At 39.1% G+C, this 72089-nt stretch overlaps 1 non-coding gene across 1 annotated transcript; it reads right to left on the bottom strand.

Moving 5' to 3' along the window:
• Positions 1–53462: 53462 nt before the first annotated feature.
• On the bottom strand, positions 53463–53569 carry LOC131238293 (small nucleolar RNA R71). Its single transcript, XR_009167697.1, has one exon. It is a non-coding gene; the product is annotated as a small nucleolar RNA R71 (small nucleolar RNA).
• Positions 53570–72089: the final 18520 nt, after the last annotated feature.

Here is a 72089-nt window from a genome sequence, read left to right as displayed (position 1 = left end):
TTAGGGGATATACTTTGCTTGAAATGATGAAATTGTTGAGTGTCAAATATTTTATATTTCCCCCTATTTATATCTTGGTTTTATGAACATGATAATGCTTAATAGGTATATTTTATACATGTTTGTCTTGCGAGATAAATCTGAGGGCTTGAAATGAAAAGAGTGTTAAAAGCATGGAATTGACGCTTGAAGATCAACAAAGTAAAGGATGGATCTTAGGAGACCACATTGAAGATCTCAAGTCCCTAAGATTCAAGGACACCAAGTGAAGAATGAAGAAAGTTGATAGATCAAATTGTAGAAATCCAGAAATCAGAAGCTTCACTATTGATAACATTGAACACTCTTCGATGGCATCGACACTTGATGAATTGCATCAGAACTCACATAAAAATCAAGTTTGGTTGCTGGACTAATTGGGTGCATTTCTCTATGGCATCGACCACATGTTTGATTCATTGAAACTCAGTTTGATGGCATTGATGACTATCCAATGGGATTGAGATTTTCAAAGAATATTAGAGTAACTCACTGGAACATTTTGGATACTTTTTCGATGGCTCAAAGATATGTTCGATGGCATCGACAACTTACACAATGCAAAAGGGCGGGACTTTCAAATCCAATTCAAACTGGGATTCTTCCTTCGGTGGCATTGAAGTTTGTTTGATGGCATCGAATGCATTATAGAGAGTGTGTAAATTTGAGGCGTTTTTCAAAGTCTACTGAACAAAGCCTATATATTTGGGTTCTCCAAGGATTTTTAGACATGAATTAAGGTCACATGAGCAGAGCAAAAGGGTGGAGTAGCCTCCCAAGATTTTTTCTTCTTCCTTAATTTATTTTTAATGTTTTGTTTAAGAGATTTGTCTTTAATGATGTCAATGGTTAACTAAACCTCGTAGCTAGGGCTAAGTGGTGAAGCTTGTAGTTTGTTGGGATGTTTATCTTACTTTGATTCATGTTTATGTTGAACTTCATTGATTTCTAGTTTGAATGAAGATATATTTTCAATTTTCTATGATTTATCATGACTCAAAATATAATAGATGCTAAGATTGCTTTGAATATCTTCTTATCTATTTTGATATTATTAAGATTGGTAAAATTCGTGATTCACCATCGTCTCCTGGGCATGGTGGATGGTTGAATTCCCTTCCAATCATCTCAATAATGGTTCTTCATATGTGAACTATTTCAATAAGAAGTTCATATTGTACTTCAACTATTTCACCGAGTTATTACTACATCGCGACCCTGCACTTGGGGTTATGAACAAGTTTTTGGCGCCATTGCTGGGGACTTCGGCTATGTTTGTCTGAGATTAATTAGTATTGGAATTCGTTCAGGATTAACGTTAAGTTTGTGTTCCTAGGTTAGGATTTTCTGAATTTACTTTTAGAACTAACTTCGTTTTCTGTTTTGTAGAATCTTAACATAGCAACTTCGATCCAGTAACTTCTCTCCAACTCTTTCTTACTTTTAGATTTCTTACTTGTTGTAGTTTTTAGTTTTCTTTTTATTAAGTTTTAGAATTTGAGGGTTATGAGTGTTTCATGCCCAAGTGGGTTCGTGATAACACTCTCTGTCTCTTGAGTGAAGGAGGATTAGTTGAAGGGTTGCCTATCCATCACTAGATTCGACACCACTTAAGATCTTCTAAATTAATTGAAGTTATAACTGCACATCAACCTCAATACCCAATTGAGGAAGTCCATGATGAGAATGAGGTGCACCATGCACCCCCGCCTCATACTCCACGAGATTATTTACAACTGGCAGGGGTGAGTACACCTTCCTGCATGATATTCCCATTGAATGCAGGAAATGTGGATGTTAAACTAGGAGTGATACAACTCGTTCCTAAGTTTCATGGGCTAGAATCTGAAAGTTCATACTTGCACATCAAAGAGTTTGATGAGATAGTTGACACATTACACTTTCCAAACATGTTCGAAGACACAATGTGACTCAAATTGTTTTCCTTCTCACTAAAGAAGAAGGCTAAGACGCGGATGCACTCCTTAAAGCCAAGATCCATCGATACATGGGCCGAGATGACCTAAAAATTTCTCAAAAAGTTTTTCCTCTTTCATAAAACTAACACTTTAAAGAAGGCAATCATAAACTTCACCCAGAAAGAGGAAGAGACATTCTTCCAATGTTGGGAAAGGTTCAAGGATCTCACGAATTCCTGTCCACATCATGGCTATGAAATATGGTGAACAATAAGCTTTTTCTATAACGGATTAACTTCACTAATGCACCAGTTCGTAGAGATAATGTGTAACGGTGAATTCATGAATAAGGAGGCCGATGATGCGTGGGACTACCTTGAACAATTGACAAAAAATGCGCAATCATGGGATACCTCCCCAAGACAAGCCACTTCTAAGCCTACTCAATTAAAGGAAATGAGAGAAATTTATGTTTTAAAAGAAGAAGACGATATGAGTGCAAGGCTGGCCAATCTCACAAGGAAAGTTAAGGCCATGAAACTTAAGAAGGCAGAACCTATTAAACCCGATAAGACTGCGGAAGTTGTTTGTGATATTTGTGCTTGCAATATACATACAACTAAAAATTGTCCTACTATTCCTTCTTTTCAAGGGATATTGAACAAGCAATCAAATGCCGTGAAGATTTACCAAAGTCCTTTTAGAGGACCCACCTCGAATGCATACAACTCCAGATGGAGGAACCACCCAAATTTCAGTTGGAGGAATGGATAAATGGCTAACCCTTATGCAATTCTCAAATCAAAAAAGACCTCAAGAGGATAAAGTTCAAAAATTTATGCAAAACCAAGATCTATTCAACTAGAATACGGTGCAAGCATTCCAGAATCTCAAAACAAAAATGAGAATGTTTGCATCATCAATTTAATGGATTGAGTCACACTTAGTGATTGGGGAGAAAGGGACATTTCTAGCCCAACCCCTCCCCAATTCAAAACTGCAATGTGAAATTAGTGACCCAAGCTCTTCAAATTAAATGAAGCAGGAAAAGTCTATCACTACTCTTAGGAGTGGAAAGACAATTGACAAATCTATTCCAGTGAGGACTGAAAAGCCTAAGGATCTGAAAGAATATGCAAATGATAGACCTAGCATTTCTCCACAAGAGGAAGAACCGAAAAAGTGTGTAAGCCGGTTGATTGCACCAAAACCCCTATTTAATTCTTAGGATATTCTAGAGGTGCTTAAGTAGGTGAAAGTCATTATCTCTTTATTGGATGTCGTTAAACAAATCCCTTCATATGCCAAATTTCTGAAAGATTTATGTACTACTAAAAGGTGGTAAAATATTCAAAAGAAAATCTTTTTAGCAGAAAAAGTGAGTGCCACCCTTAAGAAAGATGTGCCACAAAAATATAAAGATCCCGGTAGCCCAACCATCACTTGTGTAATCGAGAACCACCAAATTGAGCACATACTTCTTGATTGTGGGTAAGTGTCAATTTGATTCCTTTCTCATTTTACGAACAATTGTGTTTAGGTTAATTAAAACCTACTCGGACCACATTACAACTTGTCGATCGATCGGTCCGTGTACCGAGAGGGATGATTGAGGATGTGTTGGTTCATGTTGATAGGTTCTATTATCCAATAGATTTTATTGTCCTGGATACTTAACCCATCATGGATGTGAGGACTTAAATTCCCGTCATTTTTGGTCGCCCATTCCTTGCTACATCAAATGCCATCATTAATTGTAGGAATGAAATTATGAATTTATCTTTCAAAAATATGACATTGGAGCTCAACATCTTTTCAATATGAACAAACAATCAGAGGATATTGACGATACCCACGACATTAACATGCATGATCAATTCTTTTGTGGAAGATAGAGCACTTTTGATTCTATACTATAACCCTCTAGAGACATGCTTGGCCCACTTCCCTTATTTAGATGATAGCATGATTAGGGAGATGGATACCTTGATGTTGTGCTGGTACTTGAAGTTAACTGGTGGACGCCACAATTTGAAATTTTTACCCAAATTAATGTAGTGCATCTACCGTCTAGTCTCAAGGCACCAAAACTTTACATAAAACCTTTGCACATTGATCTTAGTTATGTATACTTAGGTCAAGATGAGACATACCCGGTGGTGATTTCTTCCTACATTGAGAAAGAACAAGAGAGTGGGCTTATCTATACTCTCATTGAGTATAAAAGATCCCTTGGATGGTCGATTGCAGACCTCAAGGGAATTGACCCTTTGATTTATACACACCTCATTCATCTTGAGGATAATACGAAGACCTCTCGACAACCACAACATTGGCTAAATCCAAATATGATGGAAGTAGTTAAAGGAGATGTCCTTCAATTGTTGGATGTGGGTATCATTTACCCTATATTCGACAGTCAATGGGTGAGTCCAATCAGGTGGTTCCTAAGAAGTCTGGAAGCATCATTGTAGCCAATGTCGATAATGAACTCGTGCCAACTAAAGTCACTACTGGTTGGAGAATGTGCATTGACTACAGAAAGTTGAATATCGTCACAAGGAAGGACTACTTTCCTTTACCCTTCATTGATTAAATTTTGAAAAGGCTAGCTAGTCACTCTTATTACTCTTTCCTTGACAGATATTTGGGCTACAATAAAATAAAGATAGCCCTTGGAGATTAAGAGAAAACTATGTTCATATGTCCCTTTGGCACTTTTGCTTACCGAATGATGCCATTCGGACTATGTAATTCCCCCGCCACCTTTCAGTGATGCATGTTAAGTATATTTTCTAACATGGTGGGGTAATATTTAGAGGTCTTCATGGTCAACTTTTGTATTTTTGGTCCATCCTTCAGCAAATGCCTTGAAAATCTTAAATGTGTGCTGAACCGATGTGAGTAAAAGAATTTAGTTTTGAATTGGGAGAAGTGTCAATTCATGGTTTCCAAGGGAATAGTGCTTGGACATATAATTTTCACCAAAGGAATTGAGGTGGACAAAGCTAAAATTGACCTTATCTCTAACCTACCTCCACCCCAAGAGCGTATGTGACATGCAATCCTTCTTAGGATACTTTAAATTCTATAGACGACTCACAAAAGACTTTAGTCATCTCTCCCATCCTTTATATAATCTACTTCAAAAGGATGCACCATACGAGTGGACTGAGCAATGCCATGAAGCTTTCTCTATGCTCAAGGCTAACTTAACTACCGCACCTATCATACAATCACCCGATTGGAGCATCCCTTTTGAGATTATGTGTCATCTAACTATACTATTAGGGTAGTGTTAGGCTAGAGAAAAGAGAAGAAGACCAATGTGATTCACAATGTTATTAAAACTCTTAATTCTACTCAAGTAAACTACTCTACTACGGAGAAGGAATTCTTAGCCGTAGTGTTCGATTTGGACAAATTTAGGTCCTACTTGATCGAATCCAAGATCATTATCTACACAGACCATGCGACGCTGAAGTACCTTCTTTCTAAGAAGGATGCTAAGCCCCACCTGATAAGATGGATTAGTCAACTCCAAGAGTTCGTCATAGAAATACGAGACAAATAGGGCGTAGAGAATGTAGTAGCTGACCATCTATCTACACTTGATTTACCAGATTCCCTTGAGCCGACACTGATAAATGATATGTTCTCTAACGAACAACTGTTTAAACTCTCCTAATTACCTTGGTTTGCTAACATTGTAAATTATCTGGCCACGGGTTTCACACTGACATATTGGACTACACAAGATAAGATTTGTTTTTACCAAGGTATGCAAGTTTTTCTGAGATGATCCTTATCTGTTTAAATACTGCCCAGACCAAATTCTAAGGAGATGTGTGCCAGACAGTGAACATTAGAGTGTTATCTCCTTTTGTCACTCTCAGGCCTGTGGTGGTCACTTTCTGCTAAAAAGATTATGTTAAAATTCTACAATGTAGATTTTACTAGCCCTCTATGTTCAGATATACTCATGAGTTTTGCAAAGCTTGTGAGCATTATCAAAAATTGGGAGGATTGTCATGTCGAAATATGATGCCACCAAACCTAATTCTTGTCATTAAAGCATTTGATTGTTGGCATTAATTTCATGTGACCATTCCCATAATCCTTTGCAAATATTTACATTTTGTTAGCAGTAGATTATGTCACTAAATGGGTCGAAGTGATCCCATGCCCGAACAATGATCATCAAATGGTCATCATATTTTTAAAAGAGAATATCCTTTCCCAGTTCAGAACACCTCGGGCCATCATTAGTGGCAGGTTACACTTTTGTAATAGGCCATTCGAGAACTTAATGAACCACCCGCAGACAAGCGGGCAATTCGAGTTTTTCAATATGGAAATTATACAAATTCTGAAAAAATTGGTTAACCTTGACCGTAAGGATTGGTCAATCTACTTGACTGATGCTTTATGGGCTTACCGTATAGCTTTTAAGACCCCCATTGGAATGTCTTTCTTTAGACTCGTCTATAGGAAAGCTTGCCACTTGCCTATGTAGTTGGAACATAAAGCCTACTAGGCTATCAAAAATCTAAACTTTAACTTGGACAACGGTGGCTTACTGCACAAGCTTCAATTGAATGAACTCGAGGAAATCTGGAATGATGCATATGAGAACTTGAGAATTTACTAGGACAGGATGAGGTGTTTCATGATCGGAATATCCTCCAGAAATCTTTCATAACTGCTCCAAAAGTCCTTCTGTACAATTCTCAATTACATCTTTTTTCGAGTAAACTTCGATCTCGTTGGACCCGCCCATTCACTATTACGAATGTCTATCCTCATGGGGATGTCGAGATAAAGAATCTGACAAATGAAAATGTTTTCAAAGTAAATGGACATCGTCTCAAGCTATTCGTCGAGAAGTTTAATTCAGAGGATATGTCCATGCCTCTGATTGATCCTGTGTATCAGGGTTGACATCTTAGTCTGATGGAGGTGTAATTAGGTTTATTGGTTTCAAAGGATTTAAAATAAGGGTAGTTTGACTTCCATTTGTTTAGTCTTTATGCTAACCCATTTATATGTTGAGAACTTTGGAAAAGCTTCAATCCTCTTTCTTCAGGTACTACCTTCCCATCACTTCTCATTTCTTTTCATTGTCTCATGGGCATTGCATGCTTATATCTTTTACATTGAGGACAATGTAGATTTTTTGGTTGGGGGTATGGATTAGGTAAACTAATCAATATTTATATTTTTTAGTCCTTGTGCAAAAATTTTAAAAAATTTTAATTTTTAAAATTAAAAACCTATTTGGAAAGTGATAATTTGTGTATTTAAGAATGCCTTAAGTATGATGATAAGATAGAGATTGAATTTTGAATTATTGGAGTTTGATTAACTAAGTAGACTATCACTTAAGTTCTTTCATTTAATTGATTAAGTGGAAGTTTAAATTTCATGTTGATCTAAATCACAAGACACATTCAATTTGCTTTCTATGAATAATGTTAGAATTTTTTATTGTTAGCATATGTATCATTGATAGATATTGAGAATTAAGTCTTGAAAATTTTATCTGCCTTAAAAAGATGAAAAAAACCAGTTAAAAAATATAAAGATCTACAAAAAGGTCATGCATGATGAAAAGATTGAAAAAAATGAAAAGTTTGAAAATAATAATGAATGAAAAGTCTGAAAAAAATGGACCATCGATATAAAATTAAAAATTGAAAAAAGAAGCAAAATGAGATAAGTTTGGAATCAGTAGTTGATTATTTAATTAATCTTAAGGTGATGAGCATGGCTAAGAATACGAAATGATAATATTTTTCTTATGGAAAGTAAGTTGGAATTCACTATGCACATTAAGAAGCTTAATATATGAACTTATGCTCCTATGTGATTGATAAACAACCTATTTAAATGACTACTTATGTGACTCGGCTCTAGGTTTTCAAATTTCCCCTTTCTCGTCTTGATTCTTCTCATTCATAATTGATTGCACAAAACATTTTTTTTCTAGAAGAGGTTTGAACATTGAGAATTGAGAATATCTTCACGCATGGTTTGCTCAGGACTAGCAAAATGCTATTACAATTGAAATAGGAAACAACTTACGCAGTTACACAATTTTATGCACATCTTGCTCTGGTGGTAGACTCTCAGGAGTTTCAACTCCCGGTCAAGGGTTCGAGTACCCATAGGTGGTGAAACTCCACTAGCGTGAGTGTGTGGGGGTGTGTGTGTGTGTAACAAAAAATAAATAAATAAAGGTATATTTTATGCATGTTTGTCTTGCAAGATAAATCTGAGAGCTTGAAATGAAAAAAGTGTTAAAAGCATGGAATTGACGCTTGAAGATCAACAAAGCAAAGGATGGATCTCAAGAGACCACATTGAAGATCTCAAGTCCCCAAGATTCAAGGAAACCAAGTGAAGAAGAAAGAAAGTCAACAGATCAAAGTGTAGAAATCCAGAAATCTGAAGCTTCATTGTTGATAACATCGAACACCGTTCGATGACATCGAAGTAAGTATTCAATGGCATCGAGACCTGATCGATTGCATTGGAACTTACATAAAAAATCAAGTTTGGTTACTGGACTAATTGGGTGCATTTCTCGATGGCATCAACCACATGTTCGATTCATCAAAACTTAGTTAGATGTCATTGAAGATTGTCCGTTGGGATTGATATTTTTAAAGAATATTAGAGAAACTCGCTGGAAAATTCCAGACACTTACATTCTGGACACTTTTCTGATGGCTTATGGACATGTTCGATGGAATCGAAGATCTGTTTTGATGGCATCAAAGGGACGCTTGATGGCAGCGACAACTTACACAATGTGAAAGGGTGCAACTTTCAAATCCGATTCAAATTGGGATTCTTCCTTGGATGGCATTGAAATTTATTCGATGACATCGAAAGCATTACGCAAAGTGCGCAAATTTGAGGCAGTTTTCAAAGTTGGCCGAACAAAGCTTATATATTTGGGTTCTCCAAGGAGTTTTAGACACAAATTAGGGTTACATGAGTAGAGAAAAAGGGTGGAGCAACTTCCCAATATTTTTTCTTCTTTCTTAATTTATTTTTAATGTTTTGTTTAAGAGATTTGGTTTTAATCATGTCAATGGTTAACTAAACCTCATAGTTAGGGCTAAGAGGTGAAGCTTGTAGTTTGTTGGGATGTTTATCTTACTTTGATTCATGTTTTTGTTAAAATTTATGGATTTTTAGTTTTAATTAAGATATATTTTTAGTTTTCTATGATTTATAGTGACTCAAATTATAATAGATGCTGAGATAGCAAATCCACACCCCTAACCTAAAACCTACAATGTCCTCAATGTAAAACATATAAGTATGCTATGTACATGAGACAGCAAAAAGAAATGGGAAGTGATGGGAGGATAATACCTGAATAAGAAGAATTGAAGCTTTTCCAAAGTTCTCAATGTGAAGATGGGTTAACATAAAGACTAAACAAAATGAAATCAAAGTATCATAATCCTAAATCCTATGAAAGCAATAAACCTAACTACACCACCATCAGATCAGGAGGTCAATCCCAATACACAGGATCAACAAATGGCTTTGGACAATGTCCATTCACTTTGAAAATATTGTCATTTATCATATTCTTTATCTTGATGGCCCCATGAGGATAGACCTTAGTAACAGTGAAAGGGTCGGTCCAACGAGAGCAAAGTTTACTGGAAAAAATATGTAATCGAGAATTGTACAGAAGGACTTTTTGATCAGTTATGAATGATTTTCAAAGGATGTTCCTATCATGGAATAGCTTCATCCTGTCCTTGTAAATTCTCGAGTTCTCATAAGCATCATTTTAGAATTCCTCAAGTTCATTTAGTTGAAGCTTGCACAGCGACCCAATGTTGTCCAAGTTAAAATTTAGATTTTTGATAGTTGAATATGCTCTACGTTCCAACTTACAGGCAAGTGGCAAGCTTTCACATAGACGAGTCTTGTAACGCCCTGAAATTCGGGGGTCGAGCATAACTCAGCTCCCGAGTCCCAAAACATCACTTATGCAACATATTTAATGATGAATGTATGTTGACTGTATTAGTGCATAAGACATGGAATAGATTAAGCCAAAACACAAATATGATTCAGGGATAAGTGAATAAAGCAAGCGGAAGACTTATAGCAAAATATGTGTACAAGTGTAAATCCCTGAATTACATATACAAGCCAGATCGTATGAAAGTGTTATTTAACAAAATTATAAGTATCAATTACATCATTTCAGTTCCCAAAATAATCCCAGAGATCCCGCGCATCAGACCGAGGCTCGCTAGAACCCGTCTGAAAACTGCATATAGGAGAAGGCAGCCTCGTCGTCATCCAGCTCCCTCGCCTCGACGTCGCATCCACATCTGCAACATCAGGGCCTAAGACAGAGTCTGGTGGGTGTTTAACACCACCCCAAAAACGTGGGAGTGAGTGATCAACTCAGTGGAACAATAAGGCACTGGTTAACATGTTATCAGTTCAATCAAACAGTAATGATAAAGCAGAACAAGTAAATAAATCCTAAGTACTCTTATTAATGCAAGGATGTATGCAATATGATGCGTGCCCTCACGCGTACACCCTCAGCGTCTTCATCTTACATTACGCATGACATCGCCTCAAAGTGCGCCACATCTACAAAGCACATGCAAATGCGGTGCATGGATATGATTACCAAGTTGTTATTAGTCCATTTCACACAGCCGGATTGGGAAGCTAAGATACCTTCCTCATGTCACCATCCAAACGGTAATCCATACTAGGGTCGTCAATCCTAGACATCTCATACGATCATATGTTTGAGGTCATAGCAAAGGGCTCGTCACCAATCAATGCACGCTTTTCATGCCCTTCCTACCACAGTTCGGCTCATCACCTCATTGCGGTATCCAGGTATGCTCGAGATCACTACAAAGGGCTCGTCACCAATCAATGTAGGCCGACAGTACGAATATAGTGTCCCATACCACCATAATCAGCTCACGAGTTTAATTGGTCATTGGTCACTACGGGGAGGCTCGTCACCCCAGCGTAGGCCGACAGCTCGACCACGGTGTCCCATACCACCATGTCCGGCTCATGAGTCTTAGCGGATCAAGTACCATAGTTAATAGGATGTCACTGGTAAGTTCGGTACCCTATATTCAAGCAATAGCGTCCATACATGGTAAACATACATCGGACAATTGGGTTACTTGACGAACTCGACTAACATGAGCGCACGTTGAATTGAACGACACAGAGTGCGCAAACACTCCGCGTGGCCAAACCACTGCCGCCAACTCTAATACGGCTCGGGCTCGTCTAACATGTCCTACGTGGCGAAAGCAATCTCAACCACGAATATAGAGTCGATTACTGATTTCCTAGACTAATGCATAGTCCCACACACCTTACACTACAACAGATATTCATATGGAATGTAAAACAGTAATGGAACAACAGCTTAAATCATGGTACATAAGCACTTGAGGAATATCAACTTAACATCAATGTAAGCACAAGTAGTGCTTGAATTTAAATAACTTGGAATGTAACTTGCATAAGGGAAATCATGCACATCAATAGGAGTATTGAGAATCACTTCTCAACGCCCACAATTCGTGTAATCAGTTACACTTAGGTCATTCATGCATTTCTACAAACACTTAGCATACATGGAACAACATACATGACGTATGTTGGAATACATGCACTTAGACAATTCCTGTTACCAAGGAGTTGTCATACATGCATCTAGCATACATACATGACAAATAATCATGTCAAACACAAGTAAGTATTTTATACGTATACGGTACTTTATAAATACACATAGAATACACAAATCTCAATATAGCACATGCATATCAGGAAAGCAATGTAAACTCAACATTTGGCATGTGAAATCTCATCCATAACAAGAATAAATCACTAACTGGGATTGAAAGCCTTGAAAACCATAACCTATACACTTAAAGTCCGCACCTTAAGCGAAGAAAGAACCACCGAACTGCTTGGCGTTAGAATACCCTAGAACAAATATGGAAATGAGATACAACAACACCAAGTCTAATCTAAGCTCTAACACAGGTTAGGGTTAGGTTAACTTACCCCAAAAGAACTCAGAACCGTCAGAAGAACGATTCAAAGTGAAGGTTCAAAGATAAAGAAGAACAAGGAAGAATTCAAGATGATTCACCAACTTATCTCTCTCACTTTCTCTCTCTTTTCCACTCTCTTTCCAAGCTAGGGTTAGAGAAAATCGTATGGAAAAGAGGACTAGGGTTTAAGGACTATAAATAGGCCTTTACTTGATGAAAATAACCCTAGGGACAAGGTATACTTAGGTTATAACCAAAGTAAGCCTTTCTCGATCCAATGAAGCACTTCTGGTGGGCCTATAACCATGAAAGGTCGGACTTAAGCTCCTTGACCATGGATCTAGGTTAAGCAGAGTTTTCATACCGACCGGCTCTTCAGATTAGCCGTGGCGGACCACACTCAATTCAATGGTCACGGAAACTCGATCAGGTCCACAAGCACTAGGATATGCCTGGGCCAACTATCCTAATCAGAGGGTGAAATTGGGTCAGAATCCAACGGTCAGATAGCTTAAAATCGTCGCGCAAGCGACACGACTCAGATTTCAATAAAAGCTTAATAAATTCCACCCGTTCTCACACTCTTCACTCTGAGCTCAAGCAAATCGACCCAGAACATCAGATGGACTTGATTTTTGAGGAGATGACCAAGCCCAACTCGGTGACCGCAACAGCCTAAGATCATCGCCATCGGACTTTCGACGCGCGGTCCAGGTCCGATCCAGATCTTTCAAAAATTCCCCAGAACAACTGGATTTAGCGATGGATCCCAGGTTTCAGAGTAACGTAGCGCTCACTAATCTACACGTTTAGAGCCATGCAGATACAATTTAAAGTGATTGATGCGGATTTCACAAGCAATCGAGTAAAGCGCTAATTACCCCAAAACAACTACTTAAGGAAAGATTAGCACAAAAATTCCAAGGTCGTTACAAGTCTAAAGGGAGACATTCCAATGGGGGTCTTAAAAGTTGTACGGTAAGCCCATAAAGCATTGGTCAAGCTGATTGACCAATCCGTATGGTATGGGTTAACCATTTTTTCCAAATTTTGTTTAGTTTTCCTGATGGAAATCCTAGCTTGTTCGCTTGCCTACTGGTGGTATAGAGTGTTAACTTTATGAGAGATACCATATTTTTTCATTAAGTTCTCAAATGGCCTATTACAAAAGTGCAACTCTCCATCACTAATGATGGCATGAGGCGTTACAAACTGGGAAAGGATGTTTTCTTTTCAGAATCTAATGATTGTTTTATTATCATTCTTTCGGCACAGAATCGCTTCAACCCATTTAGTCATATAGTCCACTGCCAATAGGATGTAAATATTTCTAAAGGAATGGGGGAATGGCCCCATGAAATCAATGCCCAGTAATCAAATGCTTCAATGATAAGAATTGGGTTTAGTGGCATCATATTTTAATAGGACAATCCTCCCAATTTCTGACAATGCTCATAAGCTTTGCAAAACTCATGAGTATCTTTGAATATAGTGGGCCAGTAAAAGACACATTGCAAAATTTTGGTTGTGGTCTTTTTTTACAAAAAAGTGACCACCACGGGCCTAAGAGTGATAATAGGAGATGACACTTTGATGTTCATTGTTTGGCACACATCTCTTTAGAATTTGGTCTAGAAAATATTTAAATAGATAAGGATCATCCTAGAAAAACTTATATACCTCGGCAAAGAATTTCTTCCTATCTTGCGTAGTCCAATATGTTGGTGTAAAACCTGTGGCAAGATAATTTGTAATGTCAGCAAACCAAGGTAATTGCAAGAGTTTGAACAATTATTCATCGGGGAACATGTCATTTATAGGTGTCGTCTCAAGGGAATCGGGGAGATCAAGTCTTGAAAGATGGTCAGCCACTATGTTCTCTACTCCCTTTTTATCTCTTATTTCTAAATCATATTCCTGGAGTAGAAGGATCCATCTTATTAGGCGAGGCTTGGCATCTGTCTGAGAAAGAAGATACTTTAGTGTTGCATGGTCTGTATAGATGATGATCTTGGATCCGATCAGTTAGGACCTAAAATTGTCCAAAGTGAACACTACGACTAAGAGTTCATTCTCCATGGTAGAGTAGTTCACTTGGGCAGAATTTAGAGTTCTACTTGCATAGTAAATAACGCAAGGCTTCTTTTCTTTTCTCTAGCCTAACACAGCCCCAATAGCAAAGTCAGATGCATCACATATAATCTCAAAAAGGATGCTCCAATCGGGTGGCTACATGATAGTGCGGTAGTCAACATACTCTTGAGCTTAGTGAAATATTCTTGGCCTTACTCATTCCACTTGTATGGTGCATACTTTTGAAGTAGATTGCTTAAATGATGAGATAGATGACTAAAGTCCTTTATGAATCGTCTGTAAAATCCGGCGCATCCTAAGAAGGATTGCACGTCGCATATGCTTTTGGGAGGTAGTAGGTTAGAGATAAGATCAATTTTAGCCTTGTCTACCTCAATTCCCTTAGACAAAATTATATGTCCAAGAATAATTCCCTTGAGAACCATGAAATAATACTTCTCCCAATTTATGACCAAATTCTTTCCCTCACATTGTTTCAGCACATGCTTTTGATTTTTCAAATACTCACTAAAAGATGGACTAAAAATAGAGAAGTCGTTCATTAAGACCTCTAAATATTGCCCCACCATGTCAGAAAATATACTCATCATGCATTATTGAAAGGTGACGAGGGCATTACACAATCCGAATGGCATCCTTCGATAAGTAAAAGTTCTATAGGGATATGTGAATGTTGTCTTCTCTTGATCTTCAAGGGCTATCTTTATTTGATTGTATCCCGAATACCCATCAAGGAAGCAATAGTAAGAGTGACCAGCTAGCCTTTTCCAAAATTTGATCATTGAAGGGCAAAGGAAAGTGGTCCTTCCTCGTAAAGGTATTCAATTTTTTGTATTCAATGCACATTCTCCAACCAGTAGTGACTCTAGTTGGCATGAGTTCATTGTCAGCATTGGCTACGATGGTTATTCCAGACTTTTTAGGAACCACCTGAGTTGAACTCAGCCATTGACTATCAGATATAGGATAAATGATACCCACATCTAATAACTTGAGCACTTCTCCCTTAACCACCTCTTTCATATTTGGATTTAATCGACAATGTGGTTGTCAGGAGGTTTTTGCATTATCTTTAAGATGAATGCAGTGAGTACAAATCAAAGGATCAATTCCCTTGAGATCTGCAATCAGCCATACAAGTGCTCCTTTATGTTTAATGAAAGTAGAAATAAGCATACTCTCTTGTTCTTGCTTAAGGTGAGAAGAAATCACTACCAGGTATGTCTCATCTTGACCTAAGTAGACATATTTAAGATCATCAGGCAGCGGTTTTAAGTCAAGCTTTGGTGCCTTGAGGTTAGACGGTAGAAGCACTACATCAGTTTAGGGCAATTTCTTAAACTGTGACCTCCACCAGTTAACTTTATGTACCGGTGCAGCATCAAGCATGGTATCCATCTCCATAATCGTGTCATCATCCAAATCAGGGGAGAGGGCTAAGCACGTGTCTAGAGTGTCAGAGTATATAGTCAGGAGTGCTCTATCTTACACAAAAGAATATATCAAGTTACTGTCAAGGATACATCAACATCCTCTGACCGTTTGCTCATGTTGAAATAGATATTGATCTCCAATGTCATATTTTTGAAAGATAAATTTCTAATTTCATTCCTACAATTAATGATTGCATTTGATGTAGCAAGGAATGGGTGACCAAGAATGACGAGAATTTGAGTGCTCATATCTACGATGAGTTGAGTATCCAAGACAATAAAGTTTACTAAATAACAGAATTTATCAACCTTGACCAACACATCCTCAATCATCCCTCTTGGTACATGAACTGAGCGATCGACATGTTGTAATGTGGTTCGGATGAGTTTTAATTCACCTAGACCTAATTGTTCATAAACCGAGTAAGGGATCAGGTTTACACTCGCCTTCAAGTCAAGAAGGGTATGCTCAATTTGGTGATTCCCAATTATACAAGTGATAGTTGGGCTACCAAGATGTAACACCTTGTACTTTCCAACACTTGAGTGTTACCATGAATTCTAAGTTAGTATGAATATAAGCCTAGCTTAAGTGAACATTCACATTCATTCTAGCCTAAATCCAATCATTGAAAACATCCCTCACATTCGCCATAGATTTGGAAATCTGAATCGCGAGATCCACCGTTCATCAAATCCATAACATTTTGTTAATCGCTCTAACACTCGAATTCCCTAATCCAACCACCAGGTTGTAAATTGAACTTTTAGGTTTCAATTGGACAATCCTAGAAACTATAAAATTCGATTTATACCATACCTACTTAGAATTCACATCAGGACAACTGTTTGGCTTTAGATCAAGTAAATCAATCCCATTTGGACACCTCTAAGGGAATCCTAGACCATAAATTAGTCTCTTTGAAGCTATTTAGCCGTAGGTTACGTGAACTGACTGTCGATCTGAGGATCTAACCATGCATTCACATCGTAGGATTCTAAGGAACCCAAGTGATCAATTGTTTCGGTTTAATCAAATCATCCGACTATTGATACTTGGGGAGAAGCCCCGTGGACACTCCAACTCCAACTCAAGTCTAATTTGATCATTGAGTTAGGAGTCTAACTATACACCCACACCATTAATGGGCCTACAACACTCAAGTTCATAGCTCACTAATCGATCGCCCTTATCCCAACTTCTAATAAAAGAATGTGCAGTTGAAACCCACTTAAATGAGCCCTAAGACCCTTTTAACCACCAATGCTCAAAGAGGGAACAATCTGACTATCAGATCAAGGAAATCCCATAAGTGAAGGCTCAAAACATAGGGAATGGCCCACCTAGGACTTGGATCTACCTCATACTTTGGGCTGGTCCTTAATGTTGGCTAATAAAGCCAATGAACGGAGTGGATTTTTCCAAGACATCTCTATGGGCCCCATCACAGATGCGTGTGCACGAATTGTGCATGCACCAACCGTACACCAGACTGGAGGAGCCAGTCAATCGGGTTTAACCCGACATCTCCTAAAAAGGGAGATTTCTCTCCAGCGTCCTGTCCGGACGATTTCAAAAAGGGGGCTGCTGGCTGTGATGGATCATGGCCCACCATCAGGGTCCTACGGATGATCCAAACCATCCATCTTGTAGAGGGCATGAAGGGGACCATCCCTGCCAAATTTCAACCATTGATGTGCACACACGTGCACACAATATCAGTTGTAGATCAACCTAAAAATACACACCTACCTCTGAAAATGGAAAGAAATCCATTTTCTTGCTTTTCCAGCTGGATGGATCCGTGTGAAGGACTCTCCCTTCATCTTAGTCGTTCACCACCATGCGATCCTAGCCCTTCAAGATAAGTTTTTAGAAAAGGAAAAGGATGAAAGGAGAGAATGACCGTAACTCCCAAGCTTAAACCCACCAGGACAACTCCCCTTAAAGCTCCAAAACCTTTGTTTTACAAGCTCCATTATGTCTCTAGAGACCGTCCCACATGGTCGGATCGGAGCTAGAAGCAGTGGGAAGGGATGTGCCATGATCGTCATCCTCCCTGCTCTGCATCACACCAACTAAACTCGGAACCATTTCAGCTCAATCTCGGGATCTGTTTTCCGGCTTTATTGTTGACCTGAGAAAGAAGAAGGGAGAAAAGAGAGGAAGACAGGAAGAAAGAAAAACAACAGAGAAGAAGGAGAGGGACAGTTGCTTTCCCAACTTGACTCAGCCGAGTTAAGCACGGCCAGGCACTACTAGCCCAGCTTTTCTACTGGAGTTGCAGCAGGAAAAAATAGATAAGAAACTAGAGAAGGGAGAAAAAGAGAAACAGGGGAAGAAAGGACAGAGAGGGAGAGCGTTATCGCTGCCTTTACTGCTGCCATTGCTGCACCCGCCATTGTCACACCACCTGGTCAGGGCTGGAGTCATGTTGGAGCTCCAGCAGGAAAGGAAGAAAGAGAAAAGAGGGGAAGAAAAGAGAGAGAAAGAAAGGAAGAAGAAGAAGGGAAGAAAAGAGGAAAAGGAGGATGTTACCCGGTCAAAACCGAGTCGACTCGGCTGAAATCGAGCCTGACTGGGCCAAGAAGGGTCTAGACCTGTTTTGGGTTGGATTTTGCTGAAGTCCCAACTGGGAGTGAAAGAAGGAAGAAAAGAAAGAAAGAAGAGAGAGAGAGAGAGAGAGAGAGAGAGAGAGAGAGAGTGTGTTAGGAAGAAGAAAAGAAAAGAAAGAAATGAAGGGAGAAGGAGAGTGAAAGAGGGTAGAGAAAAGATAGTGAGGGAGTGTGTCGACTCGGGCGAGTTGACGGGCTGAGTTCGGGTTACGTCGAATAGGCCGCACATCATGGTAAGATAAAACCTTATATTAGCCTCTAGAAGGATTTCAATTATTAAATTCTCATTTTATGATAATTGTATATTTACATCCTTATCATTGTCCAGTTCTCCATCATGTTGGATCCATACCGATGAAGGCGATCCCAGTTGAACCTATTTCAATCATAATTTGATGTGAGAACTCACCCTTTGAGCTTCCCACTTAAATTCACCAACCTGCGCATGAATGATGCTTTAAATCCATGTAGTTAGTGACTTTAAATTATTTAGTTTACTTATTTCATTGCATGAATATGCTAATATGGTGCATGATTGGCTCATGTAATGTATGAATGTTGTGTCTCTTTAATGCTAGTAACATTAATGATTCAGTTACCACATGTTGTAGAGTTGCTAATTAACCAAATGTTGTTGTTCGTGATTATCTTACGGATTAAATATAACATGTTAAGGGCTTATCATCTTGCGGGCCCTATTTGACTTATATGGGCTTGATCACACACTTGCCTTTTATAGCTTAGACCTCACTTTGCCTTACATGGATTAGAGCGTATAATTACTCCATGTGGCTTGGACTGTTAATTTGTCCTTGGTGGCCTTGATGGAACATTGGTGCCTTTTGTGGCTAGTTGATTCTATCTTCAATTTGCGGCGTTCAATCGTATGGTGATTTCCAGGTGGAGCAAGTGTTCGCGTAGCGATTTCCTAGCCATCTTGCGGTGTTCACATACGATATGATTTTCGGGTGAAGTAGAGTTTCACATGTTGGGTTGCTAGCCATCTTGCGGTGTTCGATCGTACTATGATTTCTAGGTGGAGCGGGTGTTTGCTTAGCGATTTCCTAGCCATCTTGCGATGATCACATACGATAGGATTTTCGGGTGGTCTAGATTTTGTATGTTGCTTGTCTCTTCATCTTACGGTGTTCAATCGTACTATGATTTTCGGGTGGAGTGGGTGTTCACTTAGTGATTTCCTAGCTATCTTATGGTATTCATGTATGATATGATTTTCGGGTGAAACAAACATTTGAAAACTTAGTTTCTAGTCACTGTATGGAGGTCGTAAGATTGACTGTTTGACTATCGAGACTCGTCCCTTTGCATTGCGGTTTTCATTACATTTCATTAATGTTAAAATTGTGTTAACTAGCTTAATTCTGAATGCATGATCATGATTCTTGAATTACGTTGTTTAAAATGCCCCTTCTAATGTATTGCGATTTATGTTGGATTCTGAATGAGAAGTGCATAATCTTAGAGGGTGCTACTCACTACGATAGCCATTGACGCTATCAAACCGTAATAATTAATATAGGTATGGAGTAAGCCGATGCTATTTACTAGGTTGCTAGAGCAGATCGGGTAGCTAGGAAGCTAAGTGGGTCCTTGCATCCCATATCAAGCTCCACCACTAGTTAATAGATTCCTGTTTTTGTTTTATGAACTTTGTTGTTTGGGATGTATAAGTCCTATATGGGCACTACATTTGAAAATTTGGTGATGATCAGAATGTTTTTATTTAATGCATGGTTTATTCTAACTCTAATTAATGATAAGCGGTTCAAATTTACACTAAATTTTTGAGGTTAACACTCAGGTTTTTGGAAAACGGATCATATACTCGGGTCTTGAAAACACGGGGCGTTACACAAGATCTTTATATTTTTGTGGCACATCTTGCTTAATGATAGCACTCACTTTTTCTTTCAGAAAAATTTTCTTTTGTAAATTTTGTCGTATTTTGGGAGTGCATAGATCTTTTAAAATTTTGGCATATGAAGGGATTTGTCTAATGACATCTAGTAGAGGAATATTGACCTTCACTTGCTTAAACACCTCTAAAATATCTTGAGAATTGATAGAGGTTTTGGTGCAATCTACCGCTGAGGGAATGGCGCAATTGGCTTACTCACTCTTTCCGATTCTTCCTCATGTGGGGCATTGCTAGGTCTATCATTCTTAGTTTCTTCCGGGTCTTTAGGATTTTCAGCCCTCGCCAGAATAGTTTTGTTAATTTTTCTACTCTTAAGAGTGGTGATAGACTTAGCCTACTCCATCTGATTTGAAGAGCTTGGGTAACTTGTTTCATATTGCGATTTTGGCTTGGGGAAAGGTTGGGTCGGAAGGATCATTTTCTCTCCAATTGTATTTTTTATCTCAAGCCCTTGTATGGCCTTTGTAAGGTCTTGAGAGGCTTATAACATACCTTGGTTAAAAAGCTCTTGATTTTGAATATGTTTTAAGACTGGATCCTCTTGAGGTTTCCTTTGATTCAGAAATTGGTTAAAGATCCCTTGAGGAGTAGCAGTTTGTCCATTCCTCCAATTAAATTTGGATGGTTCCTCCAACTTAAGTTATATGTGTTTGAGGTGGGTCCACTGAAAGGTCTTTAGTAGTTATTTACGGCATTCGATTTCTCATTCAATATTTCTTGAAAAGCAGGAATTGTTGGACAATTTTTAGTTGTATGTATGTTACAAGCACAAATACCATAAACAACTTCCTTAGCCTTTTCAAGTTCTACTTTCTTAAGTTCCATGGCCTCAACTTTTTTTTTTAAAGTTTGATCAATCTTGCATTTACGTCATCTTCCTCTTTTAAGACATAAATTCCTCCCCTTTCCTTTAATTGAGTGGGCTTAGAAGTAGTGATTCTTGAAGAGATAACACATGATCGTGCGTTCTTAGCAAGTTTATCAAAATAATCCCACACATCATCGGCTTCCTTGTTCAAGAATTCACCATTACACATCATCTCCACAAATTGGTACATAGATGAGGTCAATCCTTTATAGAAAAGCTCATTATCCTACATGTTTCGTAGCCATGTTGTGGACATGAATTTATGAGATCCTTAAATCTCTCCTAACATTGGAAGAAGGTCTTTTCTTCTTTTTTGTGTAAAATTTATGATTGTTTTCCTTATGGTATTTGTTTTATGATATGGGAAGAACTTTTTAAGGAATTCCCTTATCATCTCAGCCCATGTGCCAATGGACCGTGGTCTTAAGAAATGTCACCACGTTTAATGCCCCGAAAATCGGCACCCAAGTACATATACTTTGATCCCGAGTTCTCAGGTATTAACCAAATGAAAACGCACGTGTGTCCTTATTTAGATTCAAATTCATTTCACACACAGATAATCAAAGTAGTGCAATTTGAATTAGCGAATCCAAAACGAGGTAAAGACGACAATAGATTCAAAAATATGGGTTTAAGAGTTAAATATACAATTTCAATTGTGATGATCACCCAAAATGAGATCATACAAGCCACAATATACATACCTAAGATTATTAAAGTGTAAAGCTTTCAGTTTACTCTCAATTCTCCAAAATGTGACGACATTGGCACAACCCGATATAAGCCTACCTATTTGAGGATTCACTAGTATATGCATCAATGATATGCCTAGTTGGTGTTTTAAAACACCGTCCCACGTGGGAGTGAGTAACTTACTCAGTGGATCCATTAGTTCTAAGTTACACATGCTATCGACACAATCAGCATAGGCAATGATAAAATAAGAAATCAAACATTTTCTAGATACTCTTGTTAAATGTGCGTATGAAGATATAACATGATGCACGCCCTTTCCAAACAATACTCTCTCACACGCAACTTCGACCGCCTGTTTCGCAAATGACAACACTTCCTCATCACGTGACAACCATGCCTGTTCGCCATATTCTAAGCTAATGCAATGTGGTGAATGATCATGTTAGCCACGTAATTATTAAGTTCAATTCATCCAACATATACGCGAAGCTAGGATACCGACGTTATATCACGAGTCCTTATCTAGATCACGTGACTCGTTGCCGCACGTAATGACTCCTTACCAGTGTCCCTTGACCGAAATTTAGGTACCACTCATTTATATCACAAATCAATAGTTTCAAAGATACGATATGGTACCTAAACGTATGAGGATCAACCCGGTATGAGTTGTCACCCAAACCGAGTATGATCACTCAATTTTGAGTTACGGGCTTGTCACATAAAACTAAATTACCATTAGGAAAGGGCTCGTCACCCAATTCTATTCACACCCGCGTCGTTCGAATGGTACTCGAGCATGCAACCATCGGTCGGATAATTTGACGGGGGCCGTTTGAATAATGGTCTATCACCTCCATCAATGCTCATTGGTCACTATGGGGAGGCTCGTCACCCGACAACTCGGACACAGTTCCCCATACCACCATGCTCGGCTTATGAGTCTTAGTTACTCACTGGTCATTATGGGGAGGCTCGTTGCCCCAGCATAGGCTGACAGCTCGGATACGGTGTCCCATACCACCATGCCTGGCTTATGAGTCTTAGAAGGATCGATCGCACTAACGGTTATGAATGGACACATCCATTGGGAATGGGGTATCCTAGATTCCATTTAGTTGTGTCAAACATATGAACATACATGATCTGTCGGCTAGTGGACTAATTTGATAGACCTGGGAGAAGCATGATACAATTGGAATTGGGTGCAAGCAGCCCGTGTAGTCCAACTACTGTCGGTCGTCCGTGTTCAACCCAGGTCGATCGAACAAGCCTAGGGTGGCCGCCCTAATAAGGGCCACCCATTGATTTGGGCAATTTACCGACTGAAGCAATGTTGTAAGCAACCTAAGCATCACTACAAACTTAGCAATTTGTCATGCCGTCAACATAGATTTAACCACACAACAACATAGGCATTTCATCAAACATTTAAGCATACATAGGATACTACGCCCACTAAGGCATTCAATCAAACATGTGAGCAAGCATAAATTAATACAATCACTTAAGTATTAAATCAAGCACATGAGCATCGAACAAGTAATACATTCCACCATTCAAGCATTTCATCGAACATGCGAGCATCAATGGAACAACACATCTACTTAGGCATTATATCAAACACGTAAACATCCATATGCAACCAATAACATATATTATAGAAAAATCAAAATGTCAACATATTAGCATGTACAAATTCATTTATAAGCATTTAATCATTAACTAAGACCTCAAGGGTCGATAAATGGAAACCTAGAAATAATGGTCAGCATCGTAAGAAGAAATCTCCAATTTTGAGCTCCCAGTGTTGGGAATTTGGGAAAAACGCTCCAAACCTAAATTAAAGCATAAGAATATCATTAATGACACATACTTAGTCCTAATTAAATATTAAACAATGAATTATGGCTTAATTAAATCAATTTGGTTGATCCATCAATTCATTTCAACAAATCGGGACTCGTAATCAGCGTACAATCGAAACTGTAATGGAATAGGGCCCGATTACGACTCCCTCAAGAGTATGAACCGCTTTAATTGATAATTATGACTTAAAGACCTAACATACTCAATCCTAATATTAGGGTTTGTGATAATCGACGAAAATAAAATGGAGTTTCTAACACTAATGGCTCAAAATGAAAGAAATGAAAGAAAGAGATAGAAAGACATGTAAGGAAATCTCTTACCTAGCAAGTGAGTGGAGAATCCAACCCAAAATCTTCGGATTTCATCCGCGGAAGATATAAGATCAAGGATAGAGATGAGGTCTTGCACGAATCCAGCGAGCACAGGGATTGGTTGGTGTGATCTGGCACTGGGCCCCACCATCTCTCTCATTCATCTCTTCTTCTCCTCCTCCTCTCCTTGGCCTTGTAAATTTATATGAGAGTAAATGAGGCCCCCAAATGACCTATTTATAGCACCAGATTTGGTGCAAATGGCCTCAAGGGCTATGTTTCTATTATACTAGCCCTGTGGAGGGTCTTTCTAACTTCTAGGCCTCACTATGGGGTGTAAATGTTGATATATACCGTAGGATAGTTGTCCCTAATGATGATCTACGTATGAATATGATTGGCCCACCATTTGGGTGCGCTAATTAACGGATATGATTAGAAGTCTGTTTAATGATCACCGATGGTCGATTGGGGCCGTGGCTATACAGATATAGTAGAGAAATATCATTAACTCATGCCTCGGGTTTGGTTGTGATCAAACAGTCAAAAAGCCACAACTTCACGAAAGAGCGAAAGGTCTAATTCACTTAAGTTTCAGATTTCAACTTAGGTAATTCGCGTGTTGCAAGCACTTAGCTTCCGGCCCAAGTCGAGTCATTCTAGACACTGCCCAGGTCAAACTCTCATGATGGACGTCGAGCCTAGTAAGACAAACATTATTTTATACTTTTGAAACTAGTGGCCCACTAATGAGCGGTCTAGAGCTTGTTCAGAAAATCAGGGCATTTCTGGAATGAATTAGATATTGAGATTTCTCGTGGGCAATGATTAGAGTTCAGATTAACTATGTTTATAGTGTGGCCTACTTATAATTAGTGAAAGTGGAGATTTGGTCATGATTACTCTAAACTTTTGATTTTAGGCTAAAAGAGTAATGGGGTTGATTTAGTCAATTAGTCAAGATTCGGGCCTTATCTGACTCAGCTTCGTGTAGATCTGAGAGTGAAGGAGGGTTTATGAGGGTTTTGGGGAAGTGAAAATGAGTTGGAAAGGGGCAAAAGGGTCATGTAGAGGGGACCCCCGCACGTGGGAGGGACCCACATGGTCGGGCCGGCAGCAGTCCACCGCCGTCGTAGCGGTACCGCTATGCTCGTTTGGAGCCTTCCGCGGTGGCCACTCCCTTAGGGTTTGTGTTTTCACTCCGTGGGACACATGGGTCCCCCTAAATGTATTCGTTTCAAATCTAAGTTTAATATGGTGCATGTACTGCAGTCCAGGGGCGTTATTTTTAATTAGTGGTAGGTCGGTTAGATTTGGGCCCTATGTGAATAAATCACGAGGCTAAACTCGATACTTAGTGTTTGGGCGAGTTCATCGGCTTTCTACGGTTGATTTATTGAATTTGTGCAGTTCTTTGCTGGTATCACCCGTGTATAAACTAACATTGAGTATTAATGGTCAGTAAGTGATAATAAAAGTTAATTATATAAAAAAATCAAGGATTTTTGAAAATTCAAAACAACAAAAATCGAAGACGTTACAATCTACCCCCCTTAAAAACAATTTCATCCCCGAAATCGCCTAATGGTAATAAGTAAATATATTATCATTTCATTTGCTTAAGTTTTGTTGGTTTCGGGTTTATATACGTTTTAGGGTATATAATAACTACACTAACCTAGCTCATTGTGGTCTACCCCCCTTAAAAGTTTTCACCTTTGAGGTTTGAAAACAAATGTTGAAATCATCATTATTGTACTAAGTGTTTGATGATAAAGTTTACCTAAAGTGGTATATTCTAGTCTTCATGATTGGGCTAATACAAAAAACAGTTGTGGTAGGCTTTGATCGATACATCAATTGTCCGCCCGATCAGGGCAAACAATTCATTTTATCCCTTTCTAATCTTGATGGATCCTGGTCTTCTGCTTGGCCAAAGTAGTGAGTTCGTTTGTAGTTGCCCAAGATGGAGGATTGGGTTAAGCCGTGAATGCCTCATAGGGATATGGTTCTATAATTCTTAAATCTGATCATCCTAAGTATTTAAGGAGTATTATAATTCATTAGGAGGTTCAAGGCTCATGTTTATAAGGTTGTCCTTTGAGTCTTGTTCAATGAGAGTTCTTGTTTAACTTATGTTTAACTTGGTGAATAATAAATTCTTCCATGGTGCTCATAGTCAAACGGCTATGCTAGAAGGGTTTTCAATATCCATTTCAATCATATGGCTAGTGACTTATGGGCAAATCACGCTTTGGTTTCATAAATTTTAACAAGGAATGAAGAATCGAAAGTTTTAAGGTATTCTGAAGGTTTGAAGTGATGGTGACGCAAGGAATGCCGCAAAAAAGGGAAAGGAAGAACATTATCTCCTCAAAGTGGTATGAACTTTGAATCCATAAGATAATAAGAACTCAAAATGTTTTAGTAAAGTCCACTTTGAATACGAACTCATAGAGTTTTAAGCAATGAAATGAAACCCTACTTAAGAAGTCTAATCGTCTAAGTTATAATTTTGTTTGAAATATTAAAATATACTAAAAATAAGAATTTAATTTAATCACCCAGGATGATTCCTAGGATCCTAGAAATAAATTCCTAATTATAATTGAAACCCTAAAACTCTATGATGAAGGAGATACATCTGGTCCATCACAACTTTTAGTTGTAGAAACCTTCGGTTTCAATACATCTTTTGTTTATAATGTATTTATCACTTTTAATTACTGGATAAGTTTTATAATTTTTATGGTAATTTATCATTAATTTTTTTCCTTTTCATACAAAATTTCAATTTATTTCAAGTTCCATAAAAATTATAAAAAATTTTAGAAGCATAAGTTATTCGAAACTAATGATTTTCTGTAAGATACTAAAACGTCTATAATTGTAATGTTTCTTATAATTTTAGTAACTAAATTATTTTAAAATTTTTTATTATAATTTATCATTAAGTTTAAAGCTATCCTACAAAATTTCATCTTATTTGGAATTGTCGATAATTGTTAAAATTCTGTAAGTAACCACTGCCTGATGATTTTTAGATAGTTGTCAAATCACCCTAAATTTAACTATATTAATATTTTTATTTATTTTTATATGAAACTAGACTTATTAAGCTTCAATCTGGTATTTGAATCACCTTAATCGGAGTTATATTGAGGGAGATATGACTTTTTGAAGTTGGTTTTACAAGGCAAAAAAATTACAGAAAATCTAGTGGGCTGGGGTTGCTGGTGGCGTGCCGTCGACTGGGCAGTGGCGCTACCTGCTTCTGGTGCCGGCGGCCATACACCACCGATCTGGTGGCACTGCCACGGTCCTCTAGTGGTCCTGATGGTGGTTCTGCCACTTGATATTTGAAACAAGTGTATCTCCCAGTCCAGAATGAGTTGCTTGGCGTGCTATATATGAATTTGGGGTGGGAGAAGTTGATCTATCGAAATAATCTAGTTATTTTATGAATTTTCATAATTTTAATGGTTAAAAGTCTATTTTATTTATATTATCACTATTTATATTAAATTTTAGTTTAATTATAACTCTTCATCTTTTGAGCTTTAGGATTTGTGTCTAACATGAAATTACTTAGAAAGATTTGAAGAATAAAGTGGTTAAGCCAAATAAGACACTATAAATAATAAATTTACTATTTATATTAAGTTACGAATTCTAGGGAGTCTGAGTTGGAGTTTGATTTTGTAACTTCTTATAAGGTTTGGTATGTCTATTTAAAGGGTTGTAAATTCATTTTTATTATCTACTAATGGGATTTCAAAATTTCAATAATTTACTTCTATTTTCTTATTTTTCCTTGTGGATTTGGGGTATCCCCATGAGGAATCCAAAGAAGCTCCATGGATTCAGAGTAGTTGTATTCTTGAGGAAGATGGTGATCGACCTCATTACCCCATTCCTTTTCTTTATTTCTTATGCCTTTCATTTTCTTAAGGGCTCGTTTAGGAGCGTGGATTTGGAACCCTCTAAACTTGGAACCTCATGGATTTGGAATCCTCTTATTGTGTATGAAACTGTTGATTTGGAATCAACTTTAATCCAAAAGTAGTTATACATGGTATATTTAAAAGGGCTTGAATTTAATTACTAAATCAACTTTAATATCTCAAATTAGTGAACGTATGTAATGTTTGACGTAATAGTTGTAATAAGCCCATTGAAATATCTACTTTACTCGAAAATGATGAAATTCCAAGTATTAGAGGGGCCATAAGCACAAGATCATGTCCGAGTGACTAACAAACAACTTTTAACCGTTGATTTAGATGGACAATGTTTAGATAGAACTGATCATTATATTAAAGTAATTATAGTGATGCAATTGAAAATCTAGTTGTTTTAGGATATTATTAGTGGGTCATGTGCCTAATGGTTTAATAGTCTAGTGACACACATATTACACATGCAACTCTTGGAAGCAATTTAGATGTAATCCAATCTTTCACCAATGATTTCAAACCTCCTCTTTGAGGGGATTTGAAACTCTCAGTTACTTTATGGTGCCAAACAACCAGGGCAGTCCTAAGTTTCTGATTTCTAAGTTAAAGTTCAAAAACATTACAAAATCAGGGATTTGATCCTATTATTCATCACTTTTAAGTTCAAATTCAAAATCAAGCACACAATATGAAATTTAATCCTAGAGTCTAGTTTCTGAGTTTTGAATTTCAAAGCATAACAAAAAAGGGAGTTTCGTCCTAAGGTTTATTATTCCTAATTTAATGAATTTCTTACACTGTCAAATACTCTTAAAATTTAGGAAAATCCCCCCAACTGGACCAACCTCTAATCCTAAGTGTCTCAACATTAGTTATTGTGGTTTGTACAATCCGCATTCCCAAGGTCCTGGTTATCTCAATACTCCTCTTTGATACTAACTTGTAACGCCCCGAAAATCAGCACCTGAGTACATAGACTCCAATCCCGAGTTCTTAGGTGTTAACCAAATGAAAACGCACGTGAGTCCTTATTCAGATTCAAATTCATTTCACACACAGATAATCAAAGCAGCATAATTTGAATTAGTAGATCCAAAGCGAGGTAGAGACGATAATAAATTCAGAAATTTGGGTCTAAGAGTTAAAGATACAATTTTAATTGTGATGATCGCCCAAAATGGGATTATACAAGCCACAATATACATACCCAAGATTATTAAAGTGTAAAGCTTTCAGTTTACTCTCAATTCTCCAAAACGTGACGATGTTGGCATAACCCGATATAAGCGTACCTATTTGAGGATTCACTAGTACCTATATAAATGATATGCCTAGTTGGTGTTTTAAAACACCGTCCCAAGTGGGAGTGAGTAGCTAACTCAGTGGTTCGATTAGTTTTAAGTTACACATGCTATCGACACAATTAGCGCAGGTAATGATAAAATAAGAAATCAAACATTTCCTATACTCTTGTTAAATGTGCACATGAAGATATGACATGATGCATGCCCTTTCCAAATAATACTCCCTCACACACGACTCTGACCACCTGTTTCGCAAATGACAAAACTTCCTCATCATGTGGCAACCATGCCTGTTCACCATATTCTAAGCTAATATAATGTGGTGAATGATCATGTTAGTCAAGTAATTATTAAGTTCAATTCATCCAGCACATTGGCGAAGCTAGGATACCGACGTTATATCACGAGTCCTTCTCCGGATCACATAGCTCGTTGTCGCACGTAGTGGCTCCTTACCAGTGTCCCTTGATCCAAATTTAGGTACCACTCATTTATATTACAAACTAATAATTTTAAAGATACGATATAGTACCTAAACATATGAGGATCAACCCGTATGAGTCGTCACCTAAACCGAGAATGATCACTTAGTTCCGAGGTAAGGGCTTGTCACATAAAACTAAATTAGCATAAGGAAAGGGCTCGTCACCCAATTCTATTCATGCCCATGTCGTTCGAACTATACTCTAGCACACAACCATCAGCCTAGTAATTTGACGGGGGCCGTTCGAACAATGGTCTATCACCAACATCAATACTCACTCTTCACTATGGGGAGGCTCGTCACCCTAGCATAGGCTGACAGCTCGGACACGGTGTCCCATACCACCATGCCCGACTCATGAGTCTTAATTTCTCACTGGTCACTACGGAGAGACTCGTCGGCCCAGCGTAGGCCGACGGCTCAGACACGGTGACCCATACCACCATGCCTAGCTCATGAGTCTTAGTAGGATCATATTGCACTAACGGTTATGAATGGACACATTCATTCGGAACAGGTTTATTATTCCTAATTTAATGAATTTCTTACACTGTCAGATACTCCTAAAATGTAGGAAAATGCCCCCCGCTGGACCAACCTCTAATCCTAAGTGTCTCAACATTAGTTGTTGTGGTTTGTACAATCCACATTCCCAAGGTCTTGGTTATCTCAATACTCCTCTTTGATACTAGCTTGTAATGCCCCAAAAATCGGCACCTGAGTACATAGACTTCAATCCCGAGTTCTTAGGTGTTAACCAAATGAAAACGCACGTGAGTCCTTATTCTATTCAAATTCATTTCACACACAAATAATCAAAGTAGCGCAATTTGAACTAGCGGATCCAAAGTGAGGTAGAGATGATAATAGATTCAGAAATTTAGGGCTAAGAGTTAAAGATACAATTTTAATTGTGATAATTGCCCAAAATGGGATTATACAAGCCACAATATACATACCCAAGATTATTAAAGTGTAAAGCTTTCAATTTACTCTCAATTCTCCAAAACGTGATGATGTTAGCATAACCCGATATAAGCCTACCTATTTGAGGATTCACTAGTACCTATATAAATGATATGCCTAGTTGGTGTTTTAAAACACCGTCCTAGGTGGGAGTGAGTAGCTAACTCAGTGGTTCGATTAGTTTTAAGTTACACATGCTATCGACATAATTAGCGCAGGTAATGATAAAATAAGAAATCAAACATTTTCTATACTCTTGTTAAATGCGCACATGAAGATATGACATGATGCATGCCCTTTCCAAATAATACTTCCTCACACACGACTCTGACCACCTGTTTCGCAAATGACAAAACTTCCTCATCATGTGGCAACCATGCCTGTTCACCATATTCTAAGCTAATATAATGTGGTGAATGATCATGTTAGTCAAGTAATTATTAAGTTCAATTCATCCAGCACATTGGCGAAGCTAGGATACCGACGTTATATCACGAGTCCTTCTCTGGATCACATAGCTCGTTGTCGCACGTAGTGGCTCCTTACCAGTGTCCCTTGATCCAAATTTAGGTACCACTCATTTATATTATAAATCAATAATTTCAAAGATACGATATGGTACCTAAACGTATGAGGATCAACCCGTATGAGTCGTCACCCAAACCGAGAATGATCACTTAGTTCTGAGGTAAGGGCTTGTCATATAAAACTAAATTAGCATAAAGAAAGGGCTCGTCACCCAATTCCATTCATGCCCATGTCGTTTAAACTATACTCTAGCACACAACCATCAGTCGGGTAATTTGACGGGGGCCGTTCGAACAATGGTCTATCACCAACATTAATACTCACTTTTCACTATAGGGAGGCTCGTCACCCTAGCATAGGCCGATAGCTCGGACACGGTGTCCTATACCACCATGCCCGGCTCATGAGTCTTAGTTACTCACTGGGTCACTACGGGGAGACTCGTCGGCCCAGCGTAGACCGACAGCTCAGACACGGTGTCCCATACCACCATGCCTGGCTCATGAGTCTTAGTAGGATCGTATTGTACTAACGGTTATGAATGGACACATTCATTCGGAACAGGGTATCCTAAATTCCATTTAGTTGTGTCATACATGTGAACATACATGATTCGTCGACTAGTGGACTAATTTGATTGACATGGGAGAAGCATGACAAAACCGGCATTGGGTGCAAGCAGCCCGTGTAGTCCAACTACTGTCGGTCATTCATGTTCAACCCGGGTTGATCGAATAAGCCTAGGGTGGCCACCCTAACTCGGGCCACCCGTTGATTTGAGTGATTTACCGACTGACCCAATGTTGTAAGCAACCTAAGCATCACTACAAACTTAGTAATTCATCATGTCATCAACATAGATTCAATAACACATCCACATAAGCATTTCATTGAACATGTAAGCATACATAGGATACTACATCCACTAAGGCATTTAATCAAGCATGTGAGCAAGTATAAAGTAATACAATCACTTAAATATTAAGTCAAGCACATGAGCATCGAATAAGTAATACATTCTACCATTCAAGCATTTCACCAAACATGTGAGCATCAATGGAATAATACATTTACTTAGGCATTTTATCAAACACGTTAAAATTCGTATGCAACCAATAACATATATTATAGAAAAATCAAAATGTCAGCATATTAGCATGCACAAATTCATCTACAAGCATTTAATCATTAACTGAGAACCTCAAGGGTCGATAAATGGAAACCTAGAAATAATGGTCCGAACCTTAAGAAGAAATCTCAGATTTTGAGCTCCTAGGGTTGGGGATTTAGGGAAAATGCTCCAAACCTAAATTAAAGCATAAGACTGTTGTTAATGACATAGACTTAGTCCTAATTAAATATGAAACAATGAATTATGGCTTAATTAAATCAATTTGATTGATCTATTAACTCGGTTCAACAAATCGGGACTCGTAATCAGCGTACAATCGAAATCATAATGTAATAGGGCCCAATTATGACTCCCTCAAGAGTATGAACCACTTTAATTGATAATTATGACTTAAAGCCCTAACATATTAAATCCTAATGTTAGGGTTTGTGATAATCGACGAAAATAAAATGGGGTTTCTAACCGTGATGGCTCAAAATGAAAGAAATGAATGAAAGAGATGGAAAGACATGTAGGGAAATCTCTTATCTAGCAAGTGAGTGGAGAATCCAACCCAAAATCTTTGGATTTCATCCGTGGAAGACATGAGATTGTAGATAGAGATGAGGTCTTGCACGAATCTAGTAAGCATGTGGATTGGATGGTGTGATCCAGCACTAGGCCCCACCATCTCTCTCATTCCTCTCTTCTTCTCCTCATCTTTCTCTCCTTGCCTTTATAAATTCGTATGGGAGCAAATGAGGCCCCTAAATGACCTATTTATAGCACCATATTTGGTGCAAATGGCCTCAAGGGCTAGGTTTTTACTATACTAGCCCTATGGGAGGATCTTTCTAACTTCTAAGGCCCACTATGGGGTGTACATGTTGATATATACTGTAGGATAGTTAAACCTAATGATGATCTACATATGGATATAATCGGCCCGTCATTTGGGTGCGCTAGTCAAAGGATATGATTAGAAGTCTGTTTAACGGTCATCGATGGTCGATTGGGGCCGCGGCTATATAGATATGAGCAGAGAAATATCATTAACTCATGCCTCGAGTTTAGTTGTAATCTAACGGTTGGAAAGCCACAACTTCATGAAAGAGCGAAAGGTCTAATTAGCTTAAGTTTCAGATTTTGGCTTAGGGGATTCACGTATTGCAAACACTTAGTTTCTGACCCAAGTTGAGCCGTTTTGGACACTACTCATGTCCAACTCCCGCGATGGACGTCGAGCCCAGTAAAATGGACATTATTCTATAATCTTGGAATAAGTGGTCCACTAACTAGCGGTATAGAGCTTGTTCAGAAAATTAGGACCTTTTTGGAATGAATTAGGTATTGAGATTTCCCATGGGCAATGATTAGGGTTTGGATTAATTATATTCATAGTGTGGCCTATTTATAATTTGTGAAAGTGGAGATTTAGTCATGATTACTCTAAACCATTGGTTTTAGGCTGAAAGAGTAACAGGATTGATTTGGTCCATTAGTCAAGATTCAAGCCTTATCACTTGGCTTCGGGTAGATCCAAGAGTGAAGGAGGGTTTAGGAGGATTTGGGGGAGTGAAAAATGAGTTGAAAAGGGGCAAAAAGGTCGTGTAGAGGGGACCCCCACACGTGGGAGGGACCCACATGGTCGGGCCGGCGGCGGCGGGTCGCCTTCGTGGCGGTGCCGCCACGTTCCTCTGGAGCCTTCAGCAGTATGCCACCATTTGGCAATGGCCACTCCCCTTGGGTTTGTGTTTTCACTCCGTGGGACCCCCTAGGTCCCTGTAAATGTACCTGTTTCAGCTCTAAGTTGAATATAGTGCATGTACTACGGTCCAGAGGCTGTTTTTAATCAGTGGTAGGTCAGTTAGATTTGGGCCCTGTGTGAACAAATCACAAGATTAAACTCGATATTAGTGTTCGGGTGGGTTCATCGGCTTTCTACGATTGATTTATTGCATTTGTGCAATTCTTTACTAGTTCCACCCATGTATAAACTAACATTGAGTATTGATGGTTAGTAAGTGATAATATAAGTTAATTATATAAAAAAATTTCAAAGATATTTGGAAATCCAAAACAGCGAAAATCCAGGACGTTACACCATGACTTAGCCTTTTCTTTCAAAGAGAAAAGGAACAATTTTAGTCTTACCATGTCCTTAGACATGTTTGGGAAGTGTAGTGTAGATATGATCTCATCAAACTCTTTCATATGCAAGTATGGACTTTCAGATTCAAGTCCATGAAACTTTAGAAGGATTTGAATTACCCCCAGTTTAACATCCACAGTTCATGCATTCAATGGAAATATGATGAAGGAATGTGTCTTCACTCCTGTCGGTTGTAAATAATCACGTAGAGTACGAGGCGGTGGTGGATAGTGCACCTGATTCTCATCCTGGGCTTCCTTAAGTGGGTGTTGAGTTTGATTTATAGCCATAACTTCAATTAATTCAGAGGATCTCAAGCAGTGTCTAATTCATTGATTGATAGGCAAACCTTCAACTAATCCTCCTTCACTTAAAAGACGTCGAGTGTTGTCACGAACCCACTTGGGCATGAAACACTCACATCCCTCGAATAGTTAAAACTAAAAACTAAAAACTACAATGAATAAGAAATCTAAAAAGATAAGAGAGAGTTGGCGAGAAGTTACTCGATTAGGGTTGCTATGTTAGGATCCTACAAAATACAAAACAATGTTAGTTTCTAAAAGCAATTTCGAAAAAATCCCAACCTAAAAGCACAGCAGAAAGATTAACCATAATCTTAACCTAATTCCAAAACTAATTAAACTCAGAAAAATATAGCCATAGTCCCCAACAACAGCGCCAAAAACTTTTTCACAACCCCAAGTGTAGGGTCGTGATGTAGTAAAAATCTCGGTGTGACCGAGGTTAAATCCATAGGGACTAATCTTGTGCGTATTCTAAAAATGACTAGAAATAGAACTAGGAGAAGATCTAAATCTAAAATCTGAATAAAAGAGAGTAATTGTGAATGATTTATCAAATATCAAAAGGCAACTAGAGCACCATGGATCCACTTGTAGCTATCAAGATGTTACCTTACTTGATTCAAGAATCACAATTGGAATTGGAGTCTTATCCTGTCCAATTGGAAGATAATGCAATTTAAATTAAATCTGAACTTTTCATTAACCTAATTCTCAATGGAGGAAAATTGTGATGATTGGAAGGGATTCCATCACCCTACCATGCCCAGGAGATGATGGTGAGCAACAAAATTTACCTATCTTACAATCTCAAAACAGGAAAAGAAGATATCCAAAGCTATTGCAGTATCTACTGTAATTTGAGTCACAATAAATCATAGAAAACTGAAAATATTCCTTAAATTCAAGCTAGAAATCAATGAATTTCAACATAAAGAAGAATCAAAGCAAGATAAACATCCTAACATGCTAAAAGCTTCACCTCTTAGCCGAAGCTAGGATATTAACTAGTCATAGCTAACTCAAAAACATAAGAAAAACAAAAAATCTCCTAGAACACATGAAGAAATCGAAGTAGAAGAACATTGTCGGTGCTCCACCTAGGCCTCCTTTCCCTTTTCAAACCCTAAAAGATGCTTTGGGGCATCCTAGGGAGTCATATTTATATTTGTGGAACTCCAACTTTCACACTGAGTTGGAAAACTCTTGAAACTAGCTCAACTTTATGCACTCCGCGTAAAATCTGTGCACTCCTTTGATGTCATCGAAGAGCCTTCGATTGCATCTTCGATGTCATTAAAGTGCCTTCGATGTTGTCGAAACTTATCAAGAACTGTCCAGCGAGTTTGGCTTGAAAAATTCTGAAAATCTCGATTGAATTTCGATTGCACCTTCGATGGAATCGAAGTCTATTTTGGCACTTTTTTATAACTATGTTTTTTTTTTGTTGCCCTAGAATTTTAGAATATCTTTTTTCAGGATAATTTTCAAGATTTCTTTTCTTCACTTCAAATCTTCGATTCTCTTCATTCCTCACTTAGTTTCCTTGGATCTTTGGTACGTGAATTCTATTAGTGCACCCACCATGCACTCGTATTTATCAATCATGTAACTAGTTGTATCGAGTAGTCAGATGAGTACTTAGAAAAAGAAGACCAATTGGAGTAGAAGCACAAGGTACAAGTTCAAGAAAAGAAAAGCTTCTATGATTTGGATCCTACATATAGATGTCCTTGATCCATAAATAGAAAAACCTTCTTAGATCATTTATATAAAGTCATTCTAACATTATAAGTTCCACCATTATAAAGTTGGTGAATCATAGGACAAGTAATTAAAATAGAAAAATGTTTCCTAATTCGGCTGGAGCAGGTGCCACCAAATGACACCTTCAGTAGTACCAAAGATACCTTCGGTACCATCGAAAATGCTAAACACAGTCCAGCGGCTTTCAAAGATAATTCAGTACCACTGACTCCTACTGATGTACAAATTTTGGTACCATTGAAAGTACTAAAATACATCCGGCAACTTCAGGATCTAATTCGGTACCACTGAGTGATATTTCAGTGCTACCGAGTGAAATTTAGTACTACCGAAGGTTCACTTGGTAGAACCGAGAACTAGTCATTTTAGATCCATTGAGACTTGTTCCTTATAAATATAGGACCCAGAACTTTATAAAAAGTGTGGATTTAGGCATTCTAGAGGCTATCGTGTATCCCAAGCTTATCCTACCCATTTTAAACTCTATCGACAAGAGATTCATCCTTCTTGATTTAGATTTCTCACTATAATGAGCATTCAAAGCTCCTATTATGAAGAACATGATCTCTAGCCTGTTCTAAAGTATAGAGACCAAACTTAATTGGTAAATCCTTAGTCTCCACAATACTCTAGAACATTCATTAGTTGAATCCCCTAGGAAATCCATTCATATCATATGATAGGAGATTCAACCAACTCCCATTACCTTGGTTACCTTTATAGGAACATCATATGTAAGGTTCTTGATCGTGAAGCTGAAGCAACATGCAAACTACAATATAGTGATCGGGGGAGCATCTGGGAGCTGATTGAATCTAGAGAGAGAAAAGATCTAGCAACCCAAGACAAGCTATAAAAGAGCACTCAATCCAACAAGTGTCATTGTTAAGAGTCCACAAGTTAGTCTCTATCCTCGTGTAGGATTAAGGCTAAGAGTTTGTTATAAAAAAAACTCATGTAGGTTCCTAGTGTGGGACCTTGGCTCATGTGCCTAAATCGTAGGTGCCTATTGTGGGACCTTTGCTGGTGTGCCTAAACTTACGTGTCTATTGTCGAACCTTGGCCGTGGGGCCTAAACGTAGGTGCTTAGTATGGGACCTTGGTCGTGGGGCCTAAACCTAGGTGCTTATTATGGGACCTTGGCCATGAGGCCTAAACGTGGGTTCTTAATGGAGGACCTTTGTTGTGTGAAGAGTATAAATTGTTGTGTCCTTTATGTAGGGCTATAAAGGTTTCTGGTGAACCTAATTTAAAACCAGTGATAGTGAAATCTGACACACTCTAGGAGAGAGAGTGTGGTTATGGGGAGTGGAGTAGGCACATAGCCGAACCACTATGCATCCTTATGTTTGGAATTGTCATTTGCGCATTTGTTTAATCATGTTTATATATGTTTGAATGCTTGATTGTTTATACATGATTAGATAAATGCTTAAGATTGATTGGTAACACATTCCACACACAAGTTCACAATGTTATTGGCTAGTTACTCTATTTGCATATCTTGAGTAGCCTATGTGATTGGATCCTCTATAGGCTTGGAAGCCTTTAGAGTTATGATTTCCTTACTCGGTTTAATTGGTAAATAGTTTGTGTTAGACAATTAGAACTTCATGGAAAGTGTGGAGTTAGGCATTCCAAAGTCTATAGTGTATCCCAAGCTTATCCTACCCATCTTAGACTCTATCCACAATAGATTCATGCTTCTTCATTAAGATTTCTCACTATAATCACATTCGAAGCTCCTATTATGAAGAACATATCTCTAGCCTATTCTAGAGTATAAAGACCGAACCTATTGGCAAATCTTTAGTCTCCACAATGCTCTAAAACATCCATTAGTTGAATCCCTTAGGAAATCCATTCATATCCTTTGATAGGAGATTCAACCAACTACCATTACCTTGGTTATCTTTATAAGAACATTATATGCAAGGTTCTTGATCATAAATGTAAGGCTCGTATCCTAGTTTGTACTGTTCCTTAGACTTTCGTGATCCTCCCTGTCTAATTTCGGCAACTCGCGACCTGTAATCAGTGTTTGTGCATGACCTTAAGTCGCATCCTGTAGATCTGAGTCAGCTCAACCTGAGACTTGTACTATTGTGACCGCGCCGTCGTCGCAGTTTTAATGCCGTGTCTTGCACACCAATGCGATACCCAGGTCAGAAGTTGTGGGCCCACGTTCATCTCGATGAAAACACCACGTGTTACGAATTCCAAGAGAATCTATACCCAAACCTCACATCAATCAATCAAAGTACAACCCATACCTAGCCCATCCCTCTCTCACCAACAAGGCATGGCAACTCATACCTCTCTCATCTAAAGTCAACCCTCACACATCACTCACCCATCCCCTTTCATCCCATCACTGCTCTCTCTCTCTCTCTCTCAATCCTTTTCCTAAGCAAGCCAAGAGAGAGCAACTGTCCAAGCTTCCTAAGGAGAAGCTTGGTGTGGCCCACTTCCTACCCCCTAAGCACCCATCTCCAACCTTCAATCCTCATCTTTCACCATCAAAGAGAGAGCTTAGGAGCTTAGCATTCCAAGGAGCCAAGATAGAGTGAAATAGGTGGGTGTTTATAGCACTAGATCTTGATCTTTTTTTAGGGCTCACATGATTTGGGACCCACTTGATGTATGTTTTGTAATGCATGGAAAGGAGGGCTCATAGTGGTGGAGCCCTCCATCGCATGTTTTAATGGTCCACTTGACGAGCATGTGTGATGGATTTAGACCGTTTGGCAGCAAGGACACCTTTGCTGTCCAATCATGGTGGGGCCTAGTCGAATGTAATACACAAATTTTAGTTTGATTGGTGGGCCACCACGTGGACCCACCTATGCACATATTGCATCTAAACCATCCAGACACTGCGGTTTGGATGGAGAGAAAACATAAATGTCAGCTTTCGCCAAGCTGGTGGGCCACACGTGTGGACCCACCTTGATGTATGCGTGATACCCTCACCTTCCATCTGGATGTGGGGGCCTACCATGATGTGTGGTGTCTACACCGTCCATCAAGGACGGTGGGACCCACCAGATGTATTGTTTTATCCAGCCGTCCATTTGTGGGAACGATAGTGATAGATGATGGACAGTGGGAAGCAGGTTGGCTGGAGTACCCCACACCAGCTATATAGTTATTGTATCAACGTTAACAATGGGACTGATCATGAGGTACTGTTATATTCACCGTCCTTCCCCTCTTTTTTTGGGGCATGGGACCCACCCACACGTGTTGCACGTGTGGGGTGGGGCCCACCTTGAGGTTTTGTTATATTTGCACTGTCCATCTGCCATGGATGGTGGGCCCCTTTGATGTATGTATTCTATTTCTGGCTATCCATCAGGTTGGACATGTGGACCCACCTCGAGATATGTATTGTATATCCAAGCCGTCTGTCCGGACCTTGTGTCCCACGTGGGACTCCATGGTGTATGTGTTTTCCCACACCGTCCGGTCCAGCCACATGGGACGTGGACCCCCCACCTTGATGCTGTGGTCTATCCACAGCGTCCGTCCAAGCAGTGGGGCCTAGACATGATGTACATGTTTTATCAATGTTATCTAGTCCACCGGACATGGGCCCACCATGCCGTACGTGTTTTATCCAAACCGTCCACGTGGGACGTGGGGCCACCGTGATCTATGTGTTGTATATTCACACTACCCAGGACAACGACCCACCTTGATGAATGCGTTGTATATCTAGGCTGCCCATCCGTCTTTCTTGGGTTATGGGCTGCCTCATTAGGCCCATTTTGTGGTATGGGCTATTTCATGAGGCCCGATGTGATGTATATTGCGATGTGTAAGGCCCATGTGATGAGGCCCATTTTAATTGTATGAAACCCTTGTGTAAGGCCCAATTGTGATTATATGAGGCCCATTATGTGATTATATGAGGCCCATTGTGTGATTATATGAGGCCCATCGTAATTATATGAGGCTCATTGTGTGATGCCCATCGTAACTATATGAGGCCCATTGTGTGACTGCTTGAGGCCCATTAGGATTGTATGAGGCCATTGTGATTATATGAGGCCCATTGTGAGATTGCATGAGGCCCATTGTGATTGTATAAGGCCACTGTGATTATATGAGGCCCATCGTAATTGATTATGGCCCATTGTGATTTTATGAGGCCCAATGTGATGTATATTGCCCATATGATGAGGCCCGATGTGATGTATGAGAAGCCCATAGATGTGGCCCATTGTGATGTATTCAAGGCCATTGGGACATGGCCCATTGTGATATATTTGAGGCCCATGGGATGTGGCCCAATGTGATGTATATGAGGCCCTTGTATGAGGCCTAATGTGATGCATGTGAGGCCCATGGGTGAGGCCCAATGCGATGTATGTGAGGGCCTTGTGTGAGGCCCAAAACGATGTACATGAAGACCTATGTGATGTGTGTGATTCTGCCATGATGTATGTAACGATGTTTATGATGGGCCATGTCGTGGGATCAATGATGGTTTGATGTCCACATTGTGAGAGAAATGATGGTTAAATGTCCACGTTGTAACTCTCCCTAGGGCTCATTGTCAGGCTTATTCTCACCTCCCCTTAGTGGGCTAACCCAAACCGTTGGGCCCCCATGATCGTTAGGCCCATTCTTGATATGAGTGGGCCATCAAGGCCTATACTTGATATGAGGAGAGTACATCATCATCATATAACATGCTTAATATAGCTTCATGATCCATGTCCATGCGCATCATATACATGCTTGATATGAGGAGTGATTGATCATAGCACATGCCATTGGGCAAATTATTATGGGACTCTCTGATACGAGGAGTTGCCCACATGAGTGCACAGTATGCGCGGGATTGCTGCATGATTAGATGATATGATTCATGCATCTCGCATCTTGTGATATGAATACTGTACAACCTAGTGACATTAGGGTCATGGCCTCCACAAGCATGTCGTGGATGGCCAGATGGGACATCAGAAATATTTGGTTCTAGCATATGGGCGTGATAGATGTCTGTAGGTGAAAATCCCTAAACCCCCGAGGCCAGGGGATGTTCTAACGTATAGACCAAGTGGATATACATGATCGCATGAGGGCCGCATACTAGTAGGCCACATCTCCCAATATGTCATGGTCGGTTGGAACAGGGTGTGACCTTACCTACCTAAGTGAGGGGTCAATATCTAGGTTGAGTTTGACCAGCTTAAGGAATGGGTCCGCTATGGACGAGGCGGGCCCAATATTGGCAGGTAGATAGTGAGGTCTCTTCCACTTACTAAGTTGTGCGCTCGGATAGGGGTGGCAACCTGGTATAGGGTGTACTAGACCCCGGTGATGATCCCAGAGATGTACGGTACTAATATGTGAACTTATTGATCAGGAGTTGCATACTCAATATTTTACTCATTCATTCATTTATTCACTATCCACTCGGGCTGGTGGTGTGCAACTAATTTGTTCTGCATACCTTCACAATGACCAGGATTTTGGTTGGGGCGCACAACCAACCTGAGATCAGGAGTTTACCACATTGAGTCTGGCTATCTAAATTTAGGTATGGGACTGATTTGGATAGAAGTCCCTTATGATGGACCCCATAGCCTGCGATACTACATACTATCATCCCGACTTCACTCTCCAGCTTGGTCATTTCATTCATACTGCATATTGCATTACATCCTCGGCACATAGCATTTGGTTTACTATGCTTCTATTTTACACAGCCTGAATAAAGTTGATGGTATTATGGACTTACCAGGATCACATATTGTATTGCATCCTTAATATTTGATATTTGGCTCACTATGACTCCACATTGCATAGCCGATCTGCATTGCATACTCTGATATTGAATGACTGTTAGCCTTGCCAGTATTCTGCTTACGCTGATATTTGTGTGCTTGACACTTATCTTGCACACACACTTACACCACCCTCTAAGCTTTCTATAAGCTTATGCACAATAGATGTGTGCAGGTGGTGTTAGGTCACAACAGTGTTGAGCTTAGAGCATGCAGCTGTCTTTTGAAGCTTTGATTATCGACATATGTATTTTCCCTTCAACACTGTAATAATCTGTTTATATTAGTAGATATGTGATGATGGTGTTACCTTTGTGTTTTGGGTAAACTTGTGGTTATGCTTCTTACGAGATAAATGTACATTGAAAAATCCTCCTTGTAGGATCCCAGGATCAGAATTTGGCGTATGGGCGTTGGGAGCCGAGAATGGGGTATTACGGAGGCTGTCGGCACCGGATTCGGTGATCAGAAATTTTGTGAGCCCGATTTCCTAGTTTAGGGCGTGAAGAAGTTGGTATCAGAGCATAACTTGGGAATACCTGGGGAAAACATCACATATCTTCTGATAGCTATCCTACACTTTATGATTGTTGAGAACTTAAAATGATTAGGTCCCTGAGTTCGAATAACTTAGAAACTTTCTGATATAGCTCCCTACCATTGAGATTATGAGGCTACATAGTATTCCAGTCTCGATCATTTCTAACTGAGATTCGAGGATCAGTAAGGTCATCATAGTGTAGATGAGGGGTCTTAAGAGTAAGTGCCTAAGATTCGCAAGTGCTATTTGATTTTATTTTATTTTCGATGTATATAATGCTATGATTTCTCCTCCTTTGCCTTATAAGTTATGTCTAGTTGCGTAATAGTGTAAATTTTAAGGATGAATTTTTTATTAGGAGAGGAGAGTTGTAAGGCCCATATCCTAGTCTGTACCATTCCTTAGACTTTCGCGATCCTCTCTTTCAAATTTTGACAACTCGTGACCTGTAATTGGTATTTGTGCATGACCCTAAGTCACATCCCGTAGATCTAAGTCGGCTCAACTCGAGACTTGTACTATTGCAACCGCGCCGTCATCACGGTTTTAACCCCGCGTCTTGCACACCAATGTGATACTAAGGCCAGGAGTTGTGGGCCTATGTTCATTTCGAGGAAAACGCCGCACGTTGTGAATTTTGAGAGAATCTCTACCTAAACATCACATCAATCAATCAAAGTACAACCCATACCAAGCCCATCCCTCTCTCACCAATAAGGCATGGCAACCTAGACCTCTCTCCTCTAAAGTCAACCCTCACACATCACTCACCCATCCCCTTTCATCCCATCACCTCTCTCTCTCTCTCACTCTCAATCCATTTCCTAAGCAGGCTAAGATAGAGCAGCCGTCCAAGCTTCCCAAGGAGAAGTTAGGTGTGGCCCACTTCCTACCCCCTAATCTCACATCTCCACCTTTCAATCCTCATCTTCCACCATCAAAGAGAGCGTAGGAGCATAGCATTCCAAGGAGCTAAGAAGGAGAGAAATTGGTGGGTGTTTATAGCACTAGATCTTGATTTTTGATTTAAGGCCCACATGATTTGGGACCCACTCGATGTATGTTTTGTAATGCATGGAAGGGAGGGCTTATAGTGGCGGAGCCCTCCATCGCACGGCATTTCTCTCTCTCTCTCCCCCATGTTTTGATGGCCCACTTAACGAGCATGTGTGGTGGATCTGGACCATCCGACAGCACGGATGCCTTTACTGTCTAAGTTGATGTATGTCCAGCAATCACGGTGGGGCCTGGTCGAAGGCAATACATAAATTTTAGTTTGATTGGTGGGCCACCATGTGAACCCACCTGATGCATGTATTGCATCCAGACTGTCCAGACGCTAGGGTTTGGACGGAGAGAAAACACAAATGTCAGCTTTCTCCAAGCTGGTGGGCCACACGTGTGGACCCACCTTGATGTGTGTGTGATACCATTACCGTGCATTTAGACGTGGGGGCCTACCTTAATGTGTGGTGTCCACACCGTCCAGCAAGGACGGTGGGACCCACCAGATGTATTGTTTCATCCAACAGTCCATCCGTGGGGACGACTGTGATAGATGATGGGTGGTGGCAAGCAGGTTGGCAGGAGTACTCCACACCAACTATATAGCTATTGTATCAATGTTAGCAATGGGACTGATCATGAGGTATTGCTATATCCACCATCCTTCCCCCTTTTTTTGGGCATAGGACCCACCCACACGTGCTGCACGTGTGGGGTGGGGCCCACCTTGAGATATTGTTATATCTACACCGTCCATCTACCGAGGATGGTGGGCCCCTTTGATGTATGTATTCTATATCCGACCATCCATCATGTTAGACATGTGGACCCACCTCGAGATATGTATTGTATATCTAGGCCGTCCTTCCGGACCATGGGTCCCACGTGGGACTATGATATATGTGTTTTCCCACACCGTCAGGTCCAGCCACGTGGGATATGGACCCCCACCTTGATGTTGTGGTCTATCCACACCGTCCGTCCAAGAAGTGGGGCCCAGACACGATGTATGTGTTTTATAAGCACTGTCCAGTCCACTGGACGTGGGCCCACCATGCCGTACGTGTTTTATCCAAACCGTCCACATGGGATGTGGGGCCACCGTGATTTATGTGTTGTATATTCACACAGCCCAGGGCAGCGGCCCACCCTGATGAATGCGTTGTATATCCAGGCTGCCCATCCGTCTTTCCTGGGTTATGGGCTACCCCATTAGGTCCATTTTGTGGTGCACTAGCCCACTTTGATGTATGTATTATAAGCACTCAGCCCAGCTATTTTTTTAGGCCATATGGGCTATTTCATGAGGCCCGATGTGTTGTATGTGAAGCCCATGTTATGCGGCCCATTGTGATGTATGTGAAGCCCATGTGATGCAGCCCATTGTGATGTATATTGGGCCTTAATGATGAGGCCAATTGTGATGCATTCGGGGGTCAGGCGATGTGGCCCTTTGTGATGTATATTAGGCCCGTGTGAGCGATCCATTGTGATGTATATTAGGCCTCTGTGAGAGGCCCATTATGATGTATATGAGAACCGTGTAATGTAGCCCACTGTGATTTAAGAGGCTCATGAGATGTGGGCCATTACGATGTGTAAGGCCCATGTGATTGTATGAGACCCTTGTGTAAGGCCCAATTCTGATTATATGAGGCCCATCGTAATTGTATGAGGCCTATTATGTGATTATATGAGGCGCATCTTAATTGTATGAGGCCCATTGTGTGATTATATGAGGCTCATTATAATTGTATGAGGTCCATTGTGTGATTGCTTGAGGCCCATTAGGATTGTATAAGACCCTTGTGATTATATGAGGCCCATCGTAATCGTATGAGGCCCATTGTGTGATTGCATGAGGCCCATTGTGATTGTATGAGGCCATTGTGATTATATGAGGCCCATCATAATTGTATGTGGCCCATTATGATTGTATGAGGCCCGATGTGATGTATATTGGACCATATGATGAGGCCCGATGTGATTTATGAGAATCCCATGGATGTGGCCCATTGTGATGTATTCAAGGCCCATGGGACATGACCTATTGTGATATATTTAAGGCCCATGGGATGTGGCCCAATGCAATGTCTATGAAGCCCTTGTATAAGGTCCAATGCGATGCATGTGAGACCCATGAGTGAGGCCTAATATGATGTATGTGGGGCCCTTGTGTGAGGCCCAAAGTGATGTACATGAGGACCGATGTGATGTGTGTGATTCCACCATGATGTATGTAATGATGTTTATGATGGGCCATGCCTTGGGAGCAATGATGGTTTGATGTCCACATTGTAAGAGTAATGATGGTTAAATGTCCACATCGTAACTCTCCCTAGGGCCCATTGTTAGGCTTATTCTCACCTCCCCTTAGTGGGGTAACCCAAACCGCTGGGCCCCCAAGATCGTTAGGCCCATTCTTGATAAGAGTAAGCCGTCGAGACTCATCCTTGATATGAGGAGAGTTCATCATCATCATATAACATGTTTAGTTTAGCTTCACGATCCATGTCCATGCGCATCATATGTGTGCTTGATATGAGGAGTGATTGATCATAACACATGCCATTGGGCGGATTATTATGGGACTCTCTGATAGGTGGAGTTTCTCACATGATCACGCGGTATGGGTAGGATTGTTGCATGACTAGATGGTATGATTCATGCATCTCCATCTTGTGATACAACCATCGTATGCCCCACCAACATCAAGGTCGTAGCCTCCATTAGCCTGTCATGGATGGCCAGATGTGACACTGAAAATGTTTTGTTCTAGCATATGGGCGTGATAGATGTCCCTAGGTGAAAATCCCTAAACTCCCAAGGCCAGGGGACACTCCAACGTCTAGACCGAGTGGATATACATAAGTGCATGAGGGCTCAATACCAGTAGGTCGCATCTCCCATTGTGTCATGGTTGGTTGGAAGGGGGTGTGACCTTACTCGCCTAAGTGAGGGGGTAATATCTAGGTTGAGTTTGACCATCTTCAGGAATGGGTCTCCTATCGACGAGTCGGGCCCAATATTGGTAGGCAGATAGTGAGGTATCTTTCACTTACCCAATTGCGCTCGGATAGGGGTGGCAAGCTGCCATAGAGTGTAATAGACCTCGGTGATGATCCTAGAGATGTACGGTACATATATTTACATAATCATCATTTTACTCCGTCATTCATTCATTCATTCACTATCCACTCAGGCTGGTGGTGCGCAACTAATTTGTTATGTGTACCTTCGCAATGATCAGGATTTTGGTTGGGGCACGCAACCAACCTGAGATTAAGAGTTTACCACATTGAGTCTGGCTATCCAAATTTAGGTATGAGACTGGTTTAGATAAAAGTCCCTTGTGACGGACCCCATAGCCTGCGATACTACGTACTATCATCCTGACTTCACTCTCTAGCTTATTCATTTCATTTACACTGCATATTACATTGCATCCTCAGCACATAGCATTTGGTTTACTATGCTTTTATTTTGCATAGCCTGAATAAGGTTAATGGTATTATGGACTTGCTAAGATCTGCATATTGTATTACATCCTCAATATCTGATATTTGGCTCAGTATGACTCTGTATTGCATAACCGATCTGTATTGCATACTCTGATATTGAATGACTGTTAGCCTTGTCAGTTTCTTTCTTACGCTGATATTTGTGTGCTTGACACTTATCTTGCGCACACACTTACACCACCCTCTAAGCTTTCTATAAGCTTAAGCATGATAGATGCGTGTAGGTGACGTTAGGTCGCAACAGAGTTGAGCTTGGAGCGTGCAGCTATCTTTTGGAGCTTTAATTATCGATATATGTATTTCCCCTTCAGTACTATGATCAACTATTTATATTAGTGGATATGTGATGATGGTGTTGCCTTTGTGATTTGGGTAAACTTGTGGTTAAAGTTTTTACGAGATAAATGTATGTTTGAAAATCCTCCTTGTAGGATGCCAGGATCAGAATCGGGCGTATGGGTGCTGAGAGCCGAGAATGAGGTACTACGAAGGCTATCGGTACCAAATTCGGAGATCAGGTATTTTGTGAGCACGGTGTACGAGTTTGGGGCATGGCAATGAAGCTGAAACAATAGGCAAACTACAACATAGCGATTAAGGGAGCATCTAGGAGCTGATTCAATCTAGAGAGAGCAAAGATCAAGTAACCCAAAGCAAGCTATAAAAGAGGACTCAATCTAATAAGTGTCATTGTTAAGAGTCTACAAGTTAGTCTCTATTCTCGTGTAGGATTGAGTCTAAGAGTTTACTATCAACAAACTCGTGTAGGTTCCTAGTGTGGGACCTTGGCCTATGTGCCTAAATCGTTGGTGCCTATTGTGGAACCTTAGCCTGTGTGCCTAAACATAGGTGCCTATTGTGGGACCTTGGTCGTGGGGCCTAAAAGTAAGTGCTTTTTGGGTCCTTTGTCACAAGGCCTAAATATAGGTGCCTAGTGTGGGACCTTGGCCGTGGCGCCTGAACATGGGTTTTTAGTGGAGGACCTTTGCTCATGTGAAGAGCATAAATTGTTGAGTCCTTTATGTAGGGCTATAAAGGTTTCTGGTGAACCTATTTTAAAACTAGTGATAGTGAAATCGGACACACTCTAGAAGAGAGTGTAGTTATCAGGAGTGGAGTAGGCACATAGCCAAACCACTATACATCCTTATCTTTAGAATTGTCATTTGCACATTTGTTTAATCTTGTTTATATATGTTTGAATGCTTAAGATTGATTGGTAGCACATTCTACACACAAGTTCACAATGTTATAGGCTAGTTACTCTATTTGCAGATCTTGAGTAGCCTATGCAATTAGATCCTTTATAGGCTTGGAAGCCTTTAGAGTTATGATTGCCTTACTCAGTTTAATTGGTAAATAGATTGTGTTAGGCAATTAAGATATTTATATTGACAAAATATTTGAAAAGTCCTATTCACCCCCTCTAGGACCCTTGGACTATTCCATACTTCTACTATAGCGGTCTAAACCACAATTTCAAACTCTTCATTAATGACTTCCAAATCTTCAATTTTTCACTATCTTCTTTTGAGCTCTAAATCCATCCTTTCAAGTGCATATTCATCATAAGCTCCCGAATCACCTCGCATGACAAAAACATATATAATTAAATCAAATTATCAATTAAATGCTAAGAAAACTAATATAATTGAAGGGTTAAATAAGCAATATTTGAGTCTCAACAATAGGTTTGAATATCTTCTTATTTATTTTGATATTGTTGAGATTGGTAAAATTCGTGATTCACCATTGTCTCTCGGGCATGGTGGATTGTTGAATTCCCTTCCAATCATCTCAACAATGGTTCATCATGTGTGAACTCTTTCAACGAGAAGTTCAGATTGTGCTTCAACTGTTTTGTCTTCTAATTGGATAGGATGGGACTTTGATTCCAGTTGTGTTTTGTTGAATCAAGTAAGGTAGCATCTTAATAGCTTTAAGTAGATCCCAGGCACTCTAGTTCCATTTTATGATTAATGATTTATTCATAATTGTTCTCAAGTATTCCAGATTTTTATTTATTTCTGATTCTACTTATACTTACTTTTAGAATACATGCAAGTATAGTCCTTGTGGATTTGACCTCGGTCTCATCGAGTTATTACTACATCTCGACCCTACACTTGGGGTTGTGAACATAAATTATAAGACTCATATGGGCCATAAGTATAGGATCATATCCTAGTGACTAACCAATGATCTATAATCCTAAGACTCAGATGATGTAAATCATCCTATTAAAGTAATTAAGTGATGTCATTAATAATCTGATTATTTTGGGTCACCATCATTGAGCCATGTGCCCAAATAGATTGGTAGCCTAGTGGCATACATATTGTACGTATAGGTGTACATCCAGGTCATTCCTAATGGACCCCCCTTGTTATATGTATTTTATTTATGCCATGCAGGTTACATAAGGAGCTAATGTTAGTCTAACATGGGCCACACCACATAGACTTCTGTATTTATAGTGGATTTTATCGTGTGGCTCTCACTTTTTATGATGTGCCAATTAAAGCCGATTATCTCATGATAAGTATGATAACATGCTAATGTTTTTTTTTTTTCTCAAGAAGATATATATTCATTAGCAAAGGCACAAGGCTGTACAACTAGATACCCGATAACATGTTGATGTATTTAACCTGATAGGACACAATAATAACATACTTAATATAATGATATCATGCGCATATATATGCCCATGCACATCATTTATATGCATGTTGTGGATGATGATTGATCATAGCATACACCTTTGGGCTTATGATACATAGGGGACCCCATATGAGATAGGTTTGGCCCACATGATCGTGCAGTACGCATTGGTTTGGTGCATGACTTAGATGGCATGACTCATGCATTTCGCATCTCTCATGTCACAATCACTTTAAACCCTAACGACATCAGGGTTATGGCCTCCACAGGCATATCGTGGATGGTTGGATTAGATACCGAAAATATCTATTCTATCATTAGGGCGTTGTGGATGTCCTTGGGTGAAAGTCTCTAAACCCTTATGGTACAACTAGGATGCTTCAACGTCAAGATCAAGTGGATAACATGAGCACCTGAGTGCCAAATACCAGTAGGCCACATCTCCCACATTGTTGTGGCCAGTAGGGGTGTGACCTTATCTGCCCAAGGGTAGAAGGCTGTAAGCTAGGTTGAGTTTGGCCAGTTAGTAAATGGGTCCGCTATCAACGAGCCAAGTGGGCATTGGCATACCACTAGCAAGGTGGATAGTGATGTCTCTTCCACTCACTTGGTCATGCACGCGATGGGGTGGTAGCCAGTGTTGGAGTGTACTAGACCCTGGTGATATTCCTAATGATGAACTGTTATGATATCTGGACTAGTCGAGGATTAGCATGTTTGCATTGCATCTCTAGCATATGACATTCTGCCACATAGGCATTGCATTGCATAGCCTAGGAATGACTAACATCATTTATGGACTTGCTAGTTTAACCGTCCATCACTTTCACTTACTATGACATTTGTATGCTTGGCACATGCATTGCACACACATGCACGCACTCTCTAAGCTTCTTGGTAAGCTTATGCACGTTTATTATGTGCATGCTATACAGACCATAACAATATTAAGGTAAGAGCATGTGCCTGATCTTTTGGAGTTTTGTTATATCATGTATTTTTCTTTCAGTAATGTACTCAAAGATTATGTTAGTGGATATGTGGTGATGATGTTTTGTAAGTTGGGTACACTTGTGATTATGCTCCTTTATAAAATAAATCACCGTGAAAATCCTCCTTGTGGGGTACAAGGATCAAAACCCACTGTATACGAGTTAGGAGCTGATAATGGGGTATTATAGAGGCTGTCGGCACTAAATTTAGTGGCTAGGAATTTAGTGAGATCGGTGTTGAGTGTCAAATATTGCATATTTTTCCTCATTTATATCTTGGTTTTATGAGCATGATACTGCTTAATGGAATATTTTATACATGTTTGTGTTGCAAGGTGAATCTGAGAGCTTGGATTGAAAAGAATTCTAAAAGCATGGATTTAATGCTCAAGAATCACTAAGGCAAAAGATGGATCTTAGGAGACCAAGAATGAAGATTTTACATGCCAAAGATCCAAGGAAACTAAGTGCAAAGGATGGAGAAAAGACTGGCAAAAGCACAAGTTAAACAAAAGAAAAATTAGACAATTCGATCCCACCTAAGCCAACTTCGGTCCGACCAAAATTGCAAAAAACAGTCCAGCAAGAAATCAAGATTTTTAGGCTTAATTCAATCTCACCTAAGCCAATTTCACTCCCACTTAAGTACTCTGCACATAAACTTCAAATGCGATTTCGGTGCAACCCAAATCGCGCAAAATTAACCAGCGAGAAAATGCGATTTTCAATCTTAATTCGGTCTAACCTAACCTAACTTCTATCCGACTGAAGGGTAATGCGGAAAAGCTATGGACTGCATAAATTGAGGTAGTTCACAATGAATTGTGGAAATTCTAAGTCAGTGCGTAAGGTGGAGCTTCACAAGTATAAATAGGAGTCCCTATAACATTCCTACGCATCATCTAGGGTTTAAGGAGTGGAGCTAAAGGGTGGAGAGCCGTCGCCAACAGTCTTTCTTCTTCTTTCTTAGTAGTTTTTATGCTTTTCTTAAGAGACTTTAGTTCAATCATGACTATGGTTGGCTAAACCTCTAAGATAGGGCTAAAAGGTGAAGCTTGTAGCATGATTGGGATGTTTACATTGCTTTGATTCAAGTTTATGCTGAACTTCATTGATTTCTAGTTGATTTTAAGGATTATTTTCAGTTTTTGATGGTTTGTTGTGATTCCAATTACAATAGATCTGCGATAGCTTTGAATATCTTCTTTTCCTCTTTAAGATTGTGGGATTGGTAAATCCTGTTGTTCACCATTGTCCCTTGGGCATGGTATGGTGACAGAAACCCTTCCAATTTCACAATTCTCCTCCATTGAGGCTGGATCAATGAGAAGTTCAGAGATTTGATCATCTCTTTCTCCAACTAGATAAGATCGGACTCTAATTCCAGTTAGGTCTCTTGAATAGAATAAGGTAGCATCCTAATAATTATAAGTGGATCCTTGGCACCCTAGTTCCCACCTTTAAATTTATAATTTTCAATTACCTTATTCAACGTTTCTTTTTCCAAATATTTCAAATTTAGATTTACATCCTCTTTTAGTTCTATTTCTAGTTACTTTCAGAAACATACGAGATTAGTTCCTGTGGATTCGACCTCGGTCTCACTGAGATTATTACTGCACCATGACCCTACACTTAGGGTTGTGAACAAGTTTTTGGCATCGTTCCAGGGACTACGGTTACGCTTTTCTAAACTTAAGAAGTGTTATAATTATGATAAGATTAGGTTTTATTTTCTATTTTATTTTTAGGTTAGGAATTTTTTCTGCATTGTTTTTAGAAACTAATTTGTTTTTCTATTTTTTAGCATCCTAACATAGAGATCTCCAATCTGGTAACCTCTTTCTAATTCTCTCTCTTTCTTTTTTACATTTCTTATTGCTTTTTGTTTTCTTTCTTCTCAGGGTTAGATTAAATTCTGAACTTAAGGGGTGAGTGTTTCATGCCCAGGTGGGTCCGTGACAACACTCTATGTTTCTTGAGTGAAGGAGGATTAGTCGAAAGTTTGACTATCCATCACAAGATTAGACGCCACTTGAGATCCTCTAGGTCAGTGAAAGTTATGGATGTAAATCAACCTTAACCTACAGTTGAGGAAATGCAAGATGAAAACGAAGTGCGGAATGCACCCCCGCCTCGTACTCTATGAGATTTCTTGCAACCGCCGGGGTGAGCACACCTTCATGTATGTTTTTTCCAGAAAATATAGGGAATATGGACATCAAGTTAGGGGTGATCCAAATCCTTTCAAAATTCCATGGACTTAAATATGAAAATCCATATTTACACTTGAAAGAGTTTGATGAGATCATAGCCACTTTATACTTTCCCGACGTGTCTGAGGACATGGTCAAGATGAAACTCTTTGCCTTCTCTTTAAAAGAAAAGGTTAAGACACGGTTGCACTCACTACATCCATGATCGATTGGCAGATGGAACAACATGACCAGGGAGTTTATTAAGAAAATTTTCACATATCATAAAACGAACACCCTCAGAAAGTCAATCATGAACTTCCCCTAAAAGGAAGATGAAACATTCTTCTAATGTTGGGAGCAGTTCAAGGATCTTGTTAGTTCATGCCCACAACACGGTTTTGAAACATCACGTATAGCAAGTTTCTCTACGATGGGCTGACATCTTCCATGTGTTAATTAGTCGGGACAATGTGCAATGGGGAATTCATGAACAAAGATGTCGATGATCTGGGTTTATTTTGACAAGCTTACTGAAAACACACAATCATGGGACATCTCCCCAAAACCTAGCACCACTTTGAAGCCCACTTAATCAAAGAAGAAGGATGGAATATATCTTTTGAAAGAGGAAGATGATATAAATGCTAAAGTGGCTAGTCTCACAAGGAAACTCGAGGCCATGGAACTTAAGAAGGATAAGGCTAAGTGTTCACAAACCCAAGTGTAGGGTTGCGATGTAGTAATAATCTCAATAAGACCGAGGTCAAATCCACAGGGACTGAACTTGTGCGTCTTCTGAAAGCAACTAGAACTATAACTAGAAGAAGATGAAAAACTAAATCTGGAATATTTGAGAGAGTAGTTGTGAATTATTTAACTAAAACTTGTAAATTCAAAGGCGGGAAACTAGGGTTTTTAAGGATCCACTTGTAGAGATCAGGGAGATGTATGCTTGATTCAATGACATAGTTGGAATCAGAGTCCCATCTTATCCAATTGGGAGATATCTCAACAAAATCAAATCTGAACTTCCTTTGCTTTAGTTCTCAATGGATGAGAGGTTTGAGAACTAGAATTGATTCCATCACAAAACCATGCCTATGAGATAAAGCAAACAATAGAATTTACTAATCCACAACCAATCTGGGAGAATTGTGATGGTTAGGGAAGATTCCATCATCCTACCATGCCCAGGAGACTGTGGTGAACAACAGGATTTCCTAATTTCACAATCTCAATAAAAAGAACATACTCAAAGCTATCATAGATCCATTATAATTTAAGTCACAACAAATCATTAAAAACTAAAAGTATTTCTTATAATCAAACTAAAATTAAAGATAGTTCAACACATGAATTAAAGTAATCGAAAACAACCCATCACGCTACAAGTTTCACCTCTTAGCCTTAGCTAAGAGGTTTAGCCAATCATAAACATGATTAAACTAAAATCTCTTAAGAAAAATAAATTACAAAAAGAGTTTAGAAAAAGGGAAGAAAAAAAGTCTAGATGGAGTCAGCCGATCCTCTCTCTATCTCCCTCTCCCCTCTTGCTCACGTTCTTCCTCCTCTCCCACCGTCCAATTTTCTTTCTCTCTCTCTCTTGTCTCCCCTTTATAGGATTTCTATCTATAGGTCGGCTAGAGTTAAATAATAGACTCTGTTCCCGCAATGCAATTCGCAGCAGAACCGGATTGCGCACCTCTATTTTTGTGCAGCGAAAACGCATAAACTTATTACGTTTGACGTGAATCTAGGATGAAGGAACGTCCAGATTTTCAAATATGCCTTCTTGGACAGAGTTGGGACATTCATTACGGATGTTTGGACGGTTCGGATCGGGTTCTTGATTCCATATTGGACTGCCCAATGTGCAACGGTGGCCGGTTGTTTCGGGTTTCCTGAGCCTATGAATCACTGCGGACGAGCTATTTAGGTGGCATCAATGGGGTCCACACACTCTAATGTCTAAGAAATCCATGCCGTCCATTAGTTCCGTTAAGAAATCTTAGCTTAGGAGGGAGTGTTTTGATTTCCTATGGGCGTGGCCCACCGAGTTAATCACACGGTAATGGTTCAGACGTTCAGCACGGCGAGGGCAGTTTCTGTTTGCATTCTTGGTGTATTTTTCATGGTCTAGGTTAGACCGTTCGTTCGATTCAACTGAGTGGTCTAAATCGATCATGTAGATTGAGATGGTGGCCCACGAAAGTCGTCCAAAAGACATCCTACAGCAACAGATCCGAGAAGAAGGAGATTGTGGGTCAAAATAGGTTTAATTGCTTTATCTGGTCTGGTACACAGCGTGTGTGAAAAGGCCTAGCTATATGTCCTAGAGGGGGGGTGAATAGGACAATGCCAAATAAAACTTATAACGGCGGAATTAAAAAGAATATGATAGCCAAAATAAATCACAATGCATGAAAGTGAAATAACCTCAAAATTCAGATCTTGAGAGGTTGATACAAATGTTGTTCTAAGGACAACCTTACACCAAAAACCAGAGTTTATGGTAGGACAACCTTATTTCTAGAAAGATCTTTGTATCAAATCTCAAACCAAAGAGGAATACAGAAATAAATACAAACTGAATTGAAATAAATTGTAATCACAAATGAATTGTTTTAGGGACAGCCATACACCATAAAAATGGCAGGGCAACCTTGCTGGAACAACTTTTAAAGGAAATTGAATATCAAGCTGATAAAGGAATAGAAGAAAATAAATTCTAAACTATTACAAAATTCTCACAATGCTTGAATTAAATGATTATAACATTCACCACCATACATACATCCCACAAAAGAATAATTAAAGATCAGAAGTATAAATCATTCAACCACAACACAAGGGATTATAGTGGTTCGCCTGTGTGTTCACCAACTATTAAACAACAGCCACACAGAATGCTACTCCACTCCTAATATCCTCACATAGGGGATATTAGCGTTCACTAACAAAATAGGTTTTCCCAGGTTCACCCAAAACCTTTACAATTGTGTCTTTGTCTGTGGGCTTACACAATTAAAAAACCTTGCTTCTGAGTTTTCCTGACTCTCCTCAGATTACCAATACAACAAGATTTTTCTGGCAAATCTTGAAAGAAACCAAAACAGAAAGGAATTTACAATTAAATGTAAAATACCTGATTATCTCCTTCGTTGTAGCAGCCCGTTAGAACCAAATCAGAGTAGATGATTGAATGTCCAAGTTCAATGTCCAGTACTCAATTACAATGGTTCTAATTCTAATAGATTTTAAATTAAACCAAATAGGGCTTGCCTTAATTGATTTTGATTCCAAAGAAAGGGAATAATAATTCCTCTTATCAAATTAGATTGGAATAGCAGAAACAAAATCAATTAAATAAAGCTAAGGAAAGAGAATATTAAATAAGCACACTTAGCTTAGATGAAGCACAGAATTATCTCTCAGAAGTTCGACGAAGATTGGCTTGAATGGACTAATTAATTCGATGGTTTCTTCTGAGATTCGTACACTATTTATAGGTAAGTAGATCGCGTCTTTGACTGGTCTAGGGAGCTCTTCGACTAGTCGAAGCAATAACAGATATTTGAAAAATCAGGCGCGATAAGCTTTGATCGTTCTACGACTGGTCAAAGGTCTCCTTCGACTGGTCGTAGGTCACCTTCGACTGGTCGAAGGTCTCCTTCGACTGGTCGAAGAACCTGAAAAACATCACTGGATTTTGAGTCGAAGATTTTCAACTGGTTGAAGATGCAGTCGACACTGTTCCTTTGACTGGTCGAACAGATTCCTGGACTAGTCGAAGTCTAATAGATTTTATCTGAAATTTATAACAAACTCACGACTGATCGAGGAATTTCTTAGACTGGTCGAAACAACTCTAGGACTAGTCGAAGAAGGCCTAGGACTAGTCGAAGAACAGACCGAACTTATGTAAAATAAACATTCGATTTATGTATCTAAAGTGAGCTACTTCTAAGGTCAACCTAAGGTCAGTCAAACCTCAACCATGAAGTAAGGACATTGAAACATTAGGAACTAGTGACCTTGAAGTATGAGCCTTGAAGTCTTGATGTAGTTCAATCTTGAAATCTTGATGTAGTTCAATCTTGAAAGTGTCTTGAGTTCTTTACAAACTGCCTTGTACTCTTCTTGAAGTCTTGCAGCTTGAGTCTTGTCTTGTGAGCAGTTCTTGCATTCAAGATTGATCCTTGTACTTGTGAGCTTTGCTTGTTGTGAGCTTAGCTTGTTTATGAATGTTGATCCTTGAGAGAGCTTCACTTATGCAAGTTATATATAATAGTGATTTTGACACCACAAATTTGACAACAGACAGGGATATAAACTATAGCACTTACAATCTCCCCCTTTGTCAAATTAGTGACAAAACACATAACCAAGATAAACATAAAGTAAAACAACTGGTTAAAGAGTTATGAACCATAAAGTAAAACAACTGCAAATCAATATTCAATATTCAACATTCAACATTCAACCAGTTTCATTCAACTAGTTCAAACATACTCCCCCTGAGTAACATAACTAATGCTACTCCTCTCACAATCACATCGTTAAGAACAAACCATTCTCCCCCTTTTTGTCACAATATGACAAAGGAAACAACAATAAAGGAGAACTAAATAAAGGGATATATGAGAGTAAACATGAGGAGTTATGAGAGTATAGCAAAACAATGATAGAGATACTCAGCATAGCTTCACATAGAATAAATATCCAGCATAAAACATAGATAGTATCCAACTCAAAAACCAAGTGCTAAGTTATAAAGTTATTACAGACCAGAAGTCTCATATAAACTAGTCAGAACCAGAACCAGATGACGGAGCGGGAATAGAGGGATCAAGTTGGTGCATGCCTTTGTTCAATCGCCTAAGATATTTGCGCATGTACTTGAATTGTAAATCATGAGCAACAGACATGTTTTCCAACTTTACATTTATATTCTCAACTTTATCCTCTAATGCACTCAGACGAGCATCAACATCAGATGGTTCAAAATCTGGATCATTTGTTGAGTCAGAATCCAGTTCCTCAAAAATGTCATCCATATTAATGTCATCACCAGCTTCTTCATGACCACCACCACCACCACCTTGTTCAGAAAGTAGATCCAGCTTCATCTTATTGATATTAGAATTGTTGAAGATCAGATGATGGATTGGTGCCTCATCAACCAGCATATTGACTAACACATAAAATAGACAAAAGGAATGTCACTATGACCAGGATGGAGTCTAAACTGACGAATGAAATGACAGATTAAGGATGATAAACAAATCTTGAGTACCATTGGAGATAGCATGGATAACACGAACCATAAACGAAGTCAAGTCAGATTTATTACCCGAACGAGGATACAGATTAGACATAAAGATTTTGTGGAGAATTCTGTACTTGGGTAACAAATACTTTGCGGAAAGCGCATTCCCTTTTTGAGTCCATTGAACATCCATGTTGCACAAGTCTCTAGTGAGCATGCGTTTTTCAGACATTGAGGGTTTATCAGTTAAGTTATGGATAGGAATACCCTCATCATTCACAGGAATGTCCATAAGGGCTGAAATTAAATGACGATCAATGTCAAAAGGCCCTTCTCTAGTAGATATTTTAAAAGTTAAATTATCCTGTGAGAAAGCACTAATACATGTAAACATGGATTGGGCAATGGACCGGTATGCAGCCCATCCCAATGTAATAAGTTAACCCAACCTACAGCTTCAAGCATAGGAAGGATGTCAAAAGGTGCAATTTGATTAACATCAACAGGACGTTCAACAATAACATTACATAATCTAATGTCCCTAACATAAGATGGATCATCATTGGGAACAAGAAGATGACGCTTAGAGATAATGGTCGATCTGGAGGAAGAAGAAGGACCACGGGAAGTAGTTTTTCTACCTCTAGAAGCCATTTGCAACAAGGATATCAAGGAAATAAGAAGTTGCAAAGGATTAAGAAGTGGGTTTACACAAAACAGATTTTTCAAAATCCAAACCCCAAATCTCAATGAAATCCAAAATACAAAGCTTAAAGCTTGAAAAGTAAACAATCTAGACACAAATCTGCAAGAAAAATGTGATTTAGAACACTAACCTTGAAGAACATGAAAGATGGGTTCGACAAGTCGAAGCTCAGCTCCTTAGAGAGAAAAAACGGAATGAGGAAGAAAGCAAAAATTCCCAAATTTTAAGAGATTCCCAAGTTCTACGACTGGTCGTGGATATCTACGACTGGTCGAAGGTCGATTGGTCGAAGAATGTCCAAAAATTCATATTTCTTGCAAATTATACAAAAATTAGAATTCAATCTAGCAAATATATACACTATAATACAAGTAGGCATAAATAATCATTTTAAAATGTACATGTCAATATCAAATTTCATCTTTTTGAACCTGCTTTTATCGAGAGGTTTTGTGAAAATGTCAGCTCGTTGATCTTCGGTAGGAATATATTCTAGAGATATAACTTTTTCTTTTACTAATTCCCTTATATAATGAAATCTAATGTCAATGTGCTTAGTACGAGAATGCTGAATAGGATTTTTTAAAATATTTATCGCACTAGAATTATCATAATGTAATAACATAGAATCCTGTTTAATTCCATAATCACTTAGCATTCGTTGCATCCAAACAAGCTGTGTACATGCATTACCAGCTACGATATACTCAGCTAGAATTTTGTTTCTTACTAAACCAGGAAACTAGACAATTTCCAATGTAAAAACAACCACCACCGGTTGATTTTCTATCATCTAGATTACCAGCCAGTCAGCATCCGAGTACCCAGCTAATTGGACATTGGTCTCATGAGGATACCAGAGACCGAGATTTACGATTTGCGACATATCTAATAATTCGCTTGACAATCAAGTGAGATTCTTTTGGATCGATTGATATCTTGCGCAAATACCAACACTTAGAGAAATATCGGGTCTACTAGCAATTAAATATAACAAACTACCAATCATACTGATAAAGTTTTGAGTCAACATTTTTACCATTAGAGTCTTTTGAGAGTTTCGAGGTAGTACTCATAGGAGTATCGAAATTCTTGCCATTCTCAAATCCAAATCTCTTGATTAGATTCAAAGCATACTTAGATTGAGAAATGAATATTCCTTCAGGTTGTTGCTTTACTTGCAATCCAAGGAAATAAGTCAATTCCCCAACCATGCTCATTTTGAACTGTGATTTCATCAAATCTGAACTCAGTAGTCAAGTCAGTACAAGTTAATCCATAAATGATATCATCAACATAAATTTGCACCATTAAGATATGATCATTATGTTTTTTAACAAACAGAGTTTTATCAACAGATCCCATTGGAAAATTATGACTTAAAAGGAATTTCGTTAGTTTCTCATACCATGCCCTAGGTGCTTGTTTTAATCCATAAAGAGCCTTGTTAAGCCGATATACATAATTAGTTTTTGTGGAATCTTCAAATCCCATTGGGGGTTCAACATAGAATGCTTCGTGTAAATCGCCTTTTAGAAAAGCACTTTTCACATCCATCTGATAGATCTTTATCTTTCTAAAACATGCAATGGATATAAATAGTCTGATAGATTCAAGACGTGCTACTGGTGCAAAAGTTTCATCGAAATCAATCCCTTCAATTTGAGTATAACCTTGTACCACTAGTTTAGCCTTGTTTCTAATTATATTTCCACACTCGTCAGACTTATTTTTGAAAATCCATTTTGTTCTAACGATGTGTTTATCTTTAGGTCTTGGTACGAGATACCAAACACCATTTCTTACGAATTGGTTGAGTTCTTTTTGCATCGCAACAATCCAGTTCTCATCAGCAAGAGCTTCTTTTACGTTAGATGGTTCTATTTGGGATGTAAAACATACATAATTACATATATTCTCAAGTTGTCTACGGGTGCGAACACCGGTGAGAGGGTTTCCAAGAATTTGTGTGGTTGGATGATATTTAACAGTCCTCAACTCAGAATCAGTTTGATTCGATGAAGTATCAGGTTTATCAATGATTAGTACTTCATCATTATCTGAATTAGAAATTGGCATGTTTAAGTGATCATCAATGACAACATTAACGGATTCTTGAATCACACCAGTCCTTTTGTTAAGAACCCTATAAGCTCGACTATTTAAGGAATATCCTAGAAAAATACCTTCATCACTCTTCGTATTGAATTTTCCCAAATTTTCACGATCACATAAAATATAGCACTTGCTGCCAAAAACTCGAAAGTATTTAACAGTAGGCTTTTTATTGAACCACAATTCATAAGCCGTTTTATTATTATCTTTGCTAGTGTAGACTCGGTTAATAATATAGCAAGTTGTGTTGACTGCTTCAGCCCAAAGATTTTTAGAGAGCTTCATGCTATTCAACATGACATTAGCCATTTCTTGAAGCACCCTATTCTTTCTTTATACAATTCCATTTTGTTGTGGAGTTTTGGGAGCAGAGAATTCATGTAATATTTCATGGTCAGTACAGAACTTCTCAAAATTGCTATTCTTAAATTCAAATCCATGATCACTACGAATTTTACTGATTTGAGAAGATTTTTCAGTTTGAATCATTTTGAAAACTTTTCTTACTTCTTCAAGGGTTTGAGATTTATCCCTTAAGAAGACTACCCAAGTGAATCTGGTAAAGTCATCAACTATTACCAGGATATACTTTTTCCCACCACGACTTTCTATTCTGGTAGGTCCTATCAAATCCATGTGGAGAAGTTCGAGTGGTCTTGATGTGGTATTTGAATTCACCTTTTTGTGTGAGTTCTTTGTTTGTTTGCCTATCTGGCACTCACCACATATTTTATCTAATTTTTGAAGTTTGAGTAAACCTCTTATAAGTTCTTGTTTGCTCAATCTATATAAATTTCGATAATGTATATGTCCAAGACGTTTGTGCCATAAATCAGTCTCGTCTGTATGGACCATGTAACATGTTTGATTAGATGAGCTGGATTCGCTAATAATATAGCAATTTTCAGACGTTCTACGTCCAGTTAATATTACAGAACCCTTATTGTTTAGTATCTCACAACTTTGATTAGAAAACCGAACATTATGGTTATTATCACATATTTGAGATATACTAAGCAAGTTATGTTTTAAGCCTTCAACATATAAAACATTTTTAAATACATGAAGATTAAAAAGTTGAACCATACCTTGGCCTATAATCTTGCAGTTGCTACCATCACCAAATGTGACTGAACCATCAGTCATATCTTTCAGATCCGTGAATAAAGCTTTGTCACCTGTCATATGCCTGGAGCATCCACTGTCTAGGTACCACTTTAAATGACTTGTTGCTTTGAAAGCAGTGTGAACAACCAAGCAGGTAACTTTAGGAACCCATTTCATAACTGTTTTGGGTTTAGGAACATAGTTGGTCTTCTTTTGTGTATATTTGTAGGAATGACATATAGAGTTAGATTTTAAGAGCTCCTTGAGTAAATCAACTATCTTTTCAGCTAGTGGATTTCGTTTCTGATTAAAGTTGACATGGCTGCTTCTAGGTTTTTGAAAAGTTTTTGAATTTCTAGAAAAATCTTAATAAGTACTTTTCCCTTTTGAGTTTGAGGACTCTCCTTTAACAAACATAGGAGTATACTTTTGTTTAGGAGGTAGATTTTTATCATAGCCCAACCGGATCGATCGCCACATTTTCTTGATCCGGATAAAAGTTTCTCTAACTTTGGATCACCTTGGGCATATTTCCATGTGTCCTTTAAACTCGAGAAGAGAAGATACTTCAGTTTTAAGTTTCTCAATTTCAGATTTTAAATCAATGATTAGGGAGTTTTGAATTCCAAATCGCATTTTGATTTTTCAAAACAATCTGAAATTTGTGATTTTCTAAGACAAGTGATTCAAAACATTTTTTGAGTTTAGAAAACTTTTCTTTTGAAGTTTAAGTTTGATAACAATTTTACAACTTTCCTTATATAGGGCATTGTAAGCGTCTTGAAGATCATCTTCATTTTCACATTCACTATTCAGATTTTCTTCAATTGTAGAGTCATTATCTGAAAATGTGAATTTGGCTAGAGTCATAAGAGCTTTAACCTCATTACCCGACTCGGTTTCAGAATCTTCTGATTCCGAAGAACCTTCAGAATCAGATGATTCATCCCATGTAGCCAACATACCCTTCTTCTTGGGTTTGTCCCTTTTAGGACATCTATTTGCTAAGTGCCCATATTCTAGACGGTTGTAACATTGACTATCTTTCAAAAAATTTTGAGATTTGGGTCTAAACTTCTTTTTATCATTTGATTTTTGAAAATCAACCCTTTTCTTGCTTTTGAAAATCTTGTAAAATTTCTTAGCTAAAAGAGCCATATCATCTTCAGAATCATCTTCTGAATTACATTTAGAAGATTTTAGTGCGATAGATTTACCTTTAGGAGCATTAAAGTTTAACTCGTAGGTTTGTAGAGAACCAACTAGTTCTTCTACCTTCATATTATCCGTATCACGAAGTTCCTAGATCGCGATTACTTTAGAATTGAACCGTTCAGGAAGTGAGCGTAATATTTTTGCACGCACTTTACTTTCTAGGATTTTATCGCCAAGACCCCACATTGAGTTTACAATGTCATTCAATCTAGTGTAAAAGTCCATAAACGTTTCATTTTCTTCCATATGAATTTCTTCAAATCTGGTTGTGGGGAGTTGGACTTTAGATTTTTTGACAATTGTAGTACCCTCGTGTGTCATTTCTAATATATCCCAAGCTTGCTTTGCAGTATCACAGAAAGTGATTCTTTTGAACTCCTCCCGTGATAGTGCGCAAGTAATTGCATTTAGTGCTTTAGCAATTGCACTACTCTCACTTTTCTGAAGAGTGGTCCATTGGTAATATGGTGTGACTTTCATAGATTTTGAACCATCAACCCCAGTAACTTCCATGATATGAGGTTTCCATTCAGTCACTGTGGCTTGCCACACATTTTCATCCATTGATTTGAGGAAGATCCTCATTCTGGCTTTCCAATAGGTATAGTTGGAGCCATCAAAGGGTGGAGGCCTTGTGACTGAAAGGCTATCAAAATTTGACATCTTAAATAGCTTAAATCGTTAGCTCAGGAATTAAATCCAAGAATTAAAAAAGAGCTATTAGGCTCTGATACCACTTGAAAAGGCCTAGCTATATGTCCTAGAGGGGGGGTGAATAGGACAATGCCAAATAAAAACTTATAACGGAATTAAAAAGAATATGATAGCCAAAATAAATCACAATGCAAGAAAGTAAAATAACCTCAAAATTCAGATCTTGAGAGGTTGATACAAATGTTGTTCTAAAGACAACCTTACACCAAAAACCAGAGTTTATGGTAGGACAACCTTATTTCTAGAAAGATCTTTGTATCAAATCTCAAACCAAAGAGGAATACAGAAATAAATACAAACTGAATTGAAATAAATTGTAATCACAAATGTATTGTTCTAGGGACAGCCATACACCATAAAAATGGCAGGGCAACCTTCCTGGAACAACTTTTAAAGGAAATTGAATATCAAGCTGATAAAGGAATAGCAGAAAATAAATTCTAAACTATTACAAAATTCTCACAATGCTTAAATTAAATGATTACAACATTCACCATCATAAATACATCCCAGAAAAGAATAATTAAAGATCAGAAGTATAAATCATTCAACCACAACACAAGGGATTATAATGGTTCGCCTGTGTGTTCACCAACTGTTAAACAACAGCCACACAAAATGCTACTCCACTCCTAATATCCTCACACAGGGGATATTAGCGTTCACTAACAAAATAGGTTTTCCCAGGTTCACCCAAAACCTTTACAATTGTGTCTTTGTCTGTGGGCTTACACAATTAAAAACCCCACTTCGAGTTTTCTGGCTCTCCTCGGATAACCAATACAACAAGATTTTTGGCAAATCTTGAAAGAAAGCACAAAGCAGAAAGGAATTTACAATTAAATGTAAAATACCGATTATCTCCTTCGTTGTAGCAGCCCGGTAGAACCAAATCGAGTAGATGATTGAATGTCCAAGTTCAATGTCCAAGTACTCAATTACAATGGCTCTAAGTCTAATAGATTTTAAATTAAACCAAATAGGGCTTTCCTTAATTGATTTTGATTCCAAAGAAAGGGAATAACAAGTCCTCTTATCAAATCAGATTGGAGTAATAGAAACAAAATCAATTAAATAAAGCTAAGGAAAGAGAATATTAAATAAGCACACTTAGCTTAGATGGAGCACGAAATTATCTCTCGAAGTTCGAGGAAGATTGGCTTGAATGGACTAATTAATTCGATGATTTCTTACGAGATTCGTGCACTATTTATAGGTGAGCGGATCGTGTCTTCGATTGGTCTAGGAGCTCTTCGACTAGTCGAAGCAATAATGAATATTTGAAAAATTAGGCGCGATAAGCTTTGGCCGTTCTACGATCGGTCAAAGGTCTCCTTCGATCGTCGTAGGTCACCTTCATCGTCGAAGAACGAAAAACATCCACGGATTTTGAGTCGAAGATTTTCGATTGGGTCGAAGATGCGTCGACACTGTTCCTACGATCGGTCGAACAGATTTCTGGACTAGTCGAAGTCTAAGATTTTATCCGAAATTTGTAACAAACTCACGATTGATCGAACAAGTCTTAGGTCGAAGCAACTCTAGGACTAGTCGAAGAAGGCATAGGACTAGTCGAAGAACAGACCAAACTTATGTAAAATAAACATTCAATTTATGTATCCAAAGTGACCTACTTCTAAGGTCAACCTAAGGTCAGTCAAACCTCAACCATGAAGTAAGGACATTGAAACATTAGGAACTAGTGACCTTGAAGTATGAGCCTTGAAGTCTTGATGTAGTTCAATCTTGAAATCTTGATGTAGCTCAATCTTGAAAGTGTCTTGAGTTCTTTACAAACTGCCTTGTACTCTTCTTGAAGTCTTGCAGCTCGAGTCTTGTCTTGTGAGCAGTTCTTGCTTTCAAGATTGATCCTTGTACTTGTGAGCTTTGCTTGTTGTGAGCTTAGCTTGTTTATGAATGTTGATCCTTGAGAGAGCTTCACTTATGCAAGTTATATATAAAAGTGATTTTGGCACCACAAATTTGACAACAGATAGGGATATAAACTATAGCACTTACAGTGTGTACCTTTGTTTATGCTCCAGCAACATGAAGTGGGGCCCATCTTGATGATCCAGAGAGATCTACTCCATCCATCCGCTTTCCCATCCGATTTAAGGGGGTCAGACCCATAATGGAAGCATATCCAAGGATCAGGTGGCCCCAAATCAATGGCTCCTAGTTGATCCCTACTAACTTTGGTGATTCTTGAGCATTAAATCCATGCTTTTAGTATCCTTTTCAATCCAAGCTCTTGAATTCACCTTGCAACACAAACATGATTAAGATAGAATATTAGGCATTATCATGTGCATGAAACAAAGTAATAAATGGGGTATAATATGCAATATTTGACCCTCAACACAATCCCCAACTAGCATTTTGCTAGTCCTGAGCAAAGTATGCGAAAAATGAACTTAATGCGCAATGGTCAACCTTGTTTAGAAAATAATCTTTCGTGTATTAAGAATGCATGAGTAGACTCAAGATGAGAAAGTGAGTTTTTGAAAACTTGGAGCCGAACCATATAAGTAGCTGATCAAATAAATCCTCCTTCCATTAGGTCAGAGCATAGTTCGCATATCAAGTTTTTTAACATCTTAGTGAATATGCTATATGTTCATAATGTTAGCCATGCTCTGTAACGCCCTGAAATTCGGGGGTCGAGCATAACTCAGCTCCCGAGTTCCAAAACATCACTTATGCAACATATGTAATGATGGATGTATGTTGTCTGTATGAGTGCATAAAACATGGAATAAATTAAGCCAAACTGCAAACATAATCCAGGGATAAGTGGAAGTCGCAAGCGGAAGACTTAAAGAAATATATGTGTACATGTGCAAGTCCCTGTGATATGTATGCTCTGCTAGGTCATAATTATAAGTGTTTATCTTCAAAATACAAGTATCAAAATGAAATCATCTATTACAAAAGAAAATCCAGAATCCCCGTAGATCAGGACACGGTTCACATGAACCCGGCCTGAGAACTGCATAATAGAAAATGCGTCCTCATCATCCTCGTACTCCTGCTCTGCCTCAAGGGTCGCGTCATCATCTGCATCTAAGACAGGGTCTGGTTGGTGTTGAAACACCGTCCCAGAATGTGGGAGTGAGTGATCAACTTAGTGTAACTATACAATAAAAGTTAACATGATATCAAATCAATCAAGCAGTAAAGATAAGGCAATACAATCAAACACGTCCTAAGTACTCTTGTGAATGCAAAGTTGTATGAAGAAATGATGCATGCCCTCGCCTGTACTCCCTCAGCGTCTTCATCTTACGGTACGCATGACAACCTCCCGCAATGCCAACGACTCCTACGCACATGCAATGCGGTGCATGAACATGATTGCCAAGTTGTTATTAGTCCTTTTCATACAACAGGATTGGGAAGCTAAGGTACCTTCCTCATATCAATTTCCTCACAGTGATCCATTCTAGGGTCGTCAGTCCTAGACAATCTCATATAATCATATGGTTTTAGGTCGCTGCAAAGGGCTCATCACCAATCAATGCACGCCTATCATACCTTAGTTACTACTCTAAGGCTCGTCGCCTAAATGCAGTATTAAGGTATGTTGGAGGTCACTACAAAGGGCTCGTCACCAATTAATGTAGGCTGACAGCGCGAATATAGTGTCCTATACCACCATAATCGGCTCTAGAGTCTGGTGTGCTCACTGGTCACTACGGGGAGGCTTGTCACCCAGCGTAGGCCTACAGCTCGACCACGGTGTCCCATACCACCATGCCCGACTCATGAGTCTTAGCGGATCAAGGTACAACGGTTAACAGGATTGCATCAGTAAGTTTGGTACCCTAGATTCAAACAATAGCATCCATACATGGCGAAAATACACCGGGACAATCGGGTTACTTGACGAGCCTGACTAGTACGAGTGCACATTGTGTTGAACGACATAGAGTGCGCAAACACTCCGTGTGGCTAAACCACTGCCGACAACCCTAATACGACTCAGGTTCGTCAAACACGTCCTACGTGGTGAAAATAACCTCGACCACGTACTCAAGGTCTGTTACCGATTTCCTGGACTATTTCATAGCCCCAAAAACATTCAATTATAACCGCTATTCATAATAACAATTTAGAACAATGATGGAACAACAATTCAAATCATACAGTATGTGAGCATTTGAAGCATAACAACTTAACATGGATTTACACATAAGTAGTGCTTGAACTTAAATATCACAGAGTGTAAATTGAATGTAGGAAGTCATACACACCAATAGGAGAGTTGAGAATCTCTTCTCAACACCCATAAATAGGATAATATATTACACATTAGATCATTCAGACATTTCTACAAACACTTAGACTACATATTCCAATGTACATGACATATGTGGGTGATACACACATTTGAACAATTCCTTTTGCCAAGGAGTTGACACACATACAACTAGTACAAGTACACGACAATTAATCATGGCAAACACGTTTGTAATTCATACATATATGATACTTTCTACATACCTAAGGAATACACAAATCTCAATATAATTCAATTATATCAGGAACGCAATATAAACATCGCATTTGGCATGTGAAATTACACCCACAACAATACTAAACCATTATCTGACATTGAAAGCCTTGAAAACCATAACCTATACGAATATAGTCTGCACCTTAAACCAGAAAAAAGCGCACCGATCTGATTCAGACGATAAGTCTTCGTCAACGACGACTAGATAACCTAAGGCATGAATCGAAATGAGCTACATCAACACATAGACTATTCTAAGCTCTAAAACAGACTAGTGTTTGATTGACTTACCCAAGAATGAACTTAGAATCACCGGAATAACGATTCAGAATTGACGGTTTAAGGATGCAGAGTAACAAGGAAGAATCTCACGATGATTCACTAACTTCTCTCTTTTCCTCTCTCTCTCTCTCTCAGCTAGGGTTTAGGAAATTCGTATGGAATAGAGAGTGAGGGTTTTAAGGTCTTTATATAGGCCTAACATTGATGAAAATAGCCCCAGGGCCAAGGTATACTTAGGTTATAACCAAAACTAGATTTAGCGTTGAATCCCAGATTTCAGAGTGACATAGCGCTAACGATTCTACAGGTTTTGAGTCTTGCAGATCAAATTTAAAGTGATTGAGTTTTCGTACCAATCGGATTTACAGATCAGCCGTGGTGGACCAATCTCAATTCAACGGTCACCGAAACTTGATCAGGTCCACCGGCACTAGGACATGCTTGGGCCATCTTCCTGATCTGAGGGTGAAATTGGGTCAGAATCCAACGATCAGAAAGCTTAAAATCGTCACGCAAGTGATACGACTCAGATTTCATAAAATCATATTTAATTTCTCAGCTTTCTCACACTCTTTACTCCGGACTCAAATAAATCAATCCAAGACATCATCTGGACTTAATTTCTGAGGTGATGGTCAAGCCCAACAAGGTGACCATGATTGTCTAAGATCATCGCTATCAGACTTTCGATGCGTGGTCTAGGTCCGATCCAAAGATTCCAAGTACTCCTGAGAGCAACTGGATTTAGCGTTAAATCCCAGATTTTCGGGTAACATAGCGCTAACGATTATACAGGTTTCGAGTCCTGCAGATCAAATTTAAAGTGATTGATGCTAATTTCACAAGCAATTGAGTTTAGCACTAATTAACCCACAATTAACTTCTCAAGAATTTGAGGTAGTACTTGGGTCCTTGCACGAAAATTTTTAGGTCATTACAATCTACCCCCCTTAAAGAAAAATTTCGTCCTCGAAATTTGTACCTTCTCATACTCCTCAAGGATCTGAGGGTAGCTCTTTCTGACCTCAGCTTCAGTCTCCCAAGTAGCCTCTTCTTCACTATGATGCGTCCATAGTACTTTCACATGAGGGATGACCTTGCTATGCAATGTCTGCTCCTTCCTGTCTAGGATACATGTCGGTCGCAGTACATATGTGGCATCCTCACTCAACTGCACCTGCTCCCAACTGATAATATGCGAAGGATCAGGAACATACTTCTTTAGCATAGAAACATGAAATACGTTATGCACGCCCGCAAGAGGTGTGGGCAAAGCAAGGCGGTATGCTACTGCTCCCACTCGATCCAGTATTAGAAATGGACCAATAAATCTTGGCGTGAGCTTCCCCTTCTTACCGAACCGCAGAACTCCCTTCATAGGGGAAACCTTAAGAAATACATGGTCTCCAACCTCAAACTCAAGCGGTCGCCACCTCGTATCAGCGTAACTCTTCTGCCTGCTCTGGGCTGTCAGAAGTCAATGTCGAATAATGTCAACTTTCTCTGAAGTCACTTGCACCAACTCTAGGCCAATCAAACTACGCTCGCCAACTTCTGCCCAACAATGCAGTGCTCTGCACGGGCGACTATACAATGCCTCGTAAGGAGCCATGCCGATACTCACCTGGAAGCTATTGTTATATGCGAACTCTGCATAAGGGAGACAATCATCCCAACTGTCCTTGAAATCCAAAACACAAGCTCGCAACATGTCTTCTAAAACCTGATTCACACATTCCGTCTGCCTATCTGTCTACGGATGAAACACGGTGCTGAATTTCAATTTCACACCCTTCGCTTCCTGGATACGAGTCTAGAAGATAAATGTGAATTGCGTGTCTCTGTCAAACACAATCTCCAAGGGAACTCCGTGTAGACGTACAATCTCCTTGATGTACAACTTAGCCAACTCTTCTCCAGAGTTTGTGACTCTTATCGGTAAGAAATGAGCCGACTTCGTCAATCGGTCAACGATCACCCAAATAGAGTCATGTCCCTTCTTCGTTCTCGGTAGCCCTGAAGTAAAATCCATAGAGATGAAGTCCCACTTCCATTCTGCTATGGGCATGGGCTGAAGCAGTCCAGGAGGTCGGCGATGCTTTACCTTGACCTGCTGGCACGTGAGATAACGAGATACAAACTCAGCAATGTGAACCTTCATGTTGTCCCACCAATAAGATCTTCTCATATCTTGATACATCTTCGTGCTACCGGGATGCATCGCAAGCTTATAATTATGGGCTGACTCGAGAACCTCTGATCTCAAGTCAGGAATGTCTAGGACACATAGCCGGCCACGATATCGTAGACCCCCATTTAAACCAACACTCCACTCGGAGTCCTCATCTGTACCAACCTGCTCTCTCATCTTCGCCAATAGCTCACCATCTCCTGAGCTGCAATGATCCTCTCGTCAATGAGGGGCTGTACTCGAATGTGTGAGATAACCTCATACGGCTCTTCCACCATAAGTTTCTGCTCAAAGTCTCACACAAACTCCATCATTTCCCATTCTGCTATCATTAGCGGAGTCGCAAACTCTATAGCCTTCTTGTGGCTCAACGCGTCTACCACAAGGTTTGCCTTGCTCGGATGGTAAGAGACATCGAACTTAAAGTCTTTCAATGTTTCCATTCATCGACATTACCTCATATTCAAGTCACGTTGCGTGAAAATATACTTAAGGCTCTTGTGGTGGCGAAAGAGCTCGAACTCCTCTCCATAGAGGTAATGTCTCCAGAGCTTTAATGTGAAAATGACAGCTGCTAACTCCAGGTCGTGTGTAGGGTAATTCTCTTCATGTTTCCTCAACTGTGTCGAGGCATATGTAATCACCCTGTCATTCTGCATAAGGACACAACCCAGACCAACGCGAGAGGCGTCAGTATATATTATATACTTAACCCCTTGCTCTGGCAATACTAGCACAGGGGCGGACGTCAACTTGTCCTTCAGCTCCTGAAAAGCTATCTCCGCCTTTTCATTCAAAGCA

The sequence above is a fragment of the Magnolia sinica genome, chromosome 2, assembly GCF_029962835.1.
Source record: "Magnolia sinica isolate HGM2019 chromosome 2, MsV1, whole genome shotgun sequence".
NCBI classification, from domain to species: domain Eukaryota; kingdom Viridiplantae; phylum Streptophyta; class Magnoliopsida; order Magnoliales; family Magnoliaceae; genus Magnolia; species Magnolia sinica.
This window is presented reverse-complemented; position numbering and strand designations above follow the sequence as displayed.